General features: G+C 53.2%; 1 protein-coding gene across 2 annotated transcripts; it reads left to right on the top strand.

The window, feature by feature from the left end:
- The first annotated feature begins 16,495 nt into the window (after positions 1–16,495).
- On the top strand, positions 16,496–66,066 carry LOC120390034 (zinc finger protein 628-like). Of its 2 annotated transcripts, none has more exons than XM_039512257.1 (9): positions 16,496–16,653; positions 33,595–33,684; positions 36,659–36,847; positions 44,560–44,688; positions 52,454–52,645; positions 53,997–54,098; positions 62,394–63,428; positions 63,501–63,953; positions 64,660–66,066. In XM_039512257.1, exons 2-9 carry the CDS (start codon positions 33,606–33,608, stop codon positions 65,406–65,408), a joined length of 2,928 nt encoding a protein of 975 aa, XP_039368191.1. In that variant the 5' UTR covers positions 16,496–16,653; positions 33,595–33,605; the 3' UTR covers positions 65,409–66,066. The 2 variants fall into 2 exon arrangements, with proteins under 2 accessions (XP_039368191.1, XP_039368192.1); XM_039512258.1 differs by lacking the exon at positions 16,496–16,653 and adding an exon at positions 16,702–16,907.
- The last annotated feature ends 4,199 nt before the right edge of the window (positions 66,067–70,265 follow it).

Raw genomic sequence — 70,265 nt, 5'->3', positions numbered from 1 at the left:
TAGACAGATACTGGGCTAGATGGACCTTTGGTCTGCCCCAGTACAGCCGTTCTTATGTTCTTATGTTCTGTTAAAGAAGGCTTTAGATTGATACAAAACATGAAAAAACTAGCTTATGTAAAAGAGTTAAGAAAGCTATTTTTTCTAAAAAAAATTTAAATCTAAACTAAGGAAAGTTTTAACAAACATGAATCAAAGGGAACATGCATGTAGATTTCTTTATTTACAGCGTTTAGTTTTGTACCAGGAGTTGTTACCTTTAAAATTGGTAGAAAGCCACTTATTGAAAGTTAAATCAAGCCCCCTTATTCCATTTACTTCAAGTTTTACTGGAAATTAGCACCTGTTGACTTTAGTTGTAAGGAGACCTTTTAATTGAAGGTCTGTAATACTGGTTTCTAGGATATTCTTGTAAAGTGTGAATGTAATATCCCCATAATTTACAATAAAAGTTTAAAAAGACAAAAGATGAATAACTACATGATAGGAATAAAGCTATACGGGAACTAAATGTGACACTAAGAAAGCAGAATTTTGCAACATACTTCTAAATGTATGAAGATAAAAGACTGAACCAGATCACCATTGTTATAGGAGTAAGAGCCTGGGTTAAAAACCAATGCCCTTACTAACAGCAGATTCTGTAAAAAAGCCGTGTGATATTTTTTGTAGTGATAAGAGAAAGTTTCTCTCCTGACCTCTTTTTTACACTTTGGTCTTGCCTTACTTAAAACTATTGTTAGTTTAAAAAAAAAAAAAGAGAGAGAGAGAGAGAGAGAGCGCATGTGTTATACGTGGACATTAATGCAGGGTTTTGAAATACATATATGCAGGGGTTAAAAACACACGCCTTTACTTACAGCAGATGCTATAAAACAGGGATCAGCAACCTTTGTCATGCACTCGCCAGGGTAAGCCCCCTGGCCGGCCAGGCTGGCTTGTTTACCTGCCACGTCCGCAGGTTCAGCCAATCGCGGCTCCCACTGGCCGCGGTTCACCATCCCAGGCCAATGGGGGCTGTAGGAATCAGCATGGGCCGAGGGATGTGCTGGCCGCAGCTTCTCGCAGCCCCCTTTGGCCTAGAATGGCAAACCGCGGCCAGTGGGAGCTGCGATCGGCCGAACCTGCAGACACAGCAGGTAAACAAACCGGCCCGGCCCGTCAGAGTTCTTACCCTGGCGCGCCTCATGCTGAAGGTTGCCGATCCCTGCTATAACAGCTGTGTGCTATTTTTTGTAGTGATAAGAGAAAGTTATCTCCCCCAGACTTTTTTTCTTAATTCTTTTGCTAACATGAATAAACAACACTGATCATTTTTTACTTAGATATAAATACTTGTTTTATAGTGAAATGTTATTTAAAACATGTTTATATATGTGTTTCAACAAAAATTAACATGCAGTAAGGAGAGGGTTGTGCTTTTTAAAAATTTTGCAGTGAAATAATTTTTTAATCACAGGATTAAAATGAAATAATGTAAGCCTAAAGGGATGCCAAGTTTATTTAGTATCCATAATCATCATATCCTTGACACAGCTTAAACAAAGATTTTAGTCTAAAGTGCACAGTAAAAAACAATCCCCATAAAAATACTCTACAGGCATGTAAATTTTGAAGAAATAGCAATATTACAATTTATAATATATTCAGTATGGTGTTTATATAAAAATAATAATTTTAAGAGTTGTTTTACAATAAAACACTGAACAGCCCACTGATACACAGTTACCCTCCCACCAACAGCACAAGAAGAAGAACTCCACATGGACTCCTCCTGAGGGTTGAAATGAGAGTCTGGACCTATACATAGAATGCTTCCGCCGACGTGCACAGGCAGAAATTGTGGAAAAACAACATCGCTTGCCTCATAACCTAAGTCGTGCAGAACGCAATGCCATCCACAGCCTCAGAAACCACCCTGACATTATAATCAAAGAGGCTGATAAAGGAGGTGCTGTTGTCATCATGAACAGGTCTAACTACCAAAAGGAGGCCGCCAGACAACTCTCCAATATCAAATTCTACAGGCCACTTTCCTCAGATCCCACTGAGGAATACACTAAGAAACTGCACCATCTACTCAGGACACTCCCTACACTAACACCGGAACAAATCAACATACCCTTAGAGCCCCAACCAGGGTTATTCTATCTACTACCCAAGATCCACAAACCCGGAAATCCTGGATGCCCCATCATCTCGGGCATTGGCACTCTCACTGAAGGACTGTCTGGATATGTAGACTCTCTACTCAGACCCTATGCCACCAACACTCCCAGCTATCTCCGTGACACCACTGATTTTCTGAGGAAACTACAATGCATTGGTGACCTTCCAGAAAACACCATCCTAGCCACCATGGATGTAGAGGCTGTCTACACAAACATCCCACACACTGATGGAATACAAGCTGTCAGGAACAGTATCCCTGATGATGCCACAGCACAACTGGTTGCTGAGTTCTGTGCCTTTATCCTCACACACAACTATTTCAAATTTGATGACAATATATATCTCCAGATCAGTGGCACTGCTATGGGCACCCGCATGGCCCCACAATATGCCAACACTTTTATGGCTGACCTGGAACAATGGTTCCTCAGCTCTCATCCACTCACGCCCCTTAAAAAAAATAAAATAAAATAAAATAATGGAGATATCCTGTCTCCTAGAACTGGAAGGGACCTTGAAAGGTCATTGAGTCCAGCCCCCTGCCTTCACTAGCAGGACCAAGTACTGATTTTTGCCCCTGATCCTTAAGTGGCCCCCTCAAGGATTGAGCTCTCAACCCTGGGTTTAGCAGGCCAATGCTCAAACCACTGAGCGATCCCTCCCCCTTCTCTACCTATGCTACATTGATGACATCTTCATCATCTGGACCCATGGGAAGGAGACTGGAAAAATTCCACCATGATTTCAACAGCTTCCACCCCACCATCAACCCCATCCTGGACCAATGTACACGGGAAGTCCACTTCCTAGACACCACCGTGCAAATAAGTGATGGTCACATTAACACCACCCTATACTGAAAACCTACTGACCACTATGCCTACCTTCATGCCTCCAGCTTCCATCCCGGGCACACCACACGATCCATTGTCTACAGCCAAGCACTGAGGTACAACCGTATCTGCTCTAACCCCTCAGACAGAGACCAACACCTACAAAATCTCCATCAAGCATTCTCAAAACTACAAAGATCAGCCACACCATCACCGGTTCATTCACCTGCACGTCCACCAATGTAATATACGCCATCATATGCCAGCAATGCCCCTCTGCTATATACATCAGCCAAACTGGACAGTCTCTACGGAAAAGGATAAATGGACACAAATCAGATATTAGGAATGGCAATATACAAAAACCTGTAGGAGAACACTTCAACCTTCCTGGCCACACAATAGCAGATCTTAAGGTGGCCATCCTGCAGCAAAAAAACTTCAGGACCAGACTTCAAAGAGAAACTGCTGAGCTTCAGTTCATTTGCAAATTTGACACCATCAGCTCAGGATTAAACAAAGACTGTGAATAGCTTGCCAACTACAAAACCAGTTTCTCCTCTCTTGGTTTTCACACCTCAGCTGCTAGAAGAGAGCCTCATCCCCCCTGATTGAACTCACCTCGTTATCTCTAGCCTGCTTCTTGCTTGCTTATATATACCTGCCCCTTGAAATTTCCACTACATGCATCCGACGAAGTGGGTATTCACCCACGAAAGCTCATGCGCCAAAACGTCTGTTAGTCTATAAGGTGCCACAAGACTCTTTGCTGCTTTCAATAAAAGTTTAAAAATTTAATGGAGAGAAATTATGGAGCAACACAGCCACTCCTGCTCCCCGACCCTTTTTCCTAGAAGAAAACGGTATGAATAAGGTAGATAACAGCTGACCCCTTCACACTTGGTCTTTGAAGATATGACTTTTTAAAAAATAATTTTTAGGGGCCCCTTTTTTTACAGGATTAGTCCTATAAATAGACTGAGAAAACTGGACATAGTGTTCAAAAGAAATATTGTGATGTATTTTTATGTAAGACTTCTGCCTCCATGGGGAGCAACATCTCTGGTCTCTCTCAGGCAGGGGGAGACAGGTAGGGGATCTCCCGCGCTCCCCTCGGGCAGGGGGAGACAAACAGGGGATCGCCCACAGGGCCGGCTCCAGACCCCAGCGCACCAAGTGCGTGCTTGGGGTGGCATTTTGCTGGCAGGGTGGCAGGCGGCTCCGGCAGACCTTCCGCAGTCATGCCTGCGGAGGGCCCGCTGCTGCTGCGGCTCCGGTGGACCTCCCGCAGGCATGACTGCGGAGGGTCCGCTCGTCCCGCGGCTCCGGTGGACCTCCCGCAGACGTGCCTGCGGAGGGTCCGCTGCTGCCATGGCTCCAGTGGACCTCCCGCAGGCATGACTGCGGAGGGTCCGCTGGTCCCGCGGCTCCGGTGGACCTCTGCTCCACCGGAGCCGCGGGACCAGCGGACCCTCCGCAGGCACGTCTGCAAGAGGTCTCCCGGAGCCATGAGACCGGCGTGCTTGGGATGGCCAAATTCCTAGAGCCGCCCCTGATCGCCCGCACTCACCTCGGGCAGGGGGAGACAGGCAGGGGATCGCCCGCGCTCCTCCCGGGCAGGGGGAGACAGGCAGGGGGTCGCCCGCGCTCCTCCCGGGCAGGGGGAGACAGGCAGCAGTGCCAGGTTTACAATGGCTCCAGTGGCTCTATGCTCCTCCCACCTCCCTTTCCCAGGGACCAATGCCTGCCTTAAAACATAAAGAAGACAATCTTTATTGCCATAGACTTTCACTGTTTCTTTGCTTTAACCTCTAGGACTGTACCTGATGGACAATCAAAGGAGTTGTTTCATTCCTATGGACCCCAAATCAGAATTCAACATGTATCTTTTATACTAATAACATTTTATCAAAGTATTAATTAAATGTTAACTTGCTAACTTGAGACCATGGGCAGAGACATTATGTAACCTGTTAACCATTGGCTAATGTGCTATCTTGTCTTGCTGCAAAACCTATCCGGGGGTGTGGAACTGCCTACCCGGTCACTTTCCCTCGCCCAGGGAAAATCCATATATTCAATTGCAATCAATTGATTGACAGTGTCTCTGAGCCTGATAAGCAAGGTGACACTCCACCAGCACTGTACGTAATAAACTCCTATGCTTGACCTCTACACGGTGTGAATTTATGTTCCTTCAGTTACATTTGTAAGGGAGAAAGAAAGAAAGATTGTTACCCTGTGGTAAGCTTTGCTGGGCAGGAGACAGGCACGGCTAGCTGGCTTGCTGGCATGGGTGGGGGAGTCCCTGGGCAGAGGAGACACATGGGGCGGTCACGTGTCCTCCCCTTTACATGTCCCCCCTTCCCCCCAGTATGGGGAGACATGAGTTGTCTATGGATCAAAGTGATTGTTAAATGTATGAGTGCATTTGATGTTTAAACTTCATGAAAACTAATAGAATGTTACTTGCATTGGTTTCACTTATCTGTATCCCATTATAAAGTAGTAGCAAACATTTACTATTGTGTATAGCCCATCAAAGGAGAAAGAAGCCTTGTGGAATGCAAATGAAGAACTTTTCTGTTAACGTGCTAATTTCAAAGCAAGTGGTCACTGTGTGTGATGATTGGAGGTCAAAGACTCACAATGCGCTCCTCACAAAGGAAAAGCCCACATGGGTAGTGACAGTGTCAGCTTGTTTTCTGTGAGAAACTATACGTATGGACTCCACAAAAGGTCTGGACTGTGTGGACTCTTACAGGGAAGTGTACCAGATCCTCAGATACAATCTGAGTACCCTGAATAGACTTTTGGGAAACTGGCAGCTTCTTACATCACTTCCACCATTTGGAATTACAAACTGTGACTCATCTGTGCATAGTTTTACCAGCTTTAACCTTTCAGTAACTCTCATTTCCTTTTCTTAGCTAATAAACCTTTACTTAGTTTACTATAGAATCGGCTACCTGTGTTGTCTTGTCTTTGGTAAGAGCTAGGATACCAACTAATCTGGGGAAGTGACTGGTTTCTTGGGAGTGAGAGTAACCTGATGTGGTGTGATTTTCGGTTTGAGTGACCTTTTATCACAAAGCCTAGTTTGTCTGGGTGGAAAGATAGACGGAGAGTCTGAGGGGACTGTCTGTGACTGTGGTAAGACCAGGGCCGGCTCCAGGCACCAGCTAAGGAAGCAGGTGCTTCGGGCGGCCAATATCAAGGGGCAGCACTCCGGTCGCTACTGGGGTGGCACGTCCAGGTCTTTGGTGGCAAGTCCCTCAGTCCCTGTCGGAACGAAGGACCTGCCGCCAAATTGCCGCCAAGAAATGGAGCAGCGCGATTGTGCTGCCGTGCCTTCCCCCCGACTTGGGGCGGCAGAAAACATGGAGCCAGCCCTGGATAAGACTGGTGGTAGAGTGATCCAGGAACTCACATTTGTTGCTGGTTTGGTGAAATCTAATTACAGAACACACCACCAGCTTGAGGTGTCTGCCCTGTTTTCTGACAATCTGCCCTGAAGTAAACACTGATGAAGTGGGTTTTAGCCCACAAAAGCTTATGCCCAAATAAGTTTGTTAGTCTCTAAGGTGCCACAAGGACTCCTCATTGTTTTTGCTGGTACAGACTAACACGGCTACCACACTGAAACTTCAGACAGCGTGACACTGGAGGAGGGCTACAGCTGAGAGTACAACACACTGGCTGCATCAGGCAGTGGCTCTGCCAGGGCTAGGATTTCTGGGGGTGACTATTTGTACCAAGCCACTGGGTGACTCCAGGCAAGTCCTTTTCCTTTTGGGGGGTCTCTGATTCCTCCTCTGTAAAATGGCACCGAGGAGCAGTGGCAGAACAGAGCTTGCAGGGAGCTAACGGCTGTATCTCCTGGAGAAATAGCTACCAAATACTGAGTAATGCAACAGAGGCCTGGTCTACACTAGGCGTTTAAATCGGTTTTACGAGCGTAAAACCGATTTAACGCCACAACCGTCCACACTAGGAGGCACCTTATATCGATTTTAATGGCTCTTTAAATCGGTTTCTGTACTCCTGCCCGACGAGAGGAGTAGCGCTAATATCGGTATTAACATATCGGAATAGGGTTAGTGTGGCCGCAATCGACGGTATTGGCCTCCGGGAGCTATCCCACAGTGCACCACTGACCGCTCTGGACAGCATTCTCAACTCGGATGCACTGGCCAGGTAGACAGGAAAAGCCCCGCGAACTTTTGAAATTCATTTCCTGCTTCGACAGCGTGGAGAGCTCATCATCACAGGTGACCACGCACAGCTCATCAGCACAGGTGACCACGCACAGCTCATCAGCACAGTTAACAATGCAGTCTCCTGAGAATCGAAAAAGAGCCCCAGCATGGACCGCTCGGGAGGTAATGGATCTGATCGCTATATGGGGAGATGATTCAGTGCTAACAGAACTGCGTTCCAAAAGACGAAATGAAAAAGTATTTGAAAGAATTTCTAAGGCCATGACGGCTAAAGGCCACAGCAGGGACTCCGTGCAGTGCAGAGTGAAAGTTAAGGAGCTCAGACAAGCCTACCAGAAAACCAAAGAAGCAAACGGAAGGTCCGGGGCAGGTCGAAAAACATGCCGCTTCTATGATGAGCTGCATGCAATTTTAGGGGGCTGCGCCACAAGTACCCCACCCCTGACCGTGGATTCCGAGGTGGGGGTTGTAATCTCTGCCATGTCTGAGGATTATGCAGACGGGGAAGATGAAGAGGAAGAAGAAGAGGAAGACCTCGCAGAGAGCACACAGCACTCCGTGACCCCCAGCAGCCAGGAGCTTTTTATCACCCTGACGGAATTACCCTGCTCCCAGCCCTCACAAGCAAGTATTCCAGAGAATGACGCCCTGGAAGGGAGCTCTGGTGAGTGTACGTTTGCAAATAGCAAACAGTGTTTTTTAAGCAAGCCTTTTTTAATGATTGATTTGCCCAGAGGACTTGGGATGCATTCGCAGACAGTATAGTTACTTAGAAAAGTTTGTTAACATGTCCGGGATTGAGAGGAAATCCTCCAGGGACATCTCGATGAAGCGCTCCTGTAGGTACTCCAGAAGCCTTTGCAGAAGGTTTCTGGGCAAGGCATCCTTGTTCCGCCCACCATGGTAGGACACTTTACCATGCCATGCATGTAGCAAGTAATCAGGTATCATTGCGTGGCAAAGCATCGCAGCGTATGGTCCCGGGGACTGCTGGCATTCAAGAAGCATCCGCTCTTTATCTTGTTCTGTTATCCTCAGCAAAGTGATATCGTTCAGGATAACCTGGTTAAAAATCAGGAATTTAAGAAAGGGGTGGCCATTTTCTACTGGTTTCGTGGAATGCAGCAGCTTAAAAACACTTTCCTGCACGTAGCGAAGCGGGGAGGAGGAGTGAAATGCCGATGATCTTTTCTGTTTGGTCACCGGTGGGTGGGGAGGGGAAGGTTGTTGATTAGCAGGAGCTAGCGTGGTATTAGCCATGTGTTGGGGAGGGTAAATCACTGAGACAGTGGCTTACCATGGCCGCATGCAAGCTGAATTCTGATGCCTGGACCTGATGTGTCTGTGAGATCTGTAAACCCAGAGCTGCAAGCGGTCACTATTAAGATGAAAAATGCGACCTTGTAGGGAAATCACATGTGCTAGGTGAATAGTGATGTTCACTGTGAAACACTATAACCATTGTTCTGTAAAATGTATCTTTCTAAATATTTATCTCCCTCATGCAGCTGCAAGTTTTCAAGAGTCCCTCCTCCATCCCAAAGGCTAGCACAGATAAGGCGGAGGAAAAGAAGGCGAGATGAGATGTTCTCGGATATTATGGAAGTTACACGCAATGAAAGAGCTCATCTGAATGAGTGGAAGGACGTGGTTTCAAATTACAGGAAAGAGGCCAGTGAACGTGAGGACAGGAGGGATGAACGTGAGGACAGGAGGGACAACCGAGATGAGAGGTGGCGGCAGAAAGACCGGCAGGAAAATCAGCGGTGGCGGCAGGAAGATCAGCGGTGGCGGGATGCAACTCTGGGGCTGCTGCGTGATCAAACTGACATGCTCCGGCGTCTTGTGGAGCTTCAGGAACGGCAGCAGGATCACAGAGTGCCGCTGCAGCCCCTGTATAACCACCCTCACCATGTTCCTTAGCCTCCTCACCCAGACGTGTAAGAACGCGTGGGGGGAGGCTCCGTGCACCCGCCCACTCCACCCCCGTGGACAGCCCAACCAGAAGGATGCCGTTACTCTGAATTTTTTTTTAATGGCCTTCTCCATCCCTCCTTTCCTCCTCCCAAAGCACACCCTTACTTCTCTCCCTCTTGGTATAATGACTCAATACAGAATTCATGCTTTTTAAATGAGGGTGGCTTTAGTTGCATAAGTAAGCTGTACTCGAAGGGGAGGGAGTTGCTTACAGGGACTGAGTCAATCAAGTGGGTTGGGTGTTCATCAACAAACACAGCAGTCACACTGTACCCTGGCCATTGATGAAGCTCGTTTTCAAAGCTTCTCTGATGCGCACCGCTTCCTGGTGTGCTCTTCTAATCTCCCTGGTGTCTGGCTGCGCGTAATCAGCGGCCAGGTGATTTGCCTCAGCCTCCCACCCCGCCATAAAGGTCTCCCCCTTACTCTCACAGAGATTGTGGAGAATACAGCAAGCAGCAATAACATAGGGGACATTGGTTTGGCTGAGGTCTGAGCGAGTCAGTAATGTGCGCCAGCGCGCCTTTAAACGGCCAAATGCACATTCCACCACCATTCTGCACTTGCTCAGCCTGTAATTGAACAGATCCTGACCACTGTCCAGGCTGCCTGTGTATGGCTTCATGAGCCATGGCATCAAGGGGTAGGCTGGGTCCCCCAGGATAACGACAGGCATTTCAACATCCCCAACTGTTATTTTCTGGTCTGGGAAGTAAGTCCCTTGCTGCAGCCGTTTAAACAGAGTAGTGCTTCTGAATACGCGAGCGTCATGAACCCTCCCTGGCCATCCCATGTGGATGTTGGTGAAACGTCCCTTGTGATCCACCAGTGCTTGCAGCACCATTGAAAAGTACCCCTTCCGGTTTACGTACTGGGTGTCCTGGTGCTGCGGTGCCAAGATAGGGATATGGGTTCCATCTATCGCCCCCCCACAGTTAGGGAATCCCATTGCAGCAAAGCCATCCACTATGGCCTGCACGTTTCCCAGAGTCACAACCTTTCGTAGCAGCAGCTTAGTGATTGCTTTGGCTACTTGCATCACAGCAGCCCCCACAGTAGATTTTCCAACTCCAAATTGATTCCCGACTGACCGGTAGCTGTCTGGCGTTGCAAGCTTCCACAGGGCTATCGCCACTCGCTTCTCTACTGTGAGGGCTGCTCTCATCTTGGTATTATGGCGTTTCAGGGCAGGGGCAAGCAAGTCACAAAGTTCCATGAAAGTGCCCTTACGCATGCGAAAGTTTCGCAGCCACTGGGAATCGTCCTACACCTGCAACACAATGCGGTCCCACCAGTCAGTGCTTGTTTCCCGGGCCCAAAATCGGCGTTCAATGGATAGAATCTGCCCCATTACCATCAGGATCTCCAAAGCGCCGGGGCCCGCGGTTTGAGATAATTCTGTGTCCACGTCCTCATCACTGTCATCGCCGCGCTGCCGTATCCGCCTCTTACTCGCCTCGGCTCGAAGGTCCTGGTTCAGCATATACTGCACGAGTGCGCGCGAGGTGTTTAAAACATCCACGATTGCGGTATGGAGCTGAGCAGGGTCCATGCTTGCTGTGCTATGGCGTCTGCACGGTTCACCAAGCAAAAAAGGCGCGAAACGGTTGTCTGCCGCTGTCAGGGAGGGAGGGAGGGGTGAGGCTGTACCCAGAACCACCCGCGAAAATGATTTTTGCCCCATCAGGCACTGGGATCTCAACCCGGAAATGCCAAGGGGCGGGGGAGGCTGCGGGAACTATGGGATAGCTACGGGATAGCTACCCACAGTGCAACGCTCCAGAAATCGACGCTAGCCTCGGACCATGGACGCACACCACCGATTTAATGTGTTTAGTGTGGCCGCGCGCACTCGATTTTATAAAATCTGTTTTACAAAACCGGTTTATGCAAATTTGGAATAGTCCCGTAGTGTAGACGTACCCACAGACTAATATTTCTGGCGAGTTTTCTCTTTGCTGTGTTGCAGTCAATGTTTCCTGAGCATGAGAAGACTCCAGGGAGGGGGAAAGTTGCCAAACCCACTCAGGGGTCCCAGAGCTCTGCTGCAGGCACTGCAGGGAAACCCTGCAGGGAGGCTTTCTGGAGAAAGGCTGAATGAGGATTTGCCCTCCAGTTCCCAGCCCAGTTCTACATGCAACAAAGGCTTCAAGAGAGAGGACTGGTGCCAGACTACAAGCATTTGGCATCTCATAGCTGGAAACAGCCAGACAGCTGATATAAACTGTCCAAGCTCTAAGGAGTGGAATGGAGTTCTGCTGGTTTACACCAGTGGAATCCATTGGAGCTGTGCTTTTCCAGCTGGGGAGAAAACAAATACCATTGTTCCCCCAGCAATCCTTGTGTCAGTGGGACATAGACTCACAAGAGTGCCACTGCTTGCAGCATCAAGGCCTTTGATAATGCTTGTAAAAAGAGCAGGTGAGATGTGTGTTTAAGTGATTTTTAAGTTGACAGGGCCCCGTGATGGAAGTGGAGCAAGACTGAGAATCTAGGTGCAATCCCTGCTAGAATCACACTCCACAGTACAGTAAGGTATTAAGAAAGTGCCTAACTCCAAGCATGTCAGCACTAGGGAAGTCAATAGGTTTATTCCTCTGCTCAAAGTCAGGCAAGTGCATAAATACTAGCTGAACTAGGGCCTAGAGCAATGGTACTCAACTCGTGGGCTACACATGGCCCAATTAGCACACAGCTGCAGCCTAGCTGTGTGCTAAAGGCTGCTGGGCCCATGGGCTGCCCCACCGCCTGGTGCAGCACCGTCCAGGGCCCTGGCTGCCCTGCCCCACCCCACATGGCAGAGTCCAGGGTCGGGGCTGCCCTGCTCTGCCCTCCTTGCTGTCCGGGCTCAGGGCTGCAATGCCTTGCTGTGTGGGCTCAGGGCTGCACTTCCCTGCTCGACAGGGTCCAGGCTCCCCTGCTGCCTGATCCCCACCCAGCGAGGTCCAGGATCAGGGCTGCTGGGTGGCAGGGTCAGGGGGGTAGGGGCTGCCCTGTGGCCTCACGCCTGAGGTCTGCTCCTGGCCCCGCTCTGTGGAGGGGTCTGTGGGTGGGCCAAAGCATTAGGCATAGGGGTCTGTAGGGGGATTGGGGGGTCAGGAGGGTGACGGGTTGGATCACAGAAAACCCCTGGAAGCTGCCAGCTGATGTGCCAAGACTACCTCTGCTCCTGCTTTCCCTGCCAGCTCAGGACTCCAGCACCCTGTCTTGCTGAGCCAGACACACCCATCTGCTCCAGCACAGACCCAGGGTCTGAATTACTTGCCCCAAAGCTGCAGGTTTATCTGAAAGCAGCTCACCGAAGTGTGCTTGTCTTTAACACTAAGATGCCCAACTCCCAATGGGGTCTAAACCGAAATAAATCCATTTTACCCTGTATAAAGGTTATACAGGGTAAACTCATAAATTGTTTACCCTCTATAACACTGATAGAGAGAGATGCACAGCTGTTTGCTCCCCCCCCCCAGGTATTAATACATATTCTGAGTTAATTAATAAGTAAAAAGTGATTTTATTAAATACCAAAAGTAGGATTTAAGTGGTTTCAAGTAGTAACAGACAGAACAAAGTAAGTCACCAAGCAAAATAAAATAAAATGCACAAATCTTGATAAGCTGGTGCCTGGAGCCGGCCCTGACTCCTATGCAAAGTCCAGCTCCAATATGGAGTTCTGGAGTCACCTGGGCAAGTCACATGTCCATGCATGACTCACAGTCTTTACAGGCAGAAGCCATTGTCCACATGGTATCTTGTATGTCTCCGGAAGACTTCTTATGTGGGTTGGAGCATTCCAAGATGCATTGTTCCCCAAGTGCTTCCTGATCAGGTACTTAACCTTGCAAACTCCTTCCTAAAGAAGCTGACCAAATGCCTCACAAAACTTACTTAGAAATCAAGCAAGTATACAGCCAATATTCTTAACCTCAAGTACAAAATGATATATGTGTACAAATAGGATGAATAGATACAGCAGACCATAACCATTACAGAGATATGTTACATGGCACAGGCAGCACAAAACATATTTCAATTATGTCATATTCCCGTAAAACCTTATGGGAGGTACCGGCACAGGGGGGGTGCAGTGATTCTCAACCTGCTACCCACAATGATAAATAAGTTGAGAACCACTGGCCTAGAGGGAGCTCAGCATATTTAGCTTACTAAAGAGGTTAAGATGTGATTTAATCGTGGTCTATAACAGGGGTCGGCAACCTATGGCAAAGACGGCACATGAGCTGATTTTTAATGGCATGCTGCTGCCAGTGCCGGCAGGCATCAGCGTGCCATTAAAAATCCGGCCCAGCCCGGCTCACTCTTCTCTGCCCCCCACACCTCCTCCCACGGGGGCAGGGAGCAAGGGGCAGGGGGCAGAAGCTTGGTCCCCCTCTTCCCACAGTGTGCTGGGTTCCAACCCCTCCTCCTCCTTTCCGTCCCTCCCTCCCTGCTGGCCGATCAGCTGATGGCCCTTGCTTGCGAGGGAGGGGGTCGGGGAGGAGTGGAGTCAGCTCCCTGCTCCCAGCAGAGAAGAAAGAGGGGCAGGGCCTTGGGGAAGGGGGAGGGGGTAGAATAGGGGCATATCCCCTCCAGCTCCCTGCTGTGAGCACCTGACCCCAGCCCACACCCCCAGCCCTCTGCCCTGAACCCCCCCCCACACATCCAGCTCTCTGCCCTGACTCCCCCTCACACCCCCAGCCCTCTGCTCTGACCCCCCCCCCCACACCCAACCCTCTGCCCTGAGCCCTGCACCCCCAAGCCCATGCCCTCTGCCCTGACCCGCCTTCACACACACCCAGCCCTCTGCCCTGACCCCACACACACACCCAGCCCTCTGCCTTGAGCCCTGCAGCCCTGCACACACCCCAGGCCCGGGCCCTGAGCCCTGTACCCCCTCACACACACCCAGCCCTCTGCTTGACTCCACCCCATGACCCCAGCCCTGACTCCGGCACCCCACACATACTCAGCCCCACATCCCATGCCCTGACATCTGCACCCCCCTCACATGCCCCCAGCCCTGACTCTTGCACACACTCCACAGACCCAGCCCCCCCACACCCCATGCACCCCCCACATCCTGACTCTTGCACCCCTCACATCCCCACCCCCACCCTGAGAACCAAATGAGAGCTCCTGCACTCCCCCCCATTCCCACCTGCACCCCTTGCACCAAATGGGAGCTGCCCAGGTAAGTGCTCCATACCCAGATCTCCTGCCCCAACTCTGAACCCCCTCCCTCATTCTAGCTCCTGGCCAGACCCTACACCCCAACGCCCAGCCTGCTCCTTCATCCCCAGCCCTGTGCTCAGTCCACTCCCACACTCAGCTCAGTGCAGAGAGAGGGGAAGAGAATGGGCAAGAACCAGGGAGAAGGTAGGTACCCACTGTATGTGGGCAGGGCCGGGACCCCAGACCGGCAGCGAGCTGAGCAGGTCCAGCAGCCGGGATTCTGGCTGGCAGGACCCTGCGGATTGAAACCCTGAGTGGCAGTGGGCTGAGCAGCTCAGCCCACTGCCGGTCTGGGGTCCCGACCACCAGCCCCACACAGCCTGCTGCCAGTTGGGGGTTCTGGCTGCTGGTCTGGAGTCTCGGCCACAGGCCCCGCTCAGCCTGCTGCCGGCCTAGGTGAACAGAACCCCAGACCAGCAGCAGGCTGGCAGCGTAAGATCAACATTTTAATTTAATTTTAAATTAAGCTTCTTAAGCATTTTGAAAATCTTGTTCATTTTACAATACAATAGTTTAGTTATATAATATATAGACTTTAGAGAGAGACCCTCTAAAAACCATTAAAATGTATTTCCGGCACGTGAAACCTTAAATTAAAGTGAATAAATGAAGACTCAGCACACCGCTTCTGAAAGGTTGCCGACCCCTGGTCTATAAGTACTCTCACCCCTATTTGACCAGCACGGTTAGATTAGCCGAGATCCAAGATGATGCCAGTTGTTTCAGTGAGGGGCAGGAATTGACAATGGAGTAAAAATCTTTGATGCGATCCTGTTCATTTATAAAGAATGTACAGAGTTCTGTTTCCTTGAACATAGCAACTAAGGGCTTGTCTTCACTGGCAATTCACAGAGCTGCAACTTTCTCACTCGGGGTGTGAAAAAACAGCCCCCTGAGCACAGCAAGTTACAGCGCTGTAAAGCGCCAGTGTAGACAGTGCACCAGCCCTGGGAGCCGCTCCTCGTGTGCCGTGACTACACAAGTCATGTTAAAGCACTGCCGTGGCAGCACTTCTAACATTGCCAGTGTAGATTAGCCCATAGTGTTTGCTCACATTTCCAAGCCCCCTTCTAGCCAGCACTCAGCCCAAAAGCTCTCTCACCATGCTTCTGTGTTGTTGGTGCTTCCTTGCTGCCTTCTCTCTGCTTCTCTGGCCTCTCTCACAGGGAGACAGACATGCACACCTCCCCCAAACCTTATCCAATCAAACCCCTTCCACCCACATGTGCCTTGCCCGTATCTGTGTTTTCAGTGGAGGCTGCTATTGTTTCAGCTGCTTCCATAAAAGAGCTTAACTGTTCCTTACAATCAAACTACAATGAAGAGCTGCTGTCACATTCATCAGTTTCAAGGTTTAACCCAACCTATAACAGGCATACCAAAGCGCACTGGTTAGGAGCTGAAGTCAGCAAAGTTCAAGTTGGAAACAAGGTGCAATTTTTTAACAGTTACTTAGACACATGGGAGAGTCTCCATCACTTTCTTTAAACCACAACTGGATTCTTTCTTTCTAGAATATACACTCTTGTTTAGCTACATGCTATGGGCCTGGGTCAGGTTCTGTGCCTGGGCTATGCAAGTCATCTGACTAGAGGTCAGAATGGGCCTTTCTAGCCTGTGAAGTGATGGATGGGGGGTTGTGGCTTTTTAATTGATCAGTGAAATAGTTGAGACACACATTATGGTGAGTGGGCTTTAGGTCAGACCCTTTGAAGATGCTTGGGAGCAGCTGACAGGCCTGGGACATGGAGCAAGTACAGACTGAGAGCAGCAGCAGCAGCAACCAGCTCTGAGCACCAGAGGTGAAACATTCTGAGCCTGTGCCATGTTCCTCCTCCTCCTCTGTACCTCAAACTCTCCCAGCACGTTCCATGCTGTACCCCAAATTCTCTGCCACCCCCTCCTCCTCTGTACCCCTCCCTCCTCTGTACCCCTGCTCTGTGCTGTGCCCCCTCCCTCCTCCTCTGTCCCCCAAACTCTCCCCACTCTGTGCTGTGCCCCCACCCGCGAGTACCACAGACGCCCCGCCCCCTTCCCTTCCGTCCCACGTGGAGCCGCCACAGCTGGTAGCTGAGCTGGGGGAGGGAAGGGGCCGGGCTGCCGCTTCGGCCGCTGTTACTGCGCCTGCCCGGCTCTGCCTGCAACGGCTCCGCGGCAGATTCGGATCGGATGAGGCGCGCGGCGCTTTGTGACCCTGCCCAGGAGCGCAGCTGCCGCGCGGGGTGAGTGTCCCGCTCCGGCGCCCCCGCCCCGTCCCCGGGCCACGCAGCCGGAGAGACACGTGCGGCCGCAGGGCGCCTAGCGGGCAGCTCCGCTGCAAAGAGCGGGCGGCGGGGGGACCCAGCTGTCCGTGCCCCCTATAGCTAAGGGGGTGCAAGCGCTGCAGGTGGGACAGGAGCCACTGCGGTAATTCCTGCTCTGGCTGCACCTCCACCTAGTGTAGACAAGCCCTGAGAGTCTCTCCACAGGTGCAAGGGTAAGAAGCACATCTGGGCCGCACCCGGAGAGAGGCGAGGGAGACCTTTCCTTACCCCCAGTGTAGACAGTCCCGGAGAGAAGGGGAGAATGCCCCTTGCCTGCCTGGGTGTTGGTGAGGGCAGTAAGTTTTGCCCTCAATGCAATGTCTCAGGGTAGACTGGAGTAAGACCTGCTGTGGGCAGGGGTAGACACTGGAGGCTCCTCTACACTAGCTTGGTGGGTTTCAAACTTTTTTTTCTGGGGACTCAGCTGAAGAAAATTGTTGATGCCCACAACTTAACAGAGCTGGGGATGAGGGGTTTGGGGAGTGGGAGGGGCTCAGAGCTCGGGCAGGGGGTTGGGGTGTGGGGGGTCTGGGCGTGGGTGCAGGCTATGGGGTGGGGCTGGGGATGAGGAGTTTAGGGTGCAGGAAGGGGTTCTGGGGTGGAGGGGTGCAGAGTTGGGGCATGGATTTACCTCCAGAGGCTCCCGGTCAGTGGCGCAGCTGGGGTGCTAAGGCAGACTTCCTGCCTGTCCTGGCACCGCGGATTGTGCTGTGCCCTGGAAGCGGCCAGCAGCAGGTCCGGCTCCTAGGCAGAGGCATGCAAGCATCTCTGCCTGGCTCTTGCCCGCAGCTCCCATTGGCCAGGAACCAGTGTGGAGCTGGTGCTTGGGGCAATGGCAGCACTTGGAGTCCTGTTGCCCCCCTGTCTAGAAGCTGGACCCGCTGCTGACCACTTCCTGGGTGCAGCGCAGTGTCATATGACAGGTAGGCACTACCCTGCTTTAGCTGGGCAGCACCACCGATGGGACTTTTAACGTCCTGGTCGGCGGTGCTGACCAGAGCTGCTAGGGTTCCTGGGTGCTGAGCAAGGCGACCCAGTGCCTTACATACCCAGTACTTTGAAAAACACTGCACTAGGCCACGGTACCATCTGCGGGCAATGTTACTGCTAATGTGAACATAGCCATGGTGTGCTCTGCTGTAGTGGTTTTATCTCCTGTTATCTCTGTCTTCCTGTCGTAAACGATTGTGTTCTCTGGACCTGCACAATGATGATAAACTCAAGAGCTGCCACTTCCACCCCAGCAGTGGCTGGATTTTCATGGTGGATAAGTGATCTCTGCTCATAGTTTGCATATCAGCTTATGTTCATGGTACCTGGGGCGAAGGACTGTCCTGCCTGGCCCTTGAGCTCCCAGCTGGGGAAGCTAGCCCCCGGCCCCTCCCCTACTGTCCCCCCCTCCCCTGCAGCCTCAGCTCACCGTGCTGCCAGCGCTCTGGGCGATGGGGCTGCAAGCAGGGGGCAGTGCGGCTGCGAGAGCTGCCGGCCTGCCCCGGTGCTTTAGACTGTGTGGTGGTGGGGCTGGCTCCGGCCGGGCGGCTCAGCTGCCAGTCCTGGTGCTCTAAGTGGCATGGTAAGGGGGTAGGGAGTTGGATATGGGGCAGGCGGTATCGGGGGGCAGTCAAGGGAGCAGGGGGCGGTTGGAAGGCGTGGGAGTCCCGGGGAGCCTCTCAGGGGGTGGGGTTGTGGATAGGGGTTGTGGCAGTCAAGGGACAGGGAGCAAGAGGGTTGGATAGGGGGTGGGGTCCCAGTGGGGTTGAGGTGGGGGGTCCCGGGAGGGGGCGGTCAGGGGACAAGGAGCAGGAGGGGTTGGATGGGTCGGGGGTTCTGAGGGGAGCAGCTAGGGGGTGGAAAGTGGGAGTGGTCGAATAGAGGGCGGGGGCCGGGCTGTTTGGGGAGGCACAGCCTTCCCTACCCGGCCCTCCATACAGTTTTGGAACCCCCAATGTGGCCCTCAGGCCAGAAAGTTTGCCCACCCCGATGTAAGATTTGTACAGTTCTCCATCTGTGAACCAAGCCAAGCCTGATGCATTTCTGAGATTAGCGGGTTGGAGCAGTGGGAAGGTTTCAGGTATGTCTGTTGGAATGGGAATGTTTAGCTGCTTTTCTGAGGCTGCCTTGCATAGGGCTTGGACACTTGGAAAGTTAAGGGCAATCAACTGAAGGGTGAAGCCAGTGTGAGTGGGGCTTGTCTACCTGGCACCAGGGGCCATGAATTGTAGCCTGTGCTGACCTGTAGAGTTCTGACTGCCCCATGTAAACCTGGCTGGCGTGAACTAAAAGGCATCCACCGTGCATTAACATAGTCCTTTTTGAAATGGGACTATACAGCATATTTAGTTAGTGCCAGCAGACAGAGTGTAACATGTTACTGTGCTCTATCATTTAGGCACTGCAGCACCATGTGGACAAGCCTTAAGTTAAAGCACATTTTCTCCGGAGAGAAAGCAGGAGTTAACTGGCCTTAGTTTGCCATAACTTAAATTCTCCTCCTAGGCCACTTAACTTCAGGATGAGACACACAAACCCCTCTGCCACAAGGATGTAAATCAATTTTAACTTATGTGCTTTGACTTCACATCTGAAGGTGATGTGCCTTAACTTTTCTGTCCCTGTGTAAACATGGCTTCATGTCGTTAGTATCCAAATGGTAACAGAGGTGCTGGAACAGGTTTTACATGGGGGGGGTGCTGAGAGCTATTGAACAAACTGTGAACCCTGTATATGATGGAAACCACTGCAAGCCAGAGCATGCGGCAGCACCTCTAGTTCTAGCACCTATGGTAACAAGTAGGTTTGAAGTGAATCCCTTTAGGGTACTAGCTTTCCCTACCTGAACGCCCCATTCCCCCCCACTCTCTGCTGATCTGTTGCCAGTGTAGTCGTTTTCCACACCCCCATAGGTTGGAACAGCCAGGGGCACCATTTAGGGAGGGCGGGCAGGGGGCTTCTCCCCCTCCGTTTCCTACCACAGTAGAGCGCAAACAGGAAAACGAACTCTTGCTCTGCGCTCAGAGGAATCCGCAGCCCTTAGCTGGGGTCTGAGTAAGAAGTTGCTGTTGGCTGACAGGGCTGTCCTCCAGGATGTTGGATCAACAGTTCCTCCCTGGGCCCAGGGGAATCCCGGCTGTGTGGGCTGCTGCTGCTCCGTGTCCCAGAGCCGGAGAACTGTCTGCATTGCTCTGCACCCCTGCACAGAGCGAGTCTAATGAGGTTCCCAATGCCCCCTGCAGCTGGGTGCCTAAGAGCCTGTGTGCCCATTAGCGCCCCAGCAGCAGTACAAGCAGCCCCGGGACCAGGTGACTCTCAAAGCACTTCATGTGGCTGCTTGTCACCCAGCTGAGAGCCAGGAGAGAGCAGTTTCTGGGAGGAGAGACCTGTTGAGTGCTGATCTCCTTAACTCTCTCACAAAGCTGATCAGTTTTATTTTCATTGTAACAGTCAGTCAGACATTTCAGTTGCTCTTGATAGAAACCAGAGGAAGGCACTGTACATAGCTCTGCTTCTCAATCAGAAAATACAAACGTTTCAATTAGTTTATGGACCCCTGGGACTTTTTTTTTACAATTCCTGCAGTGTTTTTAATCCTGCCAGGTTGTTACAGCCTTAGAACAGGTCTCTTTACTAACCTCCTTAATATTTGAGTGTGGCCTTGAAAATAACATTGTTTAGAGGGCAGACTTTCTTAATAACATTTAAGATGTATAGTGTCATGTTTTCGTTAAGACACAGTTAAGAATCATCCAGTTGGGTCACTGTAGATACATACTTAGGATTTCTGTATTACATTATAAAACTGAACAGGTTCCAGAGGCTAAACCAGGCTTTTAGATCCGTCATTTGTAAATGCAAGTTCAATTTTTAAATTTGTTTTTATGTTTTGAATCTTGACAGCGATAGTACCTTCAACTGGAGTGTGTTTTCATCTGTGCTGGAGAAATATCAAATGCATTGAATATATAGCTTACGTTTAAGACTTTATTTCTAATTACTGAGTAACTTAATAGGAAAAGAAAACCCATTGGGAAAGGGTTTATTTACTGGAAATACAACTTCAGGTGCGTCAGAGCTGATTGACCAACATGGGTTTCTTGTGTATTGTAATATTTTCTTTCCAATTATCACTTTAAAAGCTTTTTTTTTGGGTAAGCTAGTGCCAAAACATTTCTTTCATTTAATTTGTTAGTTATTCCACGTTTTGGAAGAATGCTTGAGGGGAAACTCAACTACTTTAGACATCATAACTTTTTAATGAGAATTGAGATATACAAATTAAGCTTCAGAGTAGCAGCCGTGTTAGTCTGTATCTGTTTGCTTGCTTATCATTTTCCAAAAGGTAATACTTTTAAATTTATATGTGGGTGATTGGTGTGACGTTTTAAGGACAATGATATTAAGCAAATATTTTACATGAATTTTATTTACCGGTATTAAGGTTTCAAAACTTATGTAGGAAAGTAAATGCAAAGTAATGCACATTGGAAAACAATCCTAGCTATACACACAAAATGATGGGGTCTAAATTAGCTGTTACCACTCAAGAAAGAAATCTTGGAGTCATTGTGGATAGTTCTCTGAAACAGCCACTCAATGTGCAGTGGCAGTCAAAAAAGCTAACAATGTTAGGAACCTTTAGGAAAGAGATAGCATATTGCCTCTTTATAAATCCATGGTACGCCCACATCTTGAATACTGTGGGCTCATCTGATCGCTCCATCTCAAAAAAGATATACTAGAAATGGAAAAGGTATAAAGAAGGGCAACAAAAATGATTAGGGGTATGGAGCAGCTTCTGTATGAGGAGAGATTAAAAAGACTGGGACTTTTTGGCTTGAAGAAGAGATGACTAAAGGGGGATATGATAGAGGTCTATAAAATCATGACTAGTGTAGCAAAAGTAAATGAGGCAGTCTTATTTACTCCTCATAACACAAGGACTAGGGGTCACCAAATGAAATTAATAGGTAGCAGGTTTAAAACAAACAAAAGGAAGTATTTCTTCACACAATGCACAGTCAACCTGTGAAACTCTGCCAGAGGATGTTGTGAAGGCCAAGACTATAACAGGGTTCAAAAAAGAACTAGATAAGTTAATGGAGGACAGGTCCCTCAAAACAACAAGGAGTCCGGTGGCACCTTAAAGACTAACAGATTTATTTGGGCATAAGCTTTCATGGGTAAAACCCCCACTTCTTCAGATGCTTGGAGTGAAAATTACAGATAGAGGAATAAATATATATTGGCACATGAAGAGAAGGGAGTTACCTTACAAGTGGAGAATCTGTTGAAGGCCAATTCAGTCAGGGTGGATGTGGTCCACTCCCAATAATTGATGAGGTGTCAATCCCAAGAGAGGGAAAATTGCTTTTGTAGTGAGCCAGCCACTCCCAGTCCCTATTCAAACTCAAATTGATGGTGTTAAGTTTGCAAATGAATTGTAGCTCAGCAGTTTCTCTTTGAAATCTGTTTTTGAAGTTTTTTTGTTGAAGGATGGCTACTTTTAAATCTGTTACAGGCAAGTCTTATCTTAGGCGGGGGTTCCGTTCCGCGGTTATCGTGTAAAGCAAAAACCGCGTATAGCCAAAATATATCCCCAAGCCCTTTAAACCCCGCCCGCAGCTCCGGCGGCTGGGCACGGGGGGTGGCATTTAAAGGACTCCACCGGGCTCCCTGCTGCCCTTTAAATGCCCCCCGGCCCAGCTGCCGGAGCTGCAGGCAGGGTTTAAAGGGCTCCCCCGCCCCGGGCCCGGCTGCTGGAGCTGTGGGCGGGGTCTAAAGGGCTCCGCCGGGCTTCCTGCCACGGTGGGGAGCCCAGAGGAGCCCTTTAAATCCTACCTGCAGCTTTGGCAGCCGGGCTGGGGCTGGCATTTAAAGGGCCCGGATCTCCACGGTGGCTGGATCCTCGGGCCCTTTAGTTCGCCCCAGGGGCTACCAGCCACCTCTGCAGCTGGGAGCCCCCTGGGTGATTTAAAGGCCCTGGGACTCCCAGCCACAGCTGGTGCCCCAGGACCTTTAAATCTTGAGGCCATGCCCCCCCATCTTGAGGTCACGCCCCCACTCCAGCAGTACACGTAAAGTTGAAATTGCACATGTTAAATACGCGTAAGTTGCAAGAGACCTGTATTGAATGTTCAGGGAGATTGAAGTGTTCTCCTACTTGCTTTTGTATGTTAACATTCCTGATGTCTGATTTGTATCCATTTATCCTTTTATTTAGGGACTGTCTGGTTTGGCCAATGTACATGGCAGAGGGGCATTGCTGGCACATGATGGCTATATCATATTAGTAGATGTGCGGGTGAATGAGCCCCTGATGGTGTGGTTGGGTCCTATGATGGTGTCACTAGAGTAGATATGGGGACAGAGAAGGCAACAGGGTTTGTTATAGGGATTGGTTCCTGGGTTAGTGTTTCTGTGATGTGGCGTGTAGTTGCTGGTGAGTATTTGCTTCAGGTTGTGGGGCTGTCTGTAAGCGAGGACTGACCTGCCTCCAAAGGTCTGTGAGAGTGGGGGATTGTTTTCCAGGATAGATTGTAGATCATTGATGTGCTGGAGAGGTTTTAGCTGGGGGCTGTATGTGATGGCCAGTGGTGTTCTATTATTTTCCTTGTTGGGCCTGTCCTGTAGAACCTGTCTCACTCTGTCAATCTGTTTTCTCACTTCCCCAGGTGGGTATTGTAGTTTTAAGAATGCTTGATAGAGATCTTGTAGGTGTTTGTGTCTGTCTGAGGGATTGGAGCAAATGTGGTTGTATCTTACTGCTTGGCTGTAGACAATGGATCATGTGATGTGTCCTGGATGGAAGCTGGATGCATCTAGGTAAGTATAGCGGTCAGTAGGTTTCTGGTATAGGGTGGAACTGAGGAAGTGTTTTTCTAAGTCAGCCGTAAAAACGTTGGCATTCCGTGGGGCCATACGGGTACCCATAGTAGTGCTGCTGACTTCAAGGTAAAAGTTGTCCCCAAATCTGAAATGGTTGTGGGTGAGTCTCAAAGCTCAGCCACCAGATGTGCTGTGGCCTCATCAGAGATATACTGTTCCTGACAGCTTGTAGTCCATCCTCATGTGGAATATTGGTGTAAAAAGCTTCTACATCCATGGTGGCCAGGATGGTGTTTTCAGGAAGATCACCAATGCATTGTAGTTTCCTCAGGAAGTTGGTGGTGTCTCGAAGACAGCTAGGAGTTCTGGTAGCATAGGGTCTGAGGAGAGAGTCCAAATAGCCAGATAATCCTTCTGTAAGGGTATGGCTATTCTTGCAGCCGTACAGCACTGCCGCGGGAGCGCATTGAAGTGCGAGTGTGGTCGCGGCGCCAGCGCTGGGAGAGAGCTCTCCCAGCACTGCAGGTCCTCCACCTCCCCGTGGGGATTAGCTTACAGCACCGGGAGCCGTGCTCCCAGCACTGGGGCAGTGTTTACACTGGCGCTTCACAGCGCTGTATCTTGCTGTGCTCAGGAGGGGGTTTTTTCACACCCCTGAGCGAGAAAGTTGCAGCGCTGTAAAGCGCCAGTGTAGCCAAAGTCTAAGAGTGCCAATGCCTGAGATGATGGGGCGTCCAGGATTTCCAGGTTTATGGAGCTTGGGTAGCAGATAGAATACCCCTGGTCGGGGCTCTAGGCGTGTGTCTGTAGATTTGTTACCGTGCTGTAGCAGGGAGTTTCTTGAGCAGATGGTGTAGTTTCTTTTGGTACTCCTCAGTGGGATCGGAGGATAGTGGCATGCAGAATGCGGTGTTGGAGAGTTGCCTGGCAACCTCCTGTTCATAATCCGACCTGTTCATGATTACTACCGCACCTCCTTTGTCAGCCCATCAAAAGCTATTAGCCAGTATAGGCAGTGATGGTGTCCCTAGCCTCTGATTGCCAGAAACTGGGAATGAGTGACGGGTTGGATCACTTGATAATTACCAGTTCTGTTCATTCCTTCTGGGGCACCTGCCATTGGCCACTGTTGAGAAACAGGATACTGGGCTAGATGGACCTTTGGTCTGACCCAGTATGGCCATTCTTATGCTTTTTAATCTCTCCTTATACAGAAGCTGTTCCATGCTCCTTTTTTGTTGCCCTTTTTTGTACCTTTTCCATTTCTAGTACATATTTTTTGAGATGGAGCGATCAGATGAGCCCACAGTATTCAAGATGTGGGCGTACCATGGATTTATAAAGAGGCATTATATTTTCTGTTGTATTATCTATCCCTTTCCTAAAGGTTCCTAATATTGTTAGCATTTTTGACTGCCACTGCACATTGAGTGGATGTTTTCAGAGAACTATCCACAATGACTCCAAGATGTCTCTTGAGTGGTAACAGATAGTTTAGAGCCAATGATTTTATGTGTGTTGCTGGGATTATGTTTTCCAATGTGCATTACTTTGCATTTATCAACATTGAATTTCATCTGCAATTTTGTTGCCCAGTTGCCCAGTTTTGTGAGATCCTTGTAGCTCTTCTCAGTCTGCTTTGGACTGAACTATCTTGACTAGTTTTGTATTATCTGCAAATTTTGCCTATTCACTGTTTACCCCCTTTTCCAGATCATTTATGAATATGTTAAATAGTACTGGTGCCAGTACAGATCCCTGGGGGACACCACTATTTACCCCTCTCCATTCTGAAAACTGACCATTTATTCCTTCCCTTTGTTTCCTGCCTTTTAACCAGTTACTGATCCATGACAGGACCTTCCTGCTTATCCCATGACAGGTTACTTTGCTTAAGAGTCTTTGGTGAGGGACCTTGTCAACGGCTTTCTGAAAATCTAAGTACAGTATATCCACTGGATCACCCTTGTCCATGTGCTTGTTGACCCCCTCAGAGAATTCTAGTAGATTGATGAGGCATGATTTCCCTTTACAAAAACCATGTTTACTCTTCTCCCCCCCCCCCCAACAAATTATGTTCATCTATGTGTCTGACAATTCTTTTCTTTATTATAGTTTCAACCAGTTTGCCCAGTACTAAAGTCAGGCTTACTGGTGTGTAATTGACAGGATCACCACTGGAACCCTTTTTAAAAACTGATGTCACGTTAGCTATCCTCCAGTCATTTGGTACAAAAGCTGATTTAAATGATAGGTTACAAACCACAGTTAATAGCTTTGCAATTTCACATTTGAGTTCCTTCAGAACTCTTGAGTGAATATCATCTGGTCCTGGTGACTTACTACTGTTTAATTTATCAATTTATTCCAAAACCTTCTCTAATGACAGCTCAATCTGGGACAGTTCCTCAGATTTGTCACCTAAAAAGGATGGCTCAAATTTGGGAATCTCCCTCACATCCTCAGCCGTGAAGACTGATGCAAAGAATTCATTTAGTTTCTCCGCAATGGCCTTATAATCTTTGAGTGTTCCTTTAGCATCTCGATTGTCCAGTGGCCACACTGGTTGTTTAGCAGGCTTCCTGTTCTGATTCCTAATTATTATATTTGTATACTTCACTTGCCAGAGTTTTTGCTCCTTTCTATTTTTCCTCACTAGTATTTAACTTCCACTTTTTAAAGGATGCCTTTTTGCCTCTCACTGCTTCTTTTACTTTGTTTAGTCACGGTGGCGCTTTTTTGGTTCTCTTACTATGTTTTTTAAATTGGAGTGTACATTTCAGTTGAGCCTCTATTATGGTGTCTTTAAAAAGCTTCCATGCAGCTTTGCAGGGATTTCACTTTTGGTGCTGTACTTTTTAATTTCTGTTTAACTAACCTCATTTTTGTGTAGTTCCCCTTTCTGAAATTAAATGCTACATTGCATTGGCCCTTTTGGTTACCCTGGGATCTCATGTTGGGTTCTCCACCATGACACCCAAGTTCTTTTCAGGGCCTCTGCTTCCAGGATAGAGTCCCCCATCCTGTAAGCATGACTACAGTCTTTGTTCCTAGGTATATACATTTACATTTGGCCATATTAAAATGCACGCTGTTTGTACCCAGCTTACCAAGGTGGCTCTGTATCAATGTCCTCTTCCTTCTTTACTGCTTGCCCCACCTCATCTTTGTGCCATCTGCAAAATTTACCAGGGATGATTTTATGTTCTCTTTCAGGTCATAGGTAAAAATGTTAAATAGCATAGAGCCAAGAACTGATCCCTGTGGGACCCCACTAGAAACATACCTGTTTGATTCCAAATTGATTTAAGCCAAAGCAAAATAAGCCTAGTGCAAATTTCTCCTGTAGACAAGGCTCAAGATAATTTTTAAAAGGTTTAACTCTAACTTCTTCTAAAAACATTATTTTAAAGTTTAAGAAGGACAAACCTGCATAACTTGTAGAAAAAAGCCCTGAGTCTCTTGTGCCTTGGTCTATATATAGGGCATGGCTGGTGAAAGCAAACCTGGAGAGTCCTGACTAAACACCCAAGATTTGATTCTCTGTTATGCCAAGGCCCCTTTCTGCCTTCAAGCGCCATAAAACAGGTGGAAATGGCCTGCTGAGAATCCCCTTGTGCAGCTGCTCTGCAGCTGATGTGGAGCTGGGAGAAGGTTTCTGAACCTGAACCCTGCCCTGCTCTCAGCAGCCTATGTGTGGGGCTGGGGTGGGGGGGGGGGGGAAGAGTATAATGTAGATGGATAAAAGGGGCCCAGAGAGTCAAAGGCATTGAACAAGATGTGGGTTTTGGTACAGAAACTTCAGCCTGCTGAGTCCTATGGCAAACGCGCCATTGAAAATACTTTTAACCTTTTATTAAAGATACAGAAGGGAAGAAAAGCATTTAAAGGCTTTGAAATGTTTAATTCATTTGAACAGCATCCCTTGTTCCCTTTAGCTAGAGAGAGACTTTAGGAGGAAAAACCACTTTGTGATAAGTTTTCGTGGGCTACAGCTCACTTCTTCAGATGCATAGAATGGAACACGCAGACAGGAGATATTTATACATACAGAGAACATGAAAAGGTGGAAGCACCCATACCAACTGGAAGAGTCCAATCAATTGAGATGAGCTATCGTCAGCAGGAGAAAAAAAACCTTTGAAGTGATAATTGAGATGACCCATAGAAGGTGTGAGGAGAACTTAACATAGGGATATAGAATCAATTAGTGTAATGACCCAACCATTCCCAGTCTCTGTTTAAACCACAAACTAACAGGGCTGCTACTCTGAAACTTGTGATAAGTGTCGTTTTGGAGGGAAAGGGATGGGCTAGAGCTGTTTAAAGTCCAGTCCTGTTTCCTAGAAGACAAAACACAACAAATGCACATAAAAGGGGAAAGAAAAGAACAACTAAGTTAGAAAATGTAGCTTCAGTCTCTGGAGTTGATTCTCACTTTCAGCCTCACTGCTGGAAAAACACGTCCCCCGCCCCAGGGTCTTATGAGCCACTCCAAGACCTGCCAAACTTGTACCAGCATCAGGCTGTTTAGGGCATTGTTTTGAGCTGCCTCTTTCTGGTCACAGGCTTAAAGCATTGTTGCAAAATATGCGGGCTTGGCCGGTGACGCCAAGTAGTAAACGGGAGGAAAAAGGAGAGGGAGAGAGGAAAGTGAAGAAATAAGTTACAGCTGGAAAAGGACATGTTTGGGCAAGGAAAACAGTCTCACATCGCAGGGGGTGCTTGGGATTCAGCTGGGGCCAGTTGAGATGTCAGCTGGGGCCCGCTCTCTAGCCGAGTCTGGTCAGGACATCTCTCAGGACCAGGATGGACGAAGGTTCAGGATCTTACGCAATGGTGGAGGTGGCAGCTGTGATGCTGAGGCTCGTTCCCATGCCCCGGAGTTGGGTGGAATAGCCCATCCCCTCATTATTTTGTCCGCCAATTAAACCTAGTTTCCAACACACCAGTGTGTGTTAATTGATTTTTGGTCTCACACTGTTCCTGTTCACCAGGCATGATCTTAACAAAGTCCTTGAGTTATACCAGGAGACCTTATTCAGTCTGTCTCCCTTTCTTATAGTTTCCCATCAATATTAGTTCTCGTAGGTTATTGGGACATACCATGAACTTTCACTCGCTTCTCACAGTTGAGCTCACAGGATAAATGTGAGGCCCAGTTATTTTAACAGGTGGATCAGGGCATGGCTGGAGCACCATACTGCAGTGACTGCTCTCGCTTACGCTAGGAGTAGGGCCGGCCACTGTGTTGTCCCAGAATAAAGAAGCGCAAAGGTGGTCTAAAGCCTATGATCCCCCTCCAGCCCTGTCCCAGTGCAGAATGGAGTAACTGAGAACTGGGCCCAGTGCATGTCCTCCTATGTCCTCCCCCAAGCACTCTGCTGATTACGCTGGCTAGGAGAGGAATAACATAGAGCAGAGGACCTGCAGTGTTCCCAGGCCAAGAGACCGTCCTGACTTCTATGTGGGCAACTTTGCAGATCTCTGACCCAGCCTTGAATGTGTTATCTTGGAAGCTGAGGCCTTGTCTACGCAGGTCAGAGAAACTTCAGGGCATAGCTATAGTGGGGTAACTATTACTGATCCGCTACAGCGCTCTAATAGCTCCCTGCGTGGACACTGTACAGAAATAAGTGATTTTGTTCCAGAATAATTGCTCCACTTGGGAGTGCCAGTCGATCTCCCCATGTAGACAATCTCTTAAAGACCTGAAAGCTTGCAAACAAAACTGCCAGCAAATCCCAGGCTGTCTTCATCTTCCCTGTTTATTGCTTGGCCTCTCAGGCTGGGCTGCAGTGTACCAAGGGGGAGACGAGTATCTGGGGTCTGCAGTCTTCGGATGCTTTGCCACAACTCGCAGCAGGGCGAGTGATGCAAACAGGGCCCAGGCCCAGTGTGTGCTGCTGTCGAAAGGCAGCTTGAATCCAGGCAGCACGGACACCCCCCACCTCCCCCCCCAATACAGATTGATCCACCCCATGAAGTGTCTCCTTTAGCAGACTTGGCACAGAATTCTGCAGCGGAGTCAGGCTAAATGACCTGGACCTGCCCCTCCCTGCTGCCTGGGGAGATGCTGGAGCTGGACTCTCCTTGACTGAACAGGCAGCGGGCGGTGGTGTATTCTTTGGACAGGGCGTGGGCTGTGGAACAAGCTTTCACTCGGCTGCCCACCAGGGCTCTCTGAGGGGCCCATGTGCGCAGACAGCCAGAAAAGTTGAGGCCTGCTGGGGCTGGGGGTTGAGTGGGGAAAGCCCTGCCTGCTGGGCCTTAGGGTGGAGTTGTTCTGGGGCTTTGTGCTTTAAATGATGTCCAAGAGCAGATGGTGCCTTCCTAATGTCGTTATAGATAGCAGTAAGAAAATAGTGAAAGGCAGCATGGTCCAGGGGATAGAGCCTGGACTGGAAGCCAGGACTCCTGGGTTCTCTGTCTGGTGCTGTCCATGTCCTCACAGCAAGTCACTTGGTGCCTTAGTTTCCCTGCCTGCAAAATGGGGGCTAATGATCTTCTCTCAGCTTTGCAAAGTGCTTCAGGATCCTCAGGTGAGTCACGACCTTTAACCCCTGGATCAGCTGGCCTAGGGGTGTGAACACAAGGATGGAGAATGCAAGACTGGGTGTCTCTTTCAGAAAGATCTGCTCTTGCTCGGCCAGAGGCAGGAATCCCTAGGTGAGGAGTTCTGGCCTGTGTTATACAGGAGGTCAGACTAGATCAGGCCTGCACAACATGCGGCCCACTGTGGGCTCACTGTGCGGCCCGTGAGTAGGCAAGCGGTGGGTGAGGGAGGGGGCTGAGGAGGCGGGGGGGCAGGTGAGCTGGCAGCGGGGGAGGGGGCCTGAGGAAGGGAGCAGGCGGGCAGTGGCGGCAGGTGAGCCAGTGGCTGGCCCCAGCTCACCTTCGCTCCACCTCTGCCCCTGAATGCCCCACCCCACTTCCCCCCTCTCCCCCGCTTCCCACGAATCAGCTGTTCGCGCAGGAAGCCTGGGAGGGCAGAGAAGCGGTGTGGTGGCTTCGCGCTCAGGCCCAGCGAGGTGGAGACAGAGCCAAGATGTGCTGGGGGGGGGGGGGGCTGACTGTGCTGCAGCAGGTAACCGTGGGGTTTGGGGGGGGTGGCAGGGGAACCGCTCCCCGCCCCAGCTCACCTCCACTCCACCTCCCTGGGCCTGAATGTGAAGCCACCACTTGCTTCTCAGCCCTCCCAGGCTTCCCGCGTGAACAGCTGATTCGTGGGAAGTGGGGGGGCTGCAAGCTTGGCCTGACCCGGTTGCTCCAGGGGCTGGTCAGTGGCAGCATGGCCCTCCTCCAGCCAAGCGGCGTGGCTGTAGCGCTGCCAGCCACCTCCAGGCAGCGCGGTAAGGGGCAGGGGCGGGGGCATTTGGTGTTGGATAGGGGCCAGGAAGTTCAGGGGTGGGGTGGATAGGGGTCAGGCGGTCAGTGGGTGGGGAACAGGGGGGTTGAATGGGGGCAAGGGTCCCGGGGCGGGCCGTCAGGAAGGAGGGGGAGGGTGGATGGAGTGGCGGGGGACAGTCAGGAGCAGGGGTTCCAGGGATGGGCAGGGGACAGGGAGAAGGGGTGGTTGGATGAGGCAGGGGTCCCGGGGGGGCCATCAGGAATGAGAGGAGGGGTTGGATGGGGTGGTGGGGGGCAGTCGGGGGACAGGGACTGGGGGTGGATGGGGCAGGGGGGGTCAAGGAATGTGGGGGGTTGGATTGGTTAGGAGTCCCAGGGGGCGGGTCACGACCCCCTTGTGGGGTGAGGAGGGAACTGGATTTTGGCAGCTCATCACTGGCCAGGGGGTGGGAGGCTGAGGAGGCGAGCGGGCAGTGGCAGGGGGGTGTTGAGGAGGCGAGCTACAAGTCAGTGGCTGACCTGTTCTACTGATCTGGTCTGGCTCCCAGCCCCTCTCCAAGGGTTGCAGCTGTCTGGAGGTGCTGCCTTCCTCACAGGGCCGGTGCAAGGAAGTTTTGCACCCAGGCAAAACTTCCACCTTGCACCCTCCCCTGCCCCCAAGCCCTGTGGCAGCTCCCCGCCCTGAGGTGCTCCCCCCCAGTGGCATTTCCCCCACACACACCCTGCGGCACCCCACACACCCCGTGGCAGCTCCCCCCCGGGAACCATGCGGCACCTGCCCACCTCAGCTCACCTCTGCTCCGCGTCCTCCCCGAGCACGCCGCCCCTGCTCTAAATCTCCTCCCCTCCCAGGCTTGCAGTGCCAAACAGCTGATTGGCGCTGGGAGGCGGGAGAAGTGGAGCAGCGACTGCGCGCTCAGGGAGAAACCGCTGTAAAAAAAAAAAATTGGGGGCATCGCTTTTTGGTGCCCCCAAATCTTGGCGCCCTAGGCAACCGCCTAGTTCGCCGTAATGGTAGCACCGGCCCTGCTTCCTCAGTCACACCTCGTTCATTCAACAGGGCAATTGATTACAAAGTGAGGGGAAGATCTTCTTCTACTTCTAGCAAAAAGACATTTTTCTTTTACCTTAATTGTACTACCTTAGAGGCTCACTATAACATATTACCAAGGTTCAATACTGCTGTTTCGGCGGGGCGGCGCTGGGGAAGGAGGGTTTGTTTCCCCAGGGCAGGCGGTGCTTGGGGGGGGGATTGTTTCGGGGGGCTGGGCAGCACTGGGGGGGGTTGTTTTCGCAGGGTGGGCGGTGCCGGGGTGTGTGTTTCGGCAGTGCTGCGGTGGGGGGAGTTCAGCCCTCAGCAGTTTTCTTTGGAGCAGTATGGCCCTCGCCGCTTTACGAGTTGTGAGCTACTAGTCCAGACCTGCACAACAGTCCCTTCTGGCCTTAAAATCTGTGAACCTCTAAGGGTAGGTCTATACTTACCTGCCGGGTCGACGCGTAGCGTTCGACTTCTCGGAGTTCAAACTATCGCGTCTAGATTAGATTAGATTAGATTAATCTAGACGTGATAGTTCAAACTCCGAACGCGCTCCCGTCGACTCCGGAACTCCACCACCGCGAATGACGGTGGCGGAGTCGACGGGGGAGTCGCGGACTTCGATCCCGCGGCGTCTGGACAGGTAAGAAGTTTGAACTAAGGTAGTTCGACTTCAGCTACGCTATTTGCGTAGCTGAAGTCGCGTACCTTAGTTCGACCCCCCCCCACCCTAGTGTAGACCAGGCCTAAGTGTGAGCCCAGTCGGCCCTGCACTGGCCACTGGGGCCTTGATGGGGCTGCTCCAGCTCTGAATTCTGACTGCACCTCCTGAGACTCTGCCCAGACAGAGGGGTTCAGCTCTAAGCTATGGGGGGTGGATGGTGAATGCTGCTAGACTGGCTCAGCAGGAGCCTCTATCCATACAGCCGGTGGAGCAGGTTAGGGTACTCTTTACTTTCTGAAAACCTGGCCCCTGCCTCTTCCCCAACACACCACAAGGCCCCGCCCTCCACTAGCTGCTCTCTCGATCCCCCGCCCCTCCCCCTTTCTCCTTTCTCAGTCCTCTCCACCCACCCCGTGGCCCCAGCTGGGTTCTCTCTGCTGGGAACTGCAGCCTGACATAGAGCCTGCTGCCTTCCTGCCCATGAGATGCAGGCAGGAGGCAGCCCTGGATGAGCTGATGACCCAACGCCTTCCCCTGGGGTAACCGGACTTTTGGTGTAAGGTCAGTTCAACTGACTGGACACTGCTAGGTCCAAAACCAGGCACCTGGCAACCCTAGAGCAGGGGCAGGTTTGCCGCTGACTTGTCGGGTGTTTATGAGCAGGGAGCTCCATTCCACAGCAGTGCTTCCATGCTGGCTCGGAGCCCTAAGGAGAGACCTCCAAGGCTGGTTCCAGACAACACACAGGCTTATGGGCCTGCCTGTTCAGAGTCTGCGTGGGGCTGGCGGCTGTGACACAAGGGCAGATGGAAGACTTGTAAGGAAAACAGCAGCATCCTTGGGAATACAATGGGACCTGGAGGCAAAGGGAGTTAGCGCCTATTGGAAACCTCAGCCATGCTCCACAGTGGCTCCTGCATTCTGGAGCCATGCGTGTTGCCCATTGCTGGGAAGCAGCCTCCCTCAGAGTAACATTTTGCTGTTACAGATTTGAGATCCATGCTCAGAAATCAACCATCCAGTCGTCTGCATAGCGCCCGAGACGGGACAATGGAGGCTGCCAGCCTGCCAGATGAAGGTAATGCCCTTTTATCTTTTGAGAACAAAGCATGGAAGAGCAGTATGTCCTAGTGGATAGAGCAGGTGTCACGGAGTCCCCGGGCGATGCTCTGGAACTGCTCCCCACAAAGCCAGTTAGGACTTTGGGGAGCCTCCTTTTCCTTGGAGCAGACTGTCTTTAGGGCAAGAAGCTCACACTGCTTTACCTTTTTGGGTTTGACCTTGGAGCATTTAGCATCCTTTGCCCCTTCATGTGTTTTCCACGGCGAGTTCGCCCAGGCGGGGTCCTGGGGAAGCCGGAGGGTCCTGCACACATCCCCACTTTGCAGTCAGACGTTACTCTCAGCCAGCCAGTAAAACAGAGGTTTATTAGGTGACAGGAACACGATTTAAAACAGAGCTTGTAGGTACAGAGAACAGGACCCCTCAGCCAGGTCCATTCTGGGGCCCAGCGAGCTAGACAAACCCATCTGCCCTCACTTCCCGACCCCAGCCAGCTCCAAACTGAAACCCCCTCCAGCCCCTCCTCTCTGGCCTTTGTCTCTTTCCTGGGCCAGGAGGTCACCTGATCCTTTTTGTTCACCTTTAGCCATCCCCTTGCGGGGGGGAAGGGCCCCGGCCATTTGTTGCCAGGAGACAGAGTGTCAGCCATTTATGCACGCTGGAGACTTAAGAAATGCATAGGGGCAACTGAGGCACCCACACAGTATTTAGAGCAGGCCTGCACAACATACGGCCCACGGACCCTCACTATGCGGCCCGTGAGGGGATTCTAAATCCCCCGCACACGGCGCTCTGCGGGCAGCCCAGAGCCCTTTGAATCCCGGCCGTGGCTGGGAAGCAAAGAGCTCTGGGCTGCCGGCAACTGCGGGGAACCTAGAGCCCTTTAAATCCCAGCCGTGGGGAGTCAAAGGGCTCTGGGCTGCCTGCAGAGATTCCCAGCCGCGGCTGGGATTTAAAGGGTTCAGGGCTCCCCGCGGCTGCAGGCATCCCAGAACCGTTTGAATCCCTGCACGCGGACGCTGTTTGCTCTCTCCCCGGACCTGTGCCCCAACTGCCCCCCAGGACTCCCACCCCCTATCTAACACGGCTGGTCCTTGTCCCCTGATACCCCTCTCCCGGGACTCCTGCCCCTAACTGCCCCCCAGGACCCCACCCCCTATCTAAAGCCGCTGCTCCTTGTCCCCCGATTGCCCCCTCCCAAGACCCCTGCCCCAACTGCCCTTGGGACCCCAGCCCCTATCTAAGCCTCCCGGCTCCTGGTCCCCAACTGCCCCCTCCTGAGACCCCCCCCCAACTTTCCCCCAGGACCCCACCCCCTACCTGTCCCCTGATTAAACCCCTGGGACTCCCATGCCTATACTACTGCTGCCTGTCCCCTGACTGCCCCCTGAACCTCTGCCCCATCCAACCCCTGTCCTTTGACTGCCCCCTGGAACTCCCTACCCCTTCTCCAACCCCCAGCCCACTTACCGTGCCACTCAGACCAGCGTGTCTGGCTCCGTGCAGCTCCAGACAGTTGCTGCCATGCTCCCCCATGGAGCCCACAGCCCTCTCCCACCCCCAGCACCTGCCTTCCAGATTTGAACAGCTCAAAATTCAGGAGTGTTCAAGCTCAGTTTGGGCAGTTGTTACTTCATTTCTCCCAAATCAAATATACTGATCCACTGTAACTTGCTGTAGAAAAAGCAGGATAAAATTGAGCAAGAAATTCTTATTAGCACTGGAATTGCTATTTTCAACAGCCATTGCCTTTTTGTTTGTTTGAAAGGAAGACAGTGATATTGCATTGGAAAATTCCCCATAGAAAGAAAGAGTGGAACAAAAGAATAATAAAGGCACCTCAACTTTTCCTCATTTATGGAGGACAGTCTTATAACATGCATCCAGATATCCTCCAATCACACAAGCTGAAAATTGTTCCACTTTACTGCAGCTCTGTAACCATATGGGAACCAATCCTGTCTGTGTTTTGTGCACATCCAAAATTCCTGCTGAATGACCTGCCCTGGGAGCGTTACCAGTGACCCAGGGCTGGGGAGGCAGGAGGTGTGTGTGTGGGGGCACTGGTGGGGAGCCCAGGCTGGGGCAGCAGCAGGGTGGGGGAGGGCACTGATGGGGAGGACAGGGGGAAGCCCAGCGCTGGGGCGGCAGGGGATGTGGGTCAGTGGGGGGAGGGCCCAGGATTGGGGCAGCAGGGGGGTACGGGGGGAGCCCAGGTCTGGGACGGGGGGCAGCCAAATTTTTTTTTTGCTTGGGGCAGCAAAACACCTAGAGCCGACCCTGCCGGGTTCCCCCAGCCGCTGGAGCCCCGGGCCCTTTAATTTGACCCTGAGGGCTCCCAGCCACCTCTTCAGCTGGGAGCCCTCGGTTGATTTAAAATAAAGTATCACCTCCCCATCCCCAGCCTTCCTTTTTGGCCCACAGCTGTTTTGGTGGGGCGGCGCTGGGGAAGGAGGGTTTGTTTCTGCAGGGCTGGATGGCCCTGGGGCGGGGTATTTCTGCGGGGCCGGGAGGTTTTGGCCCTCTGCTGTTTTCTTTGGAGTAATGTGGCCCTCGCCGCTTTACGAGTTGTGCAGGCCTGATTTAGAGGAAACATTAAGAGCAGTTCCACTATGTTACATCAGGTAGTTGGGCATCTGAGTTCTAGGACTGACTCTGCCCAGACCCATTGCCTGACTGCAGTCAAGTCACTTCCCCGCCCTCTGCCTCAGTTTCTCCCAAGCTTTCTTCTAGCCGGGGCAGCGTGTCCCTAGTGAGCCCTCAAATCTGGGCCATGCCACATTCTCCAGCATTATGTTAGATTGGCTTCTGGAGTGATTGAGACAGGGGAGGAGCTGCGGTGGTGAGCAGGAAGGGGGTCAGGGCGGGTGTGAGTGTGGCAGGAGGGGAAGTGGGCGGTGGCGGCGGCCCTCTGTGCCAATGTAGGAGCAGAAGCCGGTAATGACGTGATACTTGCAGCACCATGATTCTCCTCGTCTCTCTGCCAACAGGCCAGTTTGCCCCAGGCTCCTTCCTGGAGAAGCTGAATTCCCTGGTGAAAGGAATCGGCTGCCCCAATCCCAATGTGGGGAGGGCTCCGCGCAAAGCCTTTGACAAGAGATGGCTGAATCTACCACATCCAGCCCCTCCCGCTGCCAAGGTGCCGGTGACCGGATCCCCTCCATCATCTTGCTCCAACGGTAAAAAAACATCACCTGGGGCATGGTGCACATTGGGCTATCACAGCCCATCTGGGTGGAGCACCAGGAGCTGGTAACAAGGGGTCTGAACCCCCTTTATCCCAGGGAACACAACTGCCCAGCATGCAGGACCATGAAGAGTGGCCACGGGCCCATTGCCGAGCTACTGGAGTGAGCCCTGGCAGAGGCACTGAGAACCTTCTTGTGGTGTGCACCGTCCATCCCTGCTGCAGCTGTTGTCCACTGAGTCTGTGCCATGCTCAGCCGCCACCCCCCAGCCTGGCCGGCTCAATGTCCTGCCCCATCCCGGTGCCTCTCAGCCTCTTTGCCCTGCGGCATGGAGCCAGGGTGGTACGCTCCTGGGACAGGAGTGGCCCCATGGCAGTGGCGAGGAGGAGCAGTGCTTGCCGCCCCACTGGCTGGTGTGTCCACTCAGGTTTGGCCCTACAGGCCTTCTGTCTTGGGTGGTTGGGGGCGGGGGGGCAGCGAGGCCAATCCTGGGTAGATAGTGGGTGGACAGTGCTGCTGCGTGGCAGAATGTGTGCCTGGCTGTGGGGGAGAAATCTGTCTTCCCCCCCCAAACTGGGCCAGTGCCCACTTCCCCTCACCATGGCCACCCCCTCAGTCCTGCAGCTCAGTCATTGCATGGCCTCTCCTCTGAGAGCACCCTCGGGTGGGACAGGTGTGGGGCGGGAGGCTGAGATGCCGCTGCAGCTGTTTGTTCCTGTTTGGGGACGTGCTGAGATGGGAGCTGGGCAGGACTCGGGTTAGGCTGGGCTGGCTGACATCTCTCCTGTGTGCCTCGAACCAGAGTTCTGCCTCTGCCCTGACATGGCTCAGCGTCCTCCCAGCTGTGACCCAGTCCTGAGTGGCCAGCAGGAAAAGTCCATCTGCCTTAGTGGGAGTAATATCCTTAACCGCCATTTGTTAACAATCCCCAAAACAGAATACACATACAATGCTCACCACTCCCAATAAGGGTTGACAACCCTCCAGGATTGCCCTGGAGCCTCCAGGAATTACAGATTAATTAGAGATTATGTCATGTGATGAAACCTCCAGGAATACCTCCAACCAAAATTGGCAACTCTAAAGAGCCTTCCAGACAGGACCTACAGTTCCCGTGTGGGAGGGGGATACTGGGATCACTTCTTTAACATCCACCCTAAAGAAGCAAACAAAAGGCCCTGCCTAGGGTGTAGCAAGTGTGAAAAATCAGGACAGGGACTTGGGGGTAATAGGAGCCCATATTTAAAAAAAAAAAACACCACCAACTATTGGGACTGTCCCTATAAAATCAGGACATCTGGTCACCTAGCCTTGCCCAACTTGTGTGTTCCTTCGCTGGTCCCATTTACAGAGTGACAGTCTCTTCTCCCCACTCTGTCTTCTTCCCCCTTTCCCTCTCCCTCTGGTTTGACAGATCAGGCTTCATCCGCAACTTTATCCCTTAACTCTTCTCGATCTCTGTTCTCCTCTCCCTCCCAGCAGGGGAGCCCCTTAGCCATAAAGATAAAGCAAGGGCTGGCCTCAGAGGAAATGCAAACCAGGCCTTCCCCCCAGGGGCTGATCAGCACCAGGATCAAAGCCCTGCTAGGGAGGATTCTGCTGCGGGGGTTGCTGGGGATGTTTTCTTAAGGAGACAAATGAGCCTATGGCAGAGTCAGAGCAGTTTTGCTCTCTTAGCTCTTTGCCTTCAAACTTGACAAGCAGGTTTGGGTCTCTGTGTTTTTTGGGTGATGTTGTAGTGGAACCCCCAAGGCAAGCGGAAAAGAGGCCGCCCAAGAAATATACCTGCACGCGACCTTCCAGGTTGATAAAAAAAAAAAAAATATACCTGAACCAGCTAGAGCTAATGGCCAGGATAAGAAGACTATGAGATCTGTGGTTGGTGGGCCATACCCCATTGTGGGGGGATGAATGCATGAATGATGTTGTATAAGGGTGGGGGGATGCTGCTGATTAGCTGTGCATGTTTGTAAATGCCAACTCCATGGGGCTCCCTAAACCCCCCTGCCCTGACAGCTTGTGCCAGATCAGAAATCCCATCTCGTTCCACCTAGCCACGTTCCCAGCGCTAGTGTAAACTAATTAATGTGAAAGAATTGGTCATGCTTTTTACCAAAGATGATGATGCAATTTCTTCTTTTGCAAAAGCTTAAATTCAGTTAAACATCATCACACCCCATAAAGTTTTAACAAATAAACTTGTACGTTTAACATGAAAAAACAGAGCCTTGATAAATGCTTTGTAGCCGTCACACTCAAGTTTTTCTTTTAGGGATATTTTGTAGAAATACCCTCGTCTTCAAAAAAAAAAAAAAAAAAAAAAAGCGTTAGCTTGCTTTGTAATGTTTTTCCTAAATGAATTGCCTGGCATTCAAGGACAATCCCAAACAAACCTAGATTGCTCTAAAAATGTATTACCGGTACTTATAAACCGTAAAGAAAGCTTTACGTTCCCTTCAGCACTAAGTGATACAAAACACACATGCAGCCTAACTTAAAAGAGAGGCTAGTTTGAACTAATTTATGTCAAAAAGATCATAACACTATTTACCACTTTTTATACACTTTTTTTTATTATTTCTTCCTGACTTTTAAAAAAATCTAAATTCTGTTAAACATAATTGCTCTGAGTAAAGTTTTAACAAATAAACGTTTAGAAGTTTAACATGGAAACAGTGGGCACTGATAAATGCTTTGTAGCTGTCGCACGTGCTTTTAAAGATAACACGAGAAAACAGAACATTGATAAATGTAAGTGAAGCAGCTCTGTAGTAGGTGCTCACACACTCTCTCTCTCTCTCTCTCAAACTTGAAAAGGTAAAATAACCAAGATCCATGTTGTGGGGATATTTTGTGTGGTCTAATAATATGACAGTTTATACAGGACTAGCATTTGTAAATTGTGGAGAAGCAAAGCCTTTATTCGCACCATTTTTTTCTTAATAATTGAGACATGGCCTATCTGAAGAAACCTATCCCCGCAAGCCGCCACCTCCTGTCTTCTAAAAGAATTGTTAGTGTTTGCAGCAAAAGAATTTTTAATCACAGGATTAAAAATAAATAAAATTTGCTTTTAAACATTTTGTTTCCATTTTCTGCTATCCCAAATTTTAAAAAATAATGTAAACATATTTTGTAGATTGGATTTATCTGCTACAGCTTAAAGAGATGCTAAGAACAGGAAATTAAGTTTACTTCATTTCCATAACTAAATCATTATTTTGCAGAGAGACATCCCTATGACACACCTTAAATAATACCCTAGCAACAACTACATTGTTCTGTTTTTGTCTAGCATCACATTTAAGGGGACCTAAAGAATTTTTTTTTTGTTTTTTATAACACCTTACATTACACCTTAACCCTAGATGCTTTACACAGTTAAATAATACAAGACAGTAGATGAGAGCCCTGGGCAATTACTGAAAACAGAGGTGTCAGGATGAGTAAAAGTCTACTGCAGAGGGCCTGGGGGAAAATTAAAAGGCACCGCTTTTAAGAAAGAGGGCATGATTTGAGGAGGTATATAGAAAATGGGGGAGATGAGTGGTTCAGGGCTATATTTTGATGGCCCAGATGCCATACTGCCTATCTTTCTTTCTTTCTCTCTCACTCACACAGGCGCACGCGCACACACACACACACTCTCTTTCTCTCTCTCCTCTCTCCTCTGCAACCTGCTTCCCTTTTGACAACAACCACCTCTCCATATCCTGCTGTGACCCAGCCAGAAATCCCTCTTATGTGGGGTGGGAGGCCAATGGACTCTTAACCAATTGGCTGTAAACTACTGGCTAAGAAACTATTGCGCAGCTGTTGTATGAAAGAGGATGAGCCGTTCAGACCTATTAAAGATGGAAGAGTCCAATTTCAGCCCTCAAGGAAGGGAAGAGGCTGGCTCTCTGATAGTGCTACATTATCCTACAGGAAAACTTATTCTAGGAGAAAAAGCAACTGATCACATAGACTGAACAAATATTGCATGTCTGCTCATATGTAGTTTCATAGTCCTGGAGAACTTGATGGTGTTGGTTGCCCTGTGGAAAAATAACAAATTGCACAACTGTATGTACTTTTTGTTTGGCGGTCTAACTCTCTGTGATCTGTTAATTAGCACAGTTTACTACATTCTCGTGTCTGGAAGGAAAACTCCGAGGTGGTTTATTAGAAAAGGCAGTATGTTTGTCGCCCTAGGAGCTTCCACTTTTAGTCCGACGAAGTGGATATTCACCCACGAAAGCTTATGCTCCAATACGTCTGTTAGTCTATAAGGAGCCACAGGACTCTTTGTTGCTTTTTACAGATCCAGACTAACACGCCTACCCCTCTGATACTTGACACTTTTAGTTTGTTAGACATAGCCATTGAGAGACATTTGACTGTGGTTAAAAGGAGGCCTTAGGAGACCAGTAAAAAGTACAGGGTCTTCTTATCAGACCATGTTGGCTTATCTCAGTTTCCCTGGTACGTTAGAAACCCTCAACAGGAAACGTATCAACAACTTACCAGACTGCTCAACATTTTTTTGCCTCTTTATTCCATAAGTGTCTTTATAACCATTTTGGTGACAATTGGTATGGTTTGTGTGACTATTTACGTACTGATAACTCAGAGATCTATAGCACTGTGTAGGACATTTCTGAGTGTAATTGGTGGATTCATCTCCTGTTGGCCTCCATTGTTTGTTCTGTTGCTCACAGATGTAGCCTACAAAGTAAAAGTGCCATTTTATACAAGGCTGACTGGTTCATTCCTTGGCCCTCGTTAATTCTGCATTGAATCTCAGCATTTACACTATGGCCAGCAAGAAAACATGGCAGGTTTTCTTTCACCTTGTTTGTGTCTGTCTAGTGAAGACCGGCGTGACCAGATCTTTGTCTGTGATCTGTGCTGGACCATAGGGGCAACGTAATTCTGCAGCTCTTGCACGTAAATCATAGGGGAAAACATTAGCCACGTTTTAAATTTTGAGTACTTGTTTATCACATAACTTGTTTGGGTTTTAATTCTGTAACAGAACTGGCTCAGGAAAGTATAAGATATATGAATAATACAAAACCAAGGGTGCAACAGCCCTCATCTTCCGGTTTCCTTAAACAGAAAGTCCACCTTACTTAGGAAGGGAGACCAATAGACTTTTGAAAAGTTAGCCCTAAACTATTGACTAGAAGTATTGCACAAGCATTGTGTAAAAGAGGTTGAGGCAATCTAACAGGATGGAAGTACCTTGAATTGAGCCTTGCCAACAACAGCAGTCCAAGTAGCTCATGAAGGGACCTAGGTGAGGATTACAAAGATTAATGTCTGTCACATGAGAAGGGTCAGGGGTCACTGACTCCAGGGCTTCCTCTTGCATCTTTCTTTTCTTTGAAAATCAAATGCAAATAAAACATAATCTCAGCCAAATACAGAGGGGAGTCCAGCCAGCTACTAACGCTCACAAAGGGGATGGAGCCTGAGAAGGTAGATAGGTCAGGATCAGGCAATGTCAGGGCTTGTACTGCCGCTCATCACGTAGCATGTGGACACCTCCCATGTTAAATCAATTAGCAGTTGGACTCCTTGGAGTCTTTGGTTCTTCTCCCTTTGGGGGCAAAAGCTCATCTTATGGTAGGGTGGGTTGGTTGGTTTTTATTCTAAGGGGGCAGGAGGGTTATGAATGTCGCTCCAGTAACAGGCTTTGTCAGAGGGCAAGGCTCTCTGTGTCCCTAAAGTTGCAATGAGTCTATATTCAGCTGTTGGCTCAGGAAGGCCGTTCCATAGCTGGATCCCTTGGTCCTTGGCTCTTGTACCACCCTGGGAGGATTGTTTTTGCTATTATTGAACATCTGTCAGTGAATGCAGCATTGCTAACTTGTGTGACTTATGAGTCAGAGCATATTTAGTGTCTGTCGTTGAGCCCCAGCTCCTGGAGTCGCATGAATATGTAAGAATCTCAGCTTTGGCTTGTCTATAAAAAGCAAGTTTCTAGCCATTATGATGGCGGGGAAAAGTTGGAAAATGTGACCTCAGTATAACTTTTAGGCTCAAACCAGAAGGCAAATAAAAAGACCCCAAAATGTGAACCTGTATTTTTTTAATATCTGGTGGGTTTTAAACCCAGCTGATGATTTTTCAGTGCTTATGGCCGGTGACGCTGCTGCTGTGACTGAACCGCCCTGCCTTTCTGCTAATGTGGCAGTCCCCAAACAGCTCCTGCCGCTGGCTGCCGAGGCAGCTCTGCCTCTGGAGCCCAGACTGCTCCTGGTGCACTGCCATTGTCGGTGACTGGACGGACAGGTTGTGCTACTGGGACAATTGGGACGGCCCAAAGAAACAGAGCCAGTGCCCTATTTGGTCGTGCTTAGATGCCTTCTGTGTCCCTCCTGTAGGGCTGACCTCAGGCCTTGTGTGGTCTTGATGCTGTAGCAGGTACCTGTCAGCCGCCTGAAATCTAACCTCTTCCCCCACTTCAGTTGAGATTCCTGGGCATTCTTGTTTCTCCGCTTCCAGCTCGTAGCTCTTTACTTAACTACTTCAGGGTGAACTGTCTTTGGCCCAAGTCATTTGCTAGATGTTGACACGAAGGCTTTTGTCCTTTGGCCCATGAATCTCTGGGCTGGTGAGGCTAGTACAGCACCGTGAGCTGGACTGTAGCAGTTTGACGGCGGCAGTAGAGAAGCCAGTGGGTATGTCTACGCTGCAGTTAAACCCCCGCAGCTGGCCCATGTCAGATGACTCGGGCTTGTGGGGCTCAGGCTATGGGGCTGTAAAATCGCGGTGTAGAGATTCAGACTCAAGCTGCAGTCTGGGACCCTCCCCACTCACAGGGTCCCAGAGCTCGGGCTCCAGCCCGAGCCCAAATGTCTACACTGTGCGTTGACAGCGCCGCAAGCCCGAGTCAACTGACACAGGCCAGCTGTGGGTGTTTTATTGCAGTGTAGATGTGTCCACTGAGGGAGGGGAGATGGGGGTATTTATTTATGGCTATTTTTACAAACTTTTCTGCCAACCCATTTGACTAAATATAATAAGGGGGGGGTCTTGATATGGTGGGTCTGAACCGACACACCACAGAGTGGGGCTGAACTGGCCTGGCACAGAACAACCTGAAATGAGCCACTCCTGAATTGTGGGTGGCAGCTGCTGCTGTTTGTATTGTGGCAGTGCCTAGGACCCCCAGCTGGGGACCATCACCCCATTTCACTAGGCATGGCACAAACACAGACCAGCGATGGTCCTTGCCCTCATTAATTCATTGCTAATCCTGTGGGGAGCAAACTGCCTGACAACAGGCACAGTGCTCCGAGATGGCTTGTGCCAACAGCTCAACTTCAAAAGAATGTGGTAGCAGCGGCGCACTAAGGAGAGGTGGCCTTTGCCGTGCTCAGTGCCAGCCTGGCACCAAGGGCAATGAGGAATTTCTTCTCCATCTGTGTGTTTCTTGCACTGGTGACTGGTTTCACGCTTGGACGCTTTATCTTTGCTGACATGGTGACATGAGGAGGGTCATACCTGCTGATTTGTGGTGGCCGCTATCACTTCCCTCGGTGCAGCGGGGGCTCAGGCTCAGGTCTGGAGTCTGCGGTGTGTTGTGTCTCTGTTTCGAAGTGACTCTGATCAATTTTCAGTCAGTGCTGGTGGCAGGGCCGCTGTGAAATTCTCTGTTATGCCCCACAAGCTGGTGTGTGATTTACAGCTGCTGCTGTTTCAATTTCCCACAGGATTCCCTGCTGTTGTACCGCTGCCTGTGAGCGCTCAGCAAGAGCCTGTCACCAAACCGATCGCTGAGGCTAGTGTCTTGTCTGTGCGGCGAAGGAGGACAGCCGCCAGCCCCCTGCTTGCTCCTGCAGGTAGGAGAATCGCTGCTGTTAGACGTGATCAATACCGACTTCCCCATCTCCACGGGATCCCCTACAGAGGGGGATGGGTTCCCCTAAAGTAACATTTCCTTCCTTGTATACCGGTGAACTCTGGCTCAAAGGCGGGGAGTTTATTACAGGACTGACCCATCACTGATCCCACTTTGCACATTCTTTGTTGCATTTTTGTCAGTGTCAACAGTTAAACCAAACTGGCCAGTTTCCCTTTTGTCTCTTCTCTGTGTCTGCCTTCAGGTTTCATCCCAGTGGCGGGATGGTCGTTATTTCTTTGTAGAATTGTAGAGCTCAGAGACCCCACCTGAGATCAGGGCCCCATTCTGCTAGATGCTGTGTGTACTTAAAACAAGAGAACAGCGCTGCCCCGATTAGCTCGCAGTTGAAGATGAGACGCAGGGTGGAGATGGAGGCTGGCGGGGGGGGACATGCCCGAGGGCTTGCAGCAGGTCCATGGCACATCTGGGAACAGAACCTGAATCCTCATCTGCTTTGGGCTGCAAACCCTGGCTCGAGCGTGGGAAGGGGAGAAAAGTTTTAAATCCAAACAAAGCAACTGTGTATTTGTCAGTTTGGCCCACGAGTCTCTGAGCTGGTGCGTCTCGTTCAGTGCTGCCAGCTGTGCTGTAGTAGTTCAATAGCCCCGGGAGAGAGCCACTGGGTATGTCTGTGCTGCACTTAAATACCCTTCGCTGCTGGCTTTGCTGCGTGTCCGACCCCAGCAGCTTGCCAGGCAGCCCACAAAGAGCAAGTGCAGCCAAAGCTCTAGCAGGTGTGCGCGCCTTGGAGCAGGTTTCTTCTCCTTCTCTGCGTGCAGAGCTGTTTCCTCTCCCTCCCCAGGCTGTCCGCTCCATTTGCTCTGCTTCCTCCTGGGGCCGGGGGAGAGTCTGGCCTTAGAGCTAGGCTTACCCTGAGTGTTCCTGGGACTCGCCCGCCATTGCTCTAGCACCCAGGGGAGTCCTAGCACAGTGCAGCCCTGTTGCCTTCACCCACCCCCACTGACACCTTGATCTTCAATGAGCACAAGTGCCCGGGATTTCGCTCTGGTGTCTTGACAGCAGCACAGCGCCTGCTCCAGTCGTCCTTGCTATAACCGTGCTGTGACTGCGTCCCCTGGCAGTGTGTGCTGCACGGTCAGGCCAGCGTTTCAGCTTGGTTAGAGGCCGTGCTGAGGTCTCCCCTCCACTCTGTGCTTTAGGTGTGGACTTAGCTAGGCCCTGACCACGTGCAGCACAAGATGGTCTTCAGTTTTCCTTCTAAACCCTGAACTGGCTTGATCCTGCTTAGCTGGAGCCAATAGAAGGCTATCCGGGAGCAAGCCAGCATAGGGACGGTGGCCCTCCACTCAAAGGGGTACTGAATTACAGCCCTTCCCCAAGGACTCTGGGTCTGGGGGGGAAGGAGTGGGGAGAGAGCTGCCAGTGAGGCATGTGAGGCTGAGCAGACACCCTCCCTCCCCCGCCCCCATTGTCACTAGGAGGAAGTGATGGCAGCTGATAAGGGAAATGCAGTTCCCAGTGGGAGGGAGGTGGTGGCCTAGTGGGGGTTCAGGGGTAGTCACGCTTCTCTTCCTGAGAGAAGTCTCTGGTGGCTCTCCTGTCCAAACTGCCTCCTTCCTCTCTGTCCCAGGCAGCTGGAAAGCCAAGGGGCACTCCTGGGTGGGATTACGATCCTCTCGAAGGGTGTGCGGGGGTTCAAAAGGCCTGGGGGAGAGAAGCTGACCTGGCAGCTGGGGAATCAGGCTGAAGAGCCTACTGTTTGGCTGAGGGGGTATTTGAGAAGGTGCATATCCTTCATGGGGAGAAGATACTGTCCTGGGGTAAGGTGCTTTAGAGAGACATCTCACTGGGACCGAGCGAGGGGAGGGGCATTCTTGCCACCCACCATGGCGTTAAAAATTCATTCTGCTGCCAGGGTGGGGAGGTTGCCAAAGACCCATGAGCTCCCCTGCAGGGAGCTGGGAAGTTGGAGGGCCTTAGGGAGAGATGGACACACCTCTGAACTCTGTGGAAATAGCCTGAAGTAAGAGGGGCAGAGTGGGGAAGGGTTGCTTGGAAAATAGGATCTGACTCTCCTGAAATGGGGACAGGGCCGTGATCAGAGTTGGGTGTGGGAGCCAGGACTCCTGGGTTCTATTTGTAGCTCTGCCGCTGGCTCTCTGTGTGGCCTTGAGCGAGTTGCTGCCCCTCTCTGTGCCTTAGTCTATCAGGTTTGGCTAAAGGGTGGGGGGGAGGGAGATCTTTCCTTGCCTCCCTGGGGCTGAGGCCAAATCAGTGGCCTTATCCAGACCAAGACGTGGAAGGTGCTAGGTGACACGTGTTAGTTAACACCTGCCACATCCTCGTCTGGACAGAGGCCTGAGATGAAAGCCCTTGCTCCTTCTCCCCCATACTGGGGGTCAGGGCACCCGCCCCCCCCCCGGGGCACTAACCCCAGCGTGTCTTGTCTCACACATGCAACGGGACTCTGCTGCCCCCCGAGCTCGGCCGAGGGTGTTGCTGTGCTGGGCTCCCTGGCCACACCCATTAAACATTAGTTTTAAACATTGCAAATGTTACAGACAAGCTCTCCCTTAGCTCGGAGCCCTGCCGGTCCAGCCCTGGCGCTCCACATCAAAGTGCTAGAAGTGGGTTCTGCCCTGCTGCAATGGGGAAGGAAGCTGCAAGGGGTCTCCTGCAACCAGCAGGGGGCAGGACACACCTGCCTGCAGGCAAGGAGTTGAAAAACCAGGATAACCTCCACACCTACCCACCGAGGTTTACACAGGCAGGGGCCCTGTCTCTCAAGCCAGCGGAGTCCTGTCCAGCTGCACCAGCTCACTGCAGCCCCACACTCACTGGGCTCAGGTCTATGCAGCACCGGACACACCACACCAGCTCCTTCCACATAGTCTGAGAGGGGACAGAGCTCACCTAGGGTTGGGGTAGGAGTGTCACCCTACCTCCCATCTGACAATGGGGTACCCTTGCTGCTGCCCTTTCCTACTCAGCCAGAAGTGTAGGGCCCTACCAAATTCCTGGTCTATTTTGGTCAATTTCATGGTCATAGGATTTTTAAAATAGTAAATTTCATGATTTCAGCTATTTAAATCTGAAATTTCACAGTGTTGTAATTATAGGGGTGTGGTGGTGGGTTGCAAGGTTATTGTAGGTGGGGGTGTGGTACTGCTAACCTTACTTCTGCACTGCTGCTGGCGGCAGTGCTGCCTTCAGAGCTGGGCAGCTGGAGAGCGGCGGCTGCTGGCCAGGAGCCCAGCTCTGAAGGCAGAGCCACCACCAGCAGCAGCGCAGAAGAAAGGATGGCCTGGTGTGGTATTGCACCCTTACTTCTGAGCTGCAGCTGCCAGGGCGCTGCCTTCAGAGCTGGGTGCCCGGCCAACAATTGCTGCTCTCCAGCCACCCAGCTCTGAAGGCAGCAATGCAGAAGTAAAGGTGGCATGGTGTGGTATTGCCATCCTTACTTCTGAGCTGCTGCTGGCAGGGCGCTGCCTTCAGAGCTGGGTGCCCGGCCAACAGCCACTGCTCTCCGGCCGCCCAGCTCTGAAGGCAGCGCAGAAGTAAGGGCAGCAATACCATGACTCCCCTAAAATAATCTTGTGACCTCCTGCAACTCCCTTTTGGGTTAGGACCCCCAATTTGAGAAACGCTGGTCTCCCCCGTGAAATCTGCATAGGGTAAAAGTACACAACAGACCAGGTTTCACGTGGGGAAACCAGATTTCACAATCCGTGACATGTTTTTCATGGGCGCGAATTTGGTAGGGCCCTACCTATGCGCAGGCCAAGGCCTGAGAGATGGGACCAGAAGACACCCCTTTATGTCAGAAAAGAGCAGAGCCTTCCAACCATCCCCCAGAAAGAGCAGTGGGAGGAGGGGCAGCAGCGCAGTGGGTTGCTGGATGGGACCTGGCCCCACACATCAGGGCAGCCTGGATTCCAGCACTGGGGCTCAACCCCATCTTTGCTCGTGTCCCCGCAGAGGGCAATGGGGTCCCCCTGCCAGCCCATTTCTGGACTATTCCCCGTCCCATGGCTCCATACACACAGGGGTGGGGTCTCCCCTACCTCCCCCCACCCCGCCTCAGATGCTGCAGGCACCCCCGGATGGCCAGCATGAAGGGCAGATGGGGTTGGATTGAGCAGGCATCTCTCAGCTCCCCTGCCTTCCCTTCCCCAGGGCTGGAGCTGCCAGCCAAGAGCCCCCCCAAACACAGCTCTACTCCCCACAAGCCTCCTGCACTTTCGAGGACTTCAGCAAAGGGTTCAGGATGGAGCCGTTAGTGCCCCCCAGCAGTGTCACAGCAAGGGGAAAACTCACTGTTCCTAACACCTCTGCCCCAGCCCTGGGCCCCGTGGTTTGTTACTGCCCTACCAACAGCCTCTGGTTAGCAGGAGGAACCAAGGGTGTTGCCAACAAGGGGGCAGGACAGTGCCCCCCTACATACTGGAAGTTTGAGGGATCTGGAGCCATCCTTCCATGGAGCAGGAACCCTGGGGCTTTATTCATAATTTAAATTGACTGTTTTAGATGCCAAGGCAGCCCAGTGCCATTGGGCTTCCATGTGGATCAGTTGTGGGCATCAGGAAAGAGCTCGGCTCGGTTCCTCCTCTGAATCACACGTGGGGCTGGGTTTGCTGAAGGGCTTGGCAGCTCCCATTGCACAGTGCTTGTGGCCAGAGTTTCAGAAGGGTTCAGTGCTCAGTGTGAGCCCGGTGTGCTGAGCCTTTCTGAAAATAATGGCCCTAAAGTAGCACCACATTCCACTCTCCCGTACAGGAGTTCAGCTCCGTGGAGCTGAGAGTGGAATTTTTCCCTAGGCTGTAACAAAGTTGCTGATTCAGGGAACAGTCTTGTCATCCTTAGGCCCCAATCTTGCATTTGTATCAGCACAGGCAGCCTTCTGCATCCCCAGAGCCTTAGGATCGCTGTTGCCGTTCAGTGCAAGCCCCGTGCCCAGTTTTAGCACAGTAACAAAGGGCATCTAGTTAATTCTCTTAAACCTTATCAACCTAGAACCTTTCAGCTGTGAAAAGTAATGCACTGTCAGCTCAAAGGGGATTAAACTGTCTTGCAGTTAGGGATTTAAGGGCCTGATCCTGATCTCATTGATGTTGGGGGGGGAGTGAAATCCACTGTTAGTGTGGTGATGAGAGGGAAATGCTCCAGGAGCTGAAAAGTCTGTTCTGCGTATTCCGGTACGCTGAGATCTGAGCCATGTTGATTTTTGAACAGTGCGAACAATGTCGCACATATTAAACGGATTAAAAACTGGTTAAGGATAGCTCATCCTCCAATGAGATCTCTTCTAATAGGGTCCCGCAGGGATCAGTACGAGGCCAGTGCTGTTCAGTATCTTGAACAACGATCTGGAAGAAAGCATAAAATCTTAGCTGGGAAAATTTGTGGATGCCACCTGTCCACTGAGTCATTGTGAATAATGACATGTCCGTTAGACAGAGCAATCTGGGCCAGTTGTCAAGGGGACAGCACGCTCGTGTTTTAACTCTGCCAGAGTGTGGGTCACGTATAAAATGGGGGGCTGTGTCCTGGAATGTGGGACACTAGAAAGGACTGAGGGGTCATGGCAAAAGGAATCCGACTGAACGTGAGCTCGCAAGGGTGATGCTCTAGCTCAGAGGACAAACACAATCCTCAAGTGTGTAAGGGCGCTATCGGGTGGGAGTAGAGAGATGCTGTCGCCTCGGTATAGGATGTATGCTAGTGAGGCCATTACGGGTTGCTGGGTTTAGTTCTGGTGTCCACACTGCCACAAGACTGTTAACAAATTAGAGTTCAGGAAAGTGCTACAGGAGCTATTCAAGGATTGGAAAACCTGCCTGAGAGACAAAGAAACTAAATGGATCAAGTTTCATCAAAGAGGAAGTTAAGAGGTGACTTGATCATGGTTTCCAAGAACCTACGTGGTTACTTCTCCGCCTGCGGGGCTCTTAAAGGCAGAATAAGGTGCAGCGGCTGGAAGCTGAAGCCAGCTAAATTCAGACTAGAAATAAAGTTCAGACTGTTGACCACTGGAACAGTTTATCTGGGGGTGTGGTGCGTTCCCCAGCACATTGAGATTGGGGGTCTCTTAAAACACATGCTCTGGCTCAAACACAAGCGCTGGGCCTGCCGCAGGAATTGCTGGGTGAGATTCTCCGGCCTGTGATGCAGGACATCAGACTAGATCAGCGTTTCTCAGATGCAACCACCATGGCCACATGTGGCCACCAGGGGCTTTTCTGGTGGCCACAGCCTCCTGGGTGGTGATTGGGGGAGGGGCAAAGCAGCCGCCCCTCCTCAGGGCCTCCAGCAGGGGCTGGTCCTTGCCCCCTTCTGGAGCCACAAACGCTGTAGGTGACCAGTATCAGTTCCCCACCTTCCTCGGGGTGGCAGAGCTCAGGCTTTGGCCCTGGGGGGGTGGGCGGAAGGCTCTGGAGTGTGGCGGTGGACTTCATCCCCCAGCCTCAGGACTTCAGGCTCCAGCCCTGGGCTCACCCATGGGAGCCAGCTGAGGTCACTCAATTAGGGGCAGATAAACCCCAGAAGCTGGTGGTTATTCCAATACTTACATTTCCCAAGCCAGCACAGAACAGCTTCTCTAGTACCTCACTGGTTACTTCGAAGTTCAAACACCGCAGTTCCCTTAAAGTGCCCAGCCTCAGGCCTCTGTCCAAGCACACACGTCAGATATGATGATGATTACTGAAAATCTTATCTCATCATATCAAAGAAAAGGTTCTTCCAATCCCAAAGGATCAGCCACATACCCAGGTCCAATTATAACTTAGATCTTACCCAAAATTCACACTATTAGCCAATTCTTAGTAACTAAGCTAAAATTTATTAAAAAAGAAGAGCGAGAGAGTTGGTTAAAAGATCAATATACAGACAGACTTGAATTCAATTCTTGAGGTTCAGATACATAGTAGAGATGAGCTTGTAGTTGCCAAAAGTCCCTTTAGAAATAGTCCATAGGTTATAGTCCAATGTCCATATTCAGGGTGACTCCAGTCAGTGACTGGGGATCTCAATCCCTCTTGAAACCCAAAGCAGATCTGAGATGAAGCAGGATCGTGTCCCAGGGTTCTTACACATTTCCAGCAGCCTTTTGGTCTGAGAAAACAAAAGGCTGCTTTCTTGCTAGCGTGGGGCAGAGGGGGGCCGTGAGAACCCCCTTCCCCTGCAAAACCTGGGAATGGAGACTTCCCGAGCTGCCCTTCACTAAACGCGGTGCTGGCAGATGTGGGGGACATGATGAGTTCTTTTCCCGGGGCTCTGTCTGAAAGCTGCTGCTTGGCCTGGCCTCCTTGTGGCAGCTCAGGCTTCGTTTTTCCTCTGCATAGTCAGACGTGACCTCGTTCTAGGGGGTACAGGGCAGCAGCCTTAAAATGGCCGCCCCCCGGAGAGACCCCAGTGTGCACACTGAGCTTGAAGCTCCCAATGCTGGGCACCAGCTGGGATCCGCCCTGCCCAGTGCAGGTGGCTGAATGAGGCCCTGCGCACTGCTCACACCCTTGCTGTGGTGTCACGGTCGGGCCCAGGCCACGTGCGGGGGAGACTTTACCCTGGACGCTCCCTGCCTCCCCCTTTATTACATGGGGAGAGCAAAAATCCAGCAGCCAGAGGGGAGCGGTGTCCCCTCCTACCCGGAGCCAGGTGATGCGGAGGTAAAAGGCAGACCCATATAGGGCTGAGCAAAGCAATGCACTGACCATCTCCTTCTAACCCCCTCCTTCCTGCAGCTCCGCACCAGGCCTCCAGCATGGCCCAGGAACCATCTCCCCAGGCGGCCCTGGAGCTTCAGGGTGGCACCAGCAGCCTCGACGAGCAGGCCCAGCAGCTGGATGCAGAGATCAACGAGTTGATCCAGCAGTGGGAGCTCAGGCCTGAGGATGAGGAGTGGGAGGACACGGCCTCTTCCGTGCTGCTGAAGAGTAGGTGCCCTCGGAGCGTGGTGCCCATACCCCAGTGGGCTGGCCAGCTCCCCCACCCAGGGCACTTAGAGCTGGAAGAGCCCTGTCAGATCACCTGTGGCCACAGCAGTGTGATTGATTCCCTACAGACCATCCCCAGGGCTCCGTCCAGTCTGGGTTTAGATCAGGGGTCTCAAACACGCGGCCCACGGGCTGCATGCGGCCCACGGGGTTATTTTCTGCGGCCCGCGAGCTGCTTGCGGCCCCCCCACCCTCCCCCAGCGTTTACCTCGTGCGGCTCTGGCCCAACGCGCACTGGGGGAAGGGCAGGCTCCCTGCATGCCCTGCCCTGCCCCCGCAGCTCTGGGAAGTGGCCGGAACGTGGGGAAGGGGATGGGGGCACCGGGGTCTGTGTGTTGCTCTTGCTTCTGGCAGCACCCCCAGCAGCTACCATCGGCCGCAGTTCCCCATTCCCGGCCAGTGGGAGCTGCTGGGGGTGGTGCCTGAAGCAACAGCAACACACAGACCCCTGTGCCTCTCCTCCCCCAGGTTTGGGCTGCTTCCTGGGGTGGGGGGGGCAAGACAGTCAGGGAGCACAGGGCCAGAGCCCACCCTCCGAACCCCTCCTGCACCCCGACCCCCTGCCCTAAGCCCCTTGCTGCACCCTGACCCCCTGCCTCACCCTTCCTGCACCCCACACCCCAACTCCCTGCCCTGAGCCCCTGCCACACCCCACACCGCTCCTGAACCCCCTGGGGGCAGGGAGGGGGCGGAGTTGGGGTGGGGATTTCGGGGAAGGGGTTGGAATGGGGGCAGGGAAGAGGTGGGGCAGGGCCTCAAGGAAGGGGTGGAGTAGGGGCGGGGCCGAGGGCAGCAGGGGGAGGTGTCAGTAATGTGGCCCTCGGGCCAATGTACTAGTCCTCATGTGGTCCTTGGGTTAGATGCTGCCTGACCCAGTCCCACTCCAGGAGCCAGTTCTCCAAGCCCCGGAGCTCCTAGCACACAGGGAACGTCTGCTTTGTTCAGACACCCCCAAGGCTCCTAGCTCTCCCCTTGCCCAGCCCGGTGCTCCCACCCTTCGGTCTGGCTCAGGACTGTGCAGTGGCTTTGCTGCCAACATGCCACTTCCCATCCTTGCCTGCTCTCACAGAGCCCGGCAGAGTGAAGATGGGGCCCAGGCCAGGGTTGGGGAGAGGAGCCAGGCACTGAAAGCTCCAGAGATGTGCCCCTTTCCCCAGAGACCCACCTGGGCGTGGTTTGCCTTCTTCCCTGCGTCTCCCTGCCCCGTGGCTTTGGCAGGGCCAGGACTCGCTCTGAGCTCCTGCCCTGATGAGACACGCTCAGATTCCTACCCAGTGTGCTTTCTGCGCAGGTAAATGGTGCCGGGGTGACCCCATGGAGCTGGACGACGAGTTCATCCGGGAGGACCCTGCCTACGACACAGACAGGGTGGAGAGCGAGGCTCGGGAAGCAGGTGATGGAGGAGAGGGTGTCACTGGGGTGACCTAAGTCCTGCCCAGCCCACCAGGCACAGCTCAGAAGGGGCTGTTGGGCTCCTGCTATGCCAGCACAAGCAAGGCAGGAGGAGGGATGAGCTGGTCTGATCTGATGCCATCACGATGCTGCCCAGCTCTCTGAGAAGGGCCCTGAGTGCAGCTGGGCACCTGGGAGTCCCTCGTAGAGAGAGATGGCTGTGTGAAGACTCAGGGAGGTACAGAGCATACCTGGCTCCCTGCTGGGGCTCTGCAGCTGACACATGCATACGGGGATCCCTGTCGGGGCGTGAGGCACCACCTTCCTGCGGGGGGCAGTGGGGGAGAGCAGTTGCCTGTCGTGCACAGATCTGGAAGGGCCTGGGCGAGAGGAGGGATCTGGGATGGGGGCTCAGCAGGGGTGGCGCAGGCGGGAAGCAGAGTGATCTGGGGGCTGTGGTGCTCTGCCTGGCACTCTCCATGCTCTGCAGCGGCTGTGCCCCCTTGAGCCTGAGATCCTGAGGTCAGGGGAGTTGGGCACAGCAGCCTTTAAGGCTCATACAGAGGAGCTCTGCCCTGTGTCTCAGGGAACCCTCGCCCAGCCCTGCTCGCAGGAGACCCTGCCATTTCGCTAACCACTGAGCTCGCTAGCTTCTGAGCGACCGGCAGGGGCCGAGTCCAGCCGTGTGTCACGTGCCAGATGCAGCATTTATTCACTGCTTTCTGCCCTGGCGCTGCTGGGTAAGTGCAGAGCTCGCTGCCCAATGGGAGGGGATGGGAGAGCGCCAGCTCTGCCCCCGCCGTCTGTCAGGATAACGCGGGCAGCAAGAGGTGCCCTGTGGCGTTTAACGTGCAGACGTCTCTGGAGGGTGGATGCTTTCAGTCTTGCAGGTGACACTTGCATGTACGTGTCAGATTGTCTCTGGGGTTGGTGCCACGGGGCACTGGGAGCTTTCCAGAGCTTGGCACGAATGGCACTAACCGCGGCTGTCGATGGGAAAGGCCTGGTAATCCATCTGGGCAGCGCGGCCCTGGAGCCAGTGGCTGAGCCACAACTCAGGCGACGGGGCTCCCGCCCCGTTACTGGGAGAAGATTCCCAGGCCCATAGATCTCACCATGGGAAAGAACTTCCTGGTGTTTAGCATAAACTGTCTCTGGTCATCACGTCCTATCCTCTGCGCCTCGTTCCTGCCTTTGCAGAACCTCAGCCTGGGCCCCAAACACTCCTTCCCCTCTCCGCAGGCCCCTCTGTGCCTCAGCCTTCGCTCCCCTCTGCTGAGATCCTAGTCCAGCCTTCGCGCTCAGGCCTGCACCCTCATCCCCTGCATGCCCCTCCCCAGGTGCGAAACAGCTCCCTGTCCATCTAACCCTGACTTCCTGTGGCCCACCCAATAAACTGGCTGTTGAGGGTACAAGAGCTGTCTCCTCTGCAGCTCCCCCAGCTCCTGGCACTAGGACAGAGAGGGTCATTTGGTCGCTCTGGGAGCCTGCCAGCCAGGGAGCTAGTTGTAGGAGTATCAGAGAGGTAGCTGTGTTAGTCTGGATCTGTAAAAGCAGCAAAGAATCCTGTGGCACCTTATAGACTAACAGACGTTTTGGAGCATGAGCTTTCGTGGGTGAATACCCACTTCGTCGGATGCATGTAGTGGAAATCTCCTGGGGCAGGTATATATAAGCAAGCAAGAAGCAGGCTGGAGATAACGAGGTTAGTTCTGTCAGGGAGGATGAGGCCCTCTTCTAGCAGCTGAGGTGTGAAAACCAAGAGAGGCGAAACTGGTTCTGTAGTTGGCAAGCCATTCACAGTCTTTGTTTAATCCTGAGCTGATGGTGTCAAATTTGCAGATGAACTGAAGCTCAGCAGTTTCTCTCTGAAGTCTGGTCCTGAAGTTTTTCTGCTGCAGGATGGCCACCTTAAGATCTGCTATTGTGTGGCCAGGGAGGTTGAAGTGTTCTCCTACACGTTTTTGTATATTGCCATTCCTAATATCTGATTTGTGTCCATTTATCCTTTTCCGTAGAGACTGTCCAGTTTGGCCGATGTACATAGCAGAGGGGCATTGCTGGCATATGATGGCGTATATTACATTGGTGGACGTGCAGGTGAATGAACCGGTGATGGTGTGGCTGATCTGGTTAGGTCCTGTGATGGTGTTGCTGGTGTAGATATGTGGGCTGAGTTGGCATCGAGGTTTGTTGCATGGATTGGTTCCTGAGCTAGAGTTACTGTGGTGCGGTGTGCAGTTACTTGTGAGACTATGCTTCAGGTTGGCAGGTTGTCTGTGGGCGAGGACTGGCCTGCCACCCAAGGCCTGTGAAAGTGTGGGATCATTGTCCAGGATGGGTTGTAGATCCCTGATGATGTGTTGGAGGGGTTTTAGCTGGGGACTGTATGTGATGGCCAGTGGAGTCCTGTTGGTTTCTTTCTTGGGTTTGTCTTGCAGTAGGAGGCTTCTGGGTACACGTCTGGCTCTGTTGATCTGTTTCCTTATTTCCTCGTGTGGGTATTGTAGTTCTGAGAATGCTTGATGGAGATTTTGTAGGTGTTGGTCTCTGTCTGAGGGGTTAGAGCAGATACGGTTGTACCTCAGTGCTTGGCTGTAGACAATGGATTGTGTGGTGTGCCCGGGATGGAAACTGGAGGCATGAAGGTAAGCATAGCAGTTGGTAGGTTTTCGGTATAGGGTGGTGTTAATGTGACCATCACTTATTTGCACCGTGGTGTCTAGGAAGTGGACCTCCCGTGTCGATTGGTCCAGGCTGAGGTTGATGGTGGGGTGGAAGCTGTTGAAATCATGGTGGAATTTTTCCAGTCTCCTTCCCATGGGTCCAGATGATGAAGATGTCATCAATGTAGCGTAGGTAGAGAAGGGGCGTGAGTGGACGAGAGCTGAGGAAGCGTTGTTCCAGGTCAGCCATAAAAATGTTGGCATATTGTGTGGCCATGCGGGTGCCCATAGCGGTGCCACTGATCTGGAGATATATATTGTCATCAAATTGGTCTCCCATGCAGGGGACGTTGGCGCCGCCGTGCCTGTGCGTGATGTACATGAGTTTATTTCTGTAAAATATAAGTGGGGCAAGGTCTCTATGGCGTACCCGCACTTCCGGCAGCGTTTGTCCCGGTTCCCGTGGCAGACGGCTCCATTGAGAGGGACGCAGTTCAGCCGGGCGCGGTGTATGAACCGCCAGTCAGCGAATCAGGTGAAGCTGCCTGCAGGGAGAAAGTGGTTGCTGGAGTCCCACTTGCTGGTCACCTCGAAGGCCTTGCCCTGGTCAGGTTTTTTCCTCAGGGTGTCCACGTAGAGCACGTGGACGGCGGCCTTCAGGGACTTCAGCATGCCTCTGGCTCCGGGGCTGACGATGGTGTTGCCCTCCGTCCCGATCCGCAGCACCAGGACTCCTAGCTCCCGCCGTTCCTCGCTCCACACCCAGCGGCAGCCCAGTCGCTTTCCCAGTTGGCGCATGGCGTTTCGGGCGCGGGGCCACAGCGAGGCGATGTCGCCCCTGTCCCGGGCAAATTCGCCGTCCAGGGAGCCGCTCAGGAAGGTGGCTACATCTCGGTCGGAGGGAGCTCTGACGATTCGCTTCGCGGTGGCGGCGCGCAGGGTGGCCGTCGCGACGTTTTTCACCTTGGCGTCTGGGCAGGACAGGAGGCGGAAGGCGTGCGTGATTACCGCGATGTCACACAGTTGTAGGAGTGTTTTCTCTTGTGTGTGGCCAGACACCAGGCCACTGAGCCAGCGGGAACTGGGCATTAAATGGGGACCAGGAATCCAAAGGTCCCAAATCCCTGAAGCAGCCGGCTCCATAAAGCCCAGGGCGTTTTAGGTTATTAGAGCAACAGCAGCAGGCTATGCTGTGGCGTGTGTGTGCTCTACCCGGGCCCGGTGGAGAACTAAGTGTCTCTCCAGAACCCTCGTGGCTTTTTTGTTTCTCGCTCTCTTGATTTTTGGAACCTTTGGAGCTAGTTGGCGCTGCCGGTTCTCAGTGTCAGATGAGCCCATTGTTTCAGAGCCTGCTGACTGCTGGGGAAGCATCAGAGCCACTTGGAATAGAACAGGAACGAGCATCGGCCACGGAAGCAGCTGTGGAGCTGGGCTAGGTTTTGGGAAGTTGTTGTCATAGGATTATTTTTTTTAAATAGCCATTAAGTGTTAAAGGAAAAGCCCCTATAACCGCGAGACTGTGCTGGCTGAGCAGAATGTAGCAAGAGGGCCTGATTTCCAGCAATGTATGCCCGGAAACGTGCGTCTGCGCTACACGCGTGGATGCCAGAATCAGGCAGGTAGTTGCCACGGTCGTGCTGGTAAACTTCCATTTATGCCTCTGCCTGGCTCTTGGCACGCCGTTGAGTGCACAGCTGTGGTGACTGCCCAGGGTGCATTGCACTCCCAGCCTGGGATTTCCCAGAGCCCCCAGCTTTCAGCAGGAGCCGGGTTAGACAAGGGCTGAGCGTTCCTGCATATTCTGCCTGGCAGCTAGGAACCAGGCAGGAAACCTCCACCTGATCAGTCTGATCTAGAGTGCGCCTGGGCGAATGCCTGTCCCCACTCAGCTGGAACTTGCCTAGGGACCTGAAAATGGTGCGATTGAACGTTGTGCTGGAAAGTGATACCCGTCAGCTTCTCGCCTGCCGGGGATGAACGGATGAGAGCGTTGACAGTCCCTGCACTCCAGTGCATTCAAATGGCAAACTTCTCTGGCAGACTCTGTACCATCAGCTGTTGGTTTCCCGTGTGGTTCATCCTCCTCACTGCATTTAGACAGACTGTTCAGTGGCGTTTCCCTCCCAGGCGATTGGCTGTGCTGGGCCGGGTGCTACCGTGCATGTTTCTCGACCTGCATGAGGCCCGTGTCGAAGGAAACGGCTTTGTCGAAGGCAGCGTGAGATTGCTCCCTTCTGAGCTGCATCTGACCGGAAAGGGTCTGGCTGCTGTGATCCTGCTCAGCCGGTAGCTGGGCACCTGAGAGCTGCTGGGCTCTTCTCAGGGTCAGGCCTGCTGTGCGAGGTGCTGTCACCTCATCCGTCCCGGACGCCAGCTCAGGAGCAGCTTGTTTGCTTGGCTTCCTGCAGCAAAACCAAAACCGGGGTGAGGGAATGTGATTCCTTTATACCCGGCATGGGGAAAGTTACTGCTTTGCCTCCAGCAGCATTGCCTGCGACTCTCCCGCTATCCAGGGGCTGTGCCGGACTGTTTCGTTCGCCACTAAAGTTACGAGAAGCTATTCTAGCTTTTTTTTAAGTCTGGTGTGAGCAGCTGTCACAGCCCTGTGCTCCTGGGGTCCCTGTGCCACACATGGGCTACTCGGCTCAGCAGGGGTCCCATCACGAGTGTGTGAGGCGTGTTTAACAAACCCAGGGGCCCTCTCGGGCCGTTGTGTCCGTGAGCGTGTAATGCTGCCGTTCGGAGCTGGTCGTCTTTCCCCTGCTTTGCGCTGCTGTGAATGATGGCGCAGGGGACAGGGCGGGGGAGGGTCTGGCCTAATCACTGGAGAGTGGTAATCGTGTGGTGAATCCATAGACCTCGGCCCAGATGATGATGATGATGATGATGAGCTTGGTATTGCAGCCCCAACCCCGTTACGCAGGCACTGGACAAACCTGTCCATGGTGCCCTTCCTTGCTGAGCTCCTTCTCCTCTCCTGCGTTACCCCAGCGACTGGGACCTCCTGCTCCCTGTAGCCGAGGGCAGATCTCAAAGGGGAGATCTTTCCGCTGACAGATGCCGTGGTGCCCACACAGTGAGTTCACATGCAGCTGCTCGCTCAGAATTAGCGAATGCTGATGCCACAAGCATGGGTGTCTAATTGTGTTTTCACAGCTGGTACAGATATTCCTGCTTCCAGGCTGTGACCGTATGGGAAGCACTGTGGGAAAAGCCCAGCCGGCCGGCTGAGACCCCAGTTCAGCAAGGCAGCGCAGCACATGGTCAGTCCCAGAGGTCATCAGGACTCCTCCCAGGCTCAAAGTGAGGCCTGTACTGACAGAGTCTGCTCCCGAGACTGTAGAGTGTCAGGGAGCTAGAGTCTGTTACTTGCCCGGGTCTCTGTCTGTTCCCTTCCCAGCCCTTACAGGGAGGCCCCAGACCACCATCCGATTGAGCAGGACTTCTCGTCTGCCAGGTGGCTGGAGCTCCCTGGAGCACACGCTTGAAGGAGCTCAGGGCTCTCTCAGGGCATGTGCGTGTGGGAAAGTTTCCCCGCTGTGCTTAAATGAATAGAGTTAGACTGGTGCAAACCTCCTCGTGGCCCCTCTGACTCCAGGATAAAAGTGACTTTGGAGGGCTTGAGCTAAACTCCTTCCAAAGCGACATAAGCTGAAGCCCCCCCATCCCAGCATGAGCATTAACCGGGGAAGGGCGGGGGAGGATATGGCACGCTGGTGCAGCATTCACTGAGGGTGGGGAGGTGGCATGTGATGCGCCGGTGCAGTAATCACCAGGAGAGGGGATCCGTATGCTGCGCCGGTGCAGCATTCACCAGGAGAGGGGATCCGTATGCTGCGCCGGTGTAGCGTTCACCAGGAGGGGAGTCCATATGCTGCGCCAGTGCAGCTTTCACCAGGAAGGGGGTCCGTTTGGTGTGCCGGTGCAGCGTTCACCAGGAGGGGAGTCCATATGCTGCGCCAGTGCAGCATTTGGGGCTGGGGTGGGGTGCGTATGATGCGCCGGTGCAGCTGTCACTTTACGTTCACACCTGGGTTATACCGGTATCGCTTTCCTGTGTAGACGAGTGCTCGTGCGTGGAGCCTGGACTGTGGCTGAGCACTGGCACAGAACGGGGTCCTGGCCTGTGCGCCCAATGCCGGAGCATCCCAGGCTGTTCTCCGGGCAGAGCCAGGAAGGCCCTTACTGCAGAGCTGGGGTTAGGCTCCTGCCACCCCTGTGACCAGTGTGGGTTGGTGGTGAGGACTCCCCTGCCAGGCCAGGCCAGGGCTGCCCCTGCTGAGTGAGGCCGTGCATGTGCAGTGCTGGCTCTCTTCAATCCAGCTCCCCTTGGAGAGGAGCGTGAGCCCCACAGCTGTGGGGAGGGGAAAGGGACCCCTGAGGAGAGTGACTTGGGATCTGGCAGTGGATCCACCTGGGGGCTGTGCTGCCTGACACTGAGCCCACAGCTGGATGTCTCAGGAGGTAGCTGCGGGGGGAGCGATAGCTCAGTGGTTTGAGCATTGGCCTGCTAAACCCAGGGTTGTGAGTTCAATTCTTGAGGGGGCCACTTAGGGATCTGGGGCAAAAATCAGTACTTGGTCCTGCTGGTGAAGGCAGGGGGCTGGACTCAATGACCTTTCAGGGTCCCTTCCAGTTCTATGAGATAGGTACATCTCCATATGATGAGCCACAGGGAGAACCAGCAAGCCGGCTGGGCTTTAGCCACCTGTCTGGTGGGGAGGGCAGGGGCCTGGCAGGCTGTACCCGCCACCCTGCTCAGGGATCCAGCACGTGCTCCCTGCCCATCCTGACCCCCAGCAGGAGGAGGCATGCAAGGGGGCAGTAAATGTGAGCAGAGCGAGGAGGGAGGGGGGCCAGTGAAGAAACGCACTCTGGGGGGAAGTCAGCTGTACTGGGAGATTGGGTAGGTTCTGTTCCCAAAGTCAGGGGAGAGTTTGGGTCCCTTCCTGTCTGGCTGTCTGTGGTGGGATTCAAGCACCATGTGGTCAGTCTGGTTGTTAGGATCTCAGCCACAGATCTGATCTCATGTGTAGACCCTTGTCCTGAGATCACCCACATCTTCCCTGGGTGGGGGGCTCTGCTCCAGGTGTCACCATCCAAGCTGGAGCAGGACAGAGACTCAGGCAGGGCCTCGGCAGCAGTTCCTCTGTGACCCATGTGCAGTCTCGGGCAATTCCACGGTCCGGGCCGTCTAGGGGAGCAGCAGCGTCTTCAGACACTGTCCTCCATCCCCACTGGATGCCTGAGCGCTGTGCTGGCCCAGCTGGCAGGAGCAGGGTGGTGTTAACGCGGGGGCATGGGGACGGTGCTCTTGTTCCGTCCCCCCAAGTGCTCTGGTGGTGGGACACCCTTGTCAGCGTTTGTCAGGGGCGAGACCTGTGTTTAACTCCTCCACCAGAGACCAGCTCTGGGCTTGGCTGCATTCTGACCTCCCCTCTCCGAGGCGCTGAGAGCAGGATCCATAGGGCAGCTGCGGGTTAGTGATGTGGGGCTGAAGAGTAATCGGGTGAATGGCTGAACTGGGCTGAGAGCGTAAGGGGTTGGGGGAGGCTGAGGCGCCAGCTAAGCTGCTCTGCCAGATGCAGCCCCACCAGGATGGGAATTTCACCATGTGCCTCTCTCTGCAGATGATGTAGAGGGCCAGGCCAGCAGCCCAGCAGTGCCACCTTCCTCGCCCTCCTCCCCTGCCCAGTCCTCTGAGGCTGCCCTGGACAGCCAGAGGGGCTATTCCCTTAGACCCAGGGGCCCTGCGAAGGAGCGTTCAGCAGAAGAGGAGGGAGACACCCCCACGGAGGAGAGCTCAGCAGAGGAGGAGGAGGGAGACTCCCCTGGTGGCTCCACGGAGGAGAGCTCGGAGGAGGAAGCTGAGCCCTCTCCCCAGCGGCAGAGGAAGCGGGGGCCCCAGGGAGGGACGGCTCCGCGTGTCTACCCATGCCCCACCTGCGGCCATAAGTTCGCCAACAGCAGCAACATGCGGAAGCACCTGCGGATCCACACGCGAGAGGCGCTGTACTCGTGCCACGCCTGTGGCAAGTCCTTCACCGACTCCTCCAACCTTACCAAGCACCAGCGCGTGCACAGCGGGGGTCGGGAACGCCCCTTCAGCTGCTCCAAGTGCCCCAAGGTCTTCGCCTCGGCCCCCAATCTGCAGGAGCACCTGCGGCGCCACGAGGGCATCCGGCCCTTCCCCTGCATGGACTGCAAGCGCAGCTTTGTGTCGCAGGCAGAGCTGCTGGCGCACATCCGCAACCACGTGGGGCAGCTCCAGGCCCTGACCCCCAAGGCCTTGCTGCACTGCGAGGACTGCAACAAGAGCTTCGCCAGCCCCATGCTGCTGCGCCTGCACCAGCGCCGCCACAAGGCCTTTGTGTGTGACGAATGCGGCGCCGTCTTCACCCTCGAGTTCAAGCTGCTCTTCCACAAGAGCCTGCACAAGGGGCTGCAGACCTGCGCGCGCTGTGGGGTGCAGTACACGGGAGGGCACTTCTGCCGGGCTCAGTCCCAGGCACAGTCCCAGTCCCATGCCTCCCAGCCAGGACACAACAGTGCCAAGACTCTGGTTAGAGTCCCTGACTCTGTGCCAGCAGCAGGCTCCGCCCCGGCCAGGCCCCCAGCCTCATTAGCAGATGGGCCCCCAAGCCCTGCCCCAGCTGGGCCCCCAGGCTCCGCCCCGGCCGGGCCCCCAAGCCCTGCCCCAGCTGGGCCCCCAGGCTCCGCCCCGGCCAGACCCCCAGCCCCACTAGCAGCTGGGCCCCCAGGCTCCGCCCCGGCCAGACCCCCAGCCCCACTAGCAGCTGGGCCCCCAGGCTCCGCCCCAGCCAGACCCCCAAGCCCTGCCCCAGCTGGGGCCACAGGCTCCGCCCTAGCCAGGCCCGCAGCCCCAGCCCCACTAGCTGCTGGAGCCCCAATCCAAGCAGCAGTGAGGCCCCACAGCTCAACCACATTGATGGCCACTGCCTCAGTCCCTTTGACCATCCCTCCCTCAGACCCAGTCACAGGAGTGATAAGTAACGGCCTGATCCTACTGAACCCGGCAACCTTGCCCCCGGGCACCAAGATCATCCTTCAGATCCCACCCCAGATGGTTGTGCCCCCGAGGGACGCAGGCACGAGAGCTGGGAGTACCAACACTTGTACTCTGCAAGGATCGGTACCCAGGAGGATGCCAGAGCTGCGCCCAGCCCCAGGTACCGTATACTGACACCAGGGCACAATGCTTAGCTATTGGGGAGGTTGGCTCCCGTTTCCCAGCCTTTGCTGTCGGCCTCCCTGCAGTAGCTGGGCCCTGGAGCAATTCCCATGTGGCTCCATTCATTACAAAACCTGTTCGGCTTGTGCCAACAAGATGGCTGCCAGGGACAAGATGGCCACCCTGCCTTCCTGGCTAGGACTGGGCCATGCCCTGCGCTGAGCGTGGAAAGTGGGGATGTGCCAACCACAAAACGAGCTGATTGCCTCCCTGTCTGGGGAGGGGGCGGGGGGCTGGATTCATGTCACTTGGGGTCCTGGGCTAGAAATACGGAGGATTGTGCCAAGCACACATGCCTTTCTGAGCAAGGGAGACTCTACCATGACTCTCCGTGCCTAGAGTTGAAGGGAGGGCAGTGAAGGGGGCCTTTTTAAGGAGGAAAGGTTAGAGGGTCACCCCTGGAACTCCCTCCTGGAGTCATGGGGGTTCACAGATTGATGGAACATCAGAATTTGGCCCTCACTTCCATTGGGAGCGCCCTTTCATGGGGCTCGGGGGCTGAATCCTCTAACTCCTCTCCCCTGGCAGAGCATGCTCCCTCCTTGGGGCCTGGGCCCTCACTGCCCATTCAGAGGGGCTCTTATTTGGACCATGAAGGGTCATCCCCCGCCACCTGCCTGACCTGTCTCCTCTTCTCTCTGCAGCCAAAGCTCAGCAGCCAGCAGGAGGGCAGCACGGTGATCTCACCAGCAGCAGGACATCAGCAGAGAAGGGCAACGGGCCACACACCCCACCAGTGCCAGCCCCCTCCCAGCCCCCGCTACCATCAGCCCCCCTGCAGCCCCCACAGCCTCTGCCACCATCAGCCCCCCTGCAATGCCCACCTCCCTCAGGCCCACCACTGCTAGCTCCCTCTCAGCCCCTGGCCTTGATGCCGCTGCCAGCCCCTCCACCCCCCTCAGCCCCTCCACAGCTGCCAGCCCCCTCAGAGGAGCTCTGGGCTGAGCAGGGAGCGTGGCACAAACCCTATAACTTCCGGCAGTCCCAGCCCCAAGGGAAATACACCGAGGAGGGAGCAGGGGAGGGCAGTGACCCCGGGGGAAGCTCTGGGGAGGACTGGGCAGGGGAGAGCGGGGATGAAGAGGATGAGGAGCTGGAGCCTGTCCTGCAGGGGAAGAGACGAGGCCGGCCCCCCAGGAAGCAAGGACCAGGTCAGTCCCCCAAGAAGCAAGGACCAGGCCAGCCCCCGAAGAAGCGAAGGCAAGGCCGGCCCCCCCTGGGCCCCTACATCTGTGTGGTCTGTGCCAAGCGCTTTGTGTACCAGAGATCGCTGAAGCAGCACATGCGGCTGCGCAGACACTATCCCTCCTGCCAGCAGTGCCACAGCACCTTCACCGATCTCCACAAGCTGCAGCTCCATATGCTCAGCCACCGGGGGGAGGGCATGGCGTGAGCAGCCATGAGTGAGCCATGATGTCTGGCCAGTGCCCAACCATCCCCCCAGCCCCTGTGTGGGGCCCTCAGTGCAAACCCCCTTGCTCTGTCCCTGCACCCCCACCCCATTGCAGAGCAGGCAGCTGTGTTGGGTTGTGTGGACTGAGCTGTCTGACCATCCTGGGAGATCCTGCACCCTGACGTCTCTTCTTGGGGCCTGGCCTTCCACATGCCATTCTGCCCTGGCACCCAGTGCCATCCTCGGGTCATCCACCCCTTGGACTCCCCTGTGTCACTGGGAGCAGGGCAGGGCTTCTTCTCACGTGAAATGCTGCTGCCTCAGCTACTCCACTGCATAAAAAGCATCCCTGAGGCTGGCTGGGGACTGCATGTCCTTTGTGTGTCAGTGGTTGGGGCAGGGTTGGCAGCAGGCCTAACGCAGGGGACCCTCTGCTGGGGTGAAGGGCAGCTCTTTCCCTCTGCCTCCTTCGCTCCTTGGCCCAGGGTATTACCTCCAGGAACTGGGCTCAGACCAGGGACTTGTTTTTTCATATCCCCCCGTATGGCAGAACTTGGACCCAAGAGTGGAAAGGCCCCTGCCCAGCCCCTCTGCCTTAAGGGGTCAGGGGGAGTACAACTGGTTTTATTGTTTATTATTAAAAATGTTTTCAAGCTAATTGTTGTATTTGTGAGTCCCCTGCCCTGCTCAGGACACCAGCACCAGCCTTTCATGAGGCTGCTGGATTCAGGTGCCTTGGGTGTGGGGAGCCCGGCAGAGCACTGGTCTTCCCAAGCTGCTGAGAACCTGCCCCAGTCAGCACAAGGTCCCCAGCTGGGATCCCCCAACCAGTGGCTGCACGTGTGAATTGACCCTTGGGTGGGGGTTCCTGGTTTCTGCAGGGCCTGTGCCCTGCTGCTCACATTGCAAAGCCCCTGCCAGGGCTGGTGGTTGAGCAGAAATTGCTGTCTGTTCTGCTGGGTTGCAATTGCAATGGGGGGGCTGCCCCCTGTGGGGTTGCGGGAGGGGGGTCGTGTTGGGTGGGGGCTTAGTGTTCCATGGCAAGACATGCGGAGGGGGACTACTGGTGTACGGAGAGCTCCCAGGCTGGGCTGGCAAACAGCCCCAACCTAGTAGGAGTTATTTGGGATAAAATGGCAGCCTCAGGCCCCAGCCGCTGTCAGGCCTTGCACAAACTTAGTAAGAAACCAGCCCCTGCCTCAAAGAGCAGGGACAAGACCAGGGGTGGGAGAGGACACAGCTGCCAAAAGGGGTCAAGTGAAATGGCCATGGTCACACGGCAGCTCAGTGGCAGAGCTGGTTGGGAATTGTCCAAAAAATGTGGCTTTTGGGGGTTTGTTTAATGCCAAGTCGCTGAGGCAGAAGCTTTCTGTGGGAATGTCTGTACATAACATATGCATGGTGGGACGGGCCCTGTGGTGAAGCACCCAGCTGGGCTGTGCCTGATTCCAAGCAGGGACTTGAATGTGGCTCTCCCACAACCCAGGGAGGGCCCTGGCCAGGGGGCTGTTGGCTGTAACATGCTGCCATTTGAGTGCCTGGAAATGCAGGGGCTTTCTGGGTTCATATCGCATCTGTTATTGAACTAGGAACCCACCCACTAGACACCTGTGTTTAAATGTGTCTGGGGAAACACCTCCTCCCGTTGGTTCTGCTGCTCCCAGCCCAATTCTGCGGCCTCCCTTTGTCAAAACCAGGGGCGGCTCTAGAGATCACGCTGCCATTTGAGTGCTTGGAAATGCAGGGGCCTCCTGGGTTGATATCGCATCTGTTATTGAACTAGGAACCCACCCAGGAGTGAGCTGTGTTTAAATGTGTCTGGGGAAACACCTCCCGTTGGTTCTGCTGCTCCCAGCCCAATTCTGCGGCCTCCCTTTGTCAAAACGGTGCCTTCCTCCTTGAGTGTTTGGTCGGTTTAAGCCCCGTTAGTTTCCCTGGTGGTTTTACCGCTTGCTGGAGCTGGACTCCTGTGTGACGTGGCACATGGCCTGCACGCCAGGCTGCCCTGGTGGGCCGTGAGCTGCAGAGGGGAAGAGCTGGGGCTCAGGCTATTTGTCTCAGGTGTTTCCACTGTTTGTCTACCTCTGTGCTGAATTGATTATTTGTATTATTGTTGGGTCTAGGAGCCCTAGTTACAGCCTAGGGCCAAGTCTCTCCAGCTGCTGCTGGGCCAGGCAGGCACGTCCAGCCCACCTCTCCTGGGCCAGGATGTCCTCACCTCTCCATCTGGGGCAGGGCTGCCAGCAGCCACAGAGCCAGGGGGGACCAGAAATGATGTGATTGCCTCCTACACTGACTCAAAATCCACTTGCTGGCTCTTCTGTTTTTCCCCCTGACAGACAGCGTCCGAGCTCCTAGCCTGTCGTTTTCTTAGTGGGGCACCCAGAGCCATGGCTCCTGTTGCTCAGATCCTCTATCACGCAATTTGCACCACCCAGGTTCACGCAGAGAGGGAAATACGGGTACTGGGAACTGCTGAGGCAGAGGGGAGAGCAGGAGGCAGCACAGCCAGGAGTTGGCGGTGTGATACAGAAGCCCTGAAAAGGCCAGCAGGGCTAGGGCCAGGGGTGCCTGTGTCTGCAACCCTCATGACAGCTCAGCTGGTATCCTGTGCTTGGCTAGGGGCCCCCCACTATCCCAAAGGGACACGCCGGAGAGCGCTGGGTAGGGACCCGCCCTCTGGGTCCTGGGCTGGACAGATTGCTGGGGGAAAGTGTGAAGAGACTAAAACCCACCTGGCTGGGCTATGGGGCAGGGAGCGAGCCGGAGCGATGCTGGGCCTTGCCGCTGTCTCAAGGTGTGAGCACCCCCTGGCGACAGAGCCACTTGGCCCGGGCCAAAGGGCTGCCAGAGGGGAGGTGGGGAAGGAAAGCAGGATGAGATGGCTCAGGGCGCTGAGTGGGGGTTGCTTCTGGCCTCTAGTCTCTGCTCCCACGCTGGCAGCCCAGCAGGGGCCCTGTTGGAATAACTCGGTTGGGGAGCAGGATTTTGCTGCGCATACTTTACAGAGGGGATAGGGTGCAGATGGGGTCATGGGAAGTAGTTTGCGGGAGGTGCCTGCTTCATGTCATCCCTGCAGGGCAGCATTGCTGGGGTTCAGGGGCAGGTGTGCCCAGCTCCACCCCTTGGCTGCCAGAAGGGCGGGGCTGAGGGAGGCTGTGTAACTGTCAGCTACTGCGAGGGGGTGTTTATGGAGCAGATCCCCAGACAAAGGCTCATGGAATCATAGAATATCTGGGTTGGAAGGGACCTCAGGAGGTATCTAGTCCAACCACTGCTCAAAGCAGGACCAAACCCAACTAAATCATCCCAGCCAGGGCTTTGTCAAGCCTGACCTTAAAAACCTCTAAGGAAGGAGATTCCACCACGTCCCTAGGTAACCCATTCCAGTGCTTCACCACCCTCCTAGGGAAAAAGTTTTTCCTAACATCCAACCTAAACCTCCCCCACTGCAACTTGAGACCATTGCTCCTTGTTCTGTCATCTGCTACCACTGAGAACAGCTGAGCTCTTTCCTCTTTGGAACCCCCCTTCAGGTAGTTGAAAGCAGCTATCAAATCCCCCCTCACTCTTCTCTTCTGCAGATAATAATCCCAGTTCCCTCAGCCTCTCCTCATAAGTCATGTGCTCCAGCCCCCTAATCATTTTTATTGCCCTCTGCTGGACTTTTTCCAATTTTTCCACATCCTTCTTGTAGTGTGGGGCCCAAAACTGGACACAGTGCTCCAGATGAGGCCTCACCAGTGCTGAATAGATGCAAAATCCCCCTGGGCCTGAGGCCAGGCCCTGCTCCGGGGTAGCAGCCACGGCCAAAGCACTGCAGGGGCAGGAGTTCCTGGGGGGAGGGGCAAGCCCATCTCCCCAGAACCCCACCCCTTCCTGACTAGAGCCTCGTGCAGAGGGGCTGAGAGCCACTGAGCCAAACTGTAAACCCTGGATATGATGGAAACCGCTTCAAGCCAGGGGGTGTTGCAGCCACCTTGGCACCCTGGGTTCCAGCACCTGCGGCCATGGGCGCCATGGGAGGGCTGTGCTGGGCTGGGGGGCTGCCGCTGAGCTGGGGCAGCAGGACCGAGCATGAAGCCATGAGCCTAATTATGGCTCCACTGCAGCCAGCCTGGGTTGGGCTCCCACCTCCCTGACCCTGCCAGCCGCGGGCTGGACATTCACTCCGGGCAGGGCAGGGGCACCCTTAGCGGTTCCCACAGGTGTCCCATCTACTCGTCAAGCTGGTGGCTGGGGGACATGACCCGGTGCCCAACACACTGGTGCTAAGTGGAGCCCTCCACACACACACCCTGTGCAGAATGAGTTGGGTATGGGCCGCTCGAGCCAGGGGCGGGTTGGATCTTACAGCAATCCTGTGGTGGGTGTGTGCACAGAAGCATGTGGCTAGGGGGAGGTGTGTGCATGCCCATGTGTGGGTGCACTGTGTGGTAGGAGATAAGTACGTGTCCAGGGCTGGGGGGTCATTGCAGAGGTGTACAGGCAGGTGTGCATGTGTGTGTGCACACGTGTGCTCCAGGCAGGAGGTGTGTGCATGTAAAGATGGGCATGTGCATGATGAAATACATGGTGGTGGGGGTGTAAAGAGGGGGGAGGTGCAGCATGTGCCCCGGGAGACGCGTGCAGCGCAGGGCGCTGGCTCTCGCCCTGGGAAGGGTTTGGCTCAGACACGCTCTGGCCAGGTCTGGGCTAGGCAAGCAGGCCGAGCGTTGAACAAACATGACTTTAAGCAGGACGTGGCACCGTGGTGACAGGGCAGGTGCTGGTTGCTGACGTTAGCTGGTTGCGGGTAACCAGGGGCAGGGCTGGGCCCATGCAGAGCTGTTTTCCCAGGCCATACTGTCCGCCCCC

This window comes from Mauremys reevesii, linkage group 24 (assembly GCF_016161935.1).
Source record: "Mauremys reevesii isolate NIE-2019 linkage group 24, ASM1616193v1, whole genome shotgun sequence".
NCBI lineage: Eukaryota > Metazoa > Chordata > Testudines > Geoemydidae > Mauremys > Mauremys reevesii.
This window is presented reverse-complemented; position numbering and strand designations above follow the sequence as displayed.

Coding starts and splice junctions, on each gene's coding strand:
- LOC120390034 (XM_039512257.1), top strand. CDS start 33,606: ATGCTCAGAAATCAACCATCCAGTCGTCTGCATAGCGCCCGAGACGGG. Junction 36,848..44,559: donor TCCATCATCTTGCTCCAACG/GTAAAAAAACAT, acceptor AATTTCCCACAG/GATTCCCTGCTGTTGTACCG. Junction 52,646..53,996: donor CTCTTCCGTGCTGCTGAAGA/GTAGGTGCCCTC, acceptor CTTTCTGCGCAG/GTAAATGGTGCCGGGGTGAC.